Here is a 56238-nt window from a genome sequence, read left to right as displayed (position 1 = left end):
TTTGCTAATAGTCTGGTTACCAATATCTTTTATACCAAAAGTTCATTTAAAGGCGAACCCCTGAGGGTAGGTCTGCATGGACATATTGGCGCGATCCGACACACTGCGATGAATCGCATGCGACAGAAATAAGGTAAGAGATAGAAATGTCTGAAGTTGCATCGTTGACACGACTGTCGGATGCAGATGCTGCGTCAGACAGTCTTGTCACGTCGGATCAACGCTGCGACTTCATACGACATTTCTATCTCTTAGCTTATTTTTGTCGTAGTGCGTCGGATCACGCCGAAAACGTCCGTGTAGTCCCACCCTTAAAGTAAACGCATAAACTTCTCTGTACAGATCATGTTGTACTATGTACAAACAACCAACACGCTGCATCACTGGAATAAGTTCTTCATAGAGCCTTATGTTTGGGGTTTTTTTAAACTTTTACGGGCAGATTTACCAAAATGTGAGTTAAGAGCTTAATGAATAACAATTCGCCCACATTCTATTCATTCCCATGGGATTTAGAATTAGAATTGTATTTATCAATGGGTAAAGGGCAGGGATGCACCGAATCCAGGATTCAGTTCGGAATTCGGACAGGATTCGGCCTTTTTCAGCTGGATTCGGCCGAACCGAATCTGAATCCTAATTTGCATATGCAAATTAGGGGCGGAGGGATATTGCGTGACTTTTTGTCAGAAAACAAGGTAAAAAATGTTTTCCCCCTTCCCACCCGTAATTTGCATATGCAAGTTAGGGTTCGGGTTCGGTTCTGTATTCGGCCAAATCTTTTACACAGGATTCGGGGGTTCGGCCGAATCCAAAAAAGTGGATTCGTTGCATCCCTAGTAAAGGGTAGAACTCCCCATTTGATAAATACTTTTCTAAAAAATCCATGAATAGAATGTGGGTTGAGTTTTTATTAATTGGGCTCTACACTCACAATTTGATAAATCTGCCCCTTAATGTACTTTATGCCAATTTAATTCTCTACCCTATCTGCAGAGTGAGACTTAACTAATCCATATTTAATTTTAGTGAAACTGTTCTTTTTTCCAGTACAAGAAAATAGCTATAGCAACCAATCAGTGATTAGCTTTTTAAAGCCAGATGCAAGTAGAACAATTAATGCAGCAATTTGATTGGTTGCCATGGGGTGCCCATGGGCAAATTTGCCCATTGTTTATAAATGACCCCCAATGTGCCTACATATCAGAAATTACTTAACATGCGTTAAGTACCATTTTGGTACCAGCCATGAGTCAATTTGCATTAAAGTATGTACACAACAAATGTTGTAATGGTGCCACCTGCTGGTCAGTTACTCTAATTGTACAGTCAGACTGTACCTTCCAAAGGAAAACAGATGTGAATATGTTGCTCTGCTCAGGAAAGCAATCAAAATTCTTAGATGCCCTTTCCCATCTCAGTCGTAAGCAGAGCAACATTAGAACACTTCTATTTTCTATCTCTAATTATCAGATTATAAAACTTGTATATTGGCAGTTTATAAAAACTAAAATGGCTATTGTATAGTTAAATGAAAATGTGACAATGCAACTTTATACAGTATATTTACATACAGTGTAAGAATTCTCCTCTGCATAGGAGAGCAATTGAATGTTGTAAGGAATAATTTTAAAAACATGTCAATACTGTATGCATAAGGAAAATGGCTTCAATTCAATTTCTCCAGAAATCTGCATACTTTAAGTTACAAAGGAAGAATTGCCATGAAAAGTTTACTGCAATAAACTGTTTGTAATAAAATATTCCAAAACTGACTTAACGCTAGCCATTTTTATTTTTAAAATTGCCGCAAAGTTTACTATAGAGCATTTTTCACGTGACCTGAGATCTACAAAAAATCTTTGTGAATATGAATGCAGGAGTTTGGTAATCCAATGAATATTTGGCAGCAAAGTATGTGCCATGTAGAGACCCAAAATAAAAATGGTGCATTTGAATTTTCATGGCTGTCACTGCAGCTGCTGCAAGATTCTGACAATATAAAGAATAGACTCTGGAGAACCAATTGCTTCACAATATAAAGAATAGACTCTGGAGAACCAATTGCTATTGGTTCTCCAGAGTCTATTCTTTATATTGTGAAAGTCACTAGGTCTGGCGGCGCCTAACTCTGAAGTTGAACCAAACTAAACAACGAAAGGACTACATCATCCAATAATTCATATCTTTGCTGCAAGATTCTGACTGCATTTACAGTATGTGTGATAAAAAGCACAAAAAGTAAATTGACCCCAGAGTACCACATGCTTTCAAAAAGTAGTTCATCCAAACTGCTAAAAACTGAAACCCCGTATTGTGCAAAAAAAAACAAACAAACAAAATGGATAAATGTTGTTTTATTTCCAACTGCAAAAACCTTGTTTTGGTTAGTGGTTTTCGTACATTTTTTAAAAATCTCAAATTATATTACAGGAGAACCCTGGTTTTACTTTTCCCTGGGGACAGTTTTTCAGTGTCTGCAGCTTAAATATGTTTCTATTCCTTCAGGCAGCTTTGGGGGTAACTATGTGAGCATATATTTAAGCTGCACACACTGAAGATTTAAAAAAAAAAAATCCAAGGGGAAGTAAACCTTTTATAGCTGTTTTGGGGGAAGTAAGCATTAAAAAAACGTTGGTGCTGCTATTCCTATAACAAGTCGGAGCCTACTCTATAAATCTCCCTGCCACTTTCCTCCTTACGTTGTCCAGTAACTAGCACAGATACCAAATCAATGCCATAACTTTAGGAGGATAACCTGTGCTTCCTTCAGACTAAATGAAAAGAAAATTACTGCAGGTAAGTAATTAAATGTTCTCTTTACCTTCTCAGGCAGCACAAGTGAGACTTATTTAGCTAGACAGCATATCAAGGATGGGAGAGAGTAATCTGCTGGAAGACTGCTTCAAGGAGTTTAGTGCCACATGTTGATTGAGGCTGGCACATCCAAGCTATGATGCTTTGTAAAAGTTTGAAGGTTACTCCATGTGGCTGCTCTGAATATTTCATCTGGTTGTATTGCTGCTTTTTCAGCCCAGGAAGTAGAAACTGCTCTCGTGGAGTGAGATATAACACCCAATTCTTGTAGCATTCAAATATGGTTTCTCTGGTCTACCTGTACATGAAAGACTTTGAAGCTTTTTCTCCTTTCTTCTTACCCCAAAAGAGTATAAAGAGATGTTACGATTTTATGAAATCTTTGGTGTGATCAATATATGCATGAATGCATCTGCAGACATCTAAAGTATGAAGCCTTTCTTCTTCCTCACTCCTGGGACCAGGAAAGAAAGACTGTAGAATAACCTCTGAATTACGGTTAGAGTAGGTGTTAACCCTTGGTCTGAAAAAGGTGACCTCAGAAACACAAAAAAAGTAGTGTATGGAGTATCTACTCCTAGACTTTGCAGTTCTCCAACTCGACAAGCTGAGGTGATAGCTGTGAGCAAAATTGTCTTCCATGTCAGGAACTTAACTGGAACCACAACTAAAGGTTTGAAAGGATGACTTGTAAGTCTGTTAAGAACCAAATGAAGGTCCCAGGTAGGAGCAAAGGACCTTATTGTAGGTTTCAGGTTTGAAATGCCCTTAACAAATCTCACTATAAGAATTGAATAGAGTCTTTTTCCAGAAAAAGATGATAATGCTGAAATCTGTACTTTCACTGTATTAGCGACCAAGCCCTTGTCAAATCCCTGTTGGAGGAACTGAAGAATAACTGGCATACTAAACCCCATTGGAGTGAGTGATACACCACTTTGGAAAAGCATTCCAATGCTTGGAATAAGCATGTGATGTGGAACTTTTCCTGGAGTACTGTAAGGTCTTTATAACTTCTGGTAAACCCCTGGTTCTCCAATATCATGCTATCAATCTCCAAGATATTAATTTCAATTTGGCCAATTCCTGACAAAGGAGGTGATCTTGTGTGAGGAGATCCTCGCTCTGTGGAAGAATCCAAAGTCCCCCCTGAGACAACCTGAGTAGATATAAAAACCAGACTCTCTTGGCCAGAAGGGCAGTATGGCTTGAGTGAAGCATGGTCCTGTTTTATCTTCTGAATGATTCTTGTAATCATAGGGGTTGGCAGATAAATTTAAGCTAGATTGAATTGAAGATTGAAGTATCAGGTCTATCTAAACAAGGCCCCAGAGATTCACTGAAGGAAGGAACACTTTCTTGTTCAGAGACCACTCCTACTGACTGATCGATCTGTATTTGCAGGTGTTGTCTTTGTTCCTGATGTGTATTGCTGTGTAATCTGCCTAAGCAAGAATCTTGGAACAAAGAAGCATCAGGTGAGGAGATATGGTTCCCCCTTGATGATTCAGATAAGATACCATAGTCTTATTTTCTGATTGAACATAGACTGCTTTGTCCTGAATCTGGTGATGAAAGTCCAGGAGGGCTTTTCAAACTGCCTTGATCTCTCTGAAGTTTCGATGAACATCTCTTGTCCTTCACTGGCCAAAGACCTTGTACTCTGTAGTTCTGCATGTGGGCACCCCAGCCTCTTAGAGATGCATCTGTGGAAATTCGGAGGATATAATTACCAACGGAGGGATGATCTGGTTTCTTTGGACATACAGAGAATCTGATTTGGAGAATTGATCTCCTTGTTCCACTTGATCAATATCTCTGAAGACTCCTGATATGAGCTCTTGCCAATAAAACTGCTTCTATAGTAGATGTTATTAATCCCAGAAGCTTCATTGCTTGCTGAACAGAAACCAATATATAATGCAGAACATGTCTGTTTCTTTTATTAACTTGAACATTTTCACCTGAGGAAGAAATATTTTCATCTGTGATATGGCCAAGAAACTTTACCCTGGTAGATGGTACAAGGTTTGACTTTTCCAGATTTCATAGCAATCCTAGAGATGTAAGAGTCTGGATAACTAGGTCTTTGTGTTCCAACATCTGCTGTGTGGAGCAACCAATCACCAAGATAAGGCACTTCAAGACCTGGCTTTGTCTTAATGCAGCTACTTCAGTAACAATGACTTTTGTGAGTACCCTTGGAGTGGTAGACATTCCAAAGGGTAACGCCCTGGACTGAAGATAAACCACTGAGTCTTCCATAGCCACTGCAACTCTTAAAAACAACAGGAAGGATAGGGAATATGAAAATAAGCGTTTTACAGATCCAGAGTAACCATCAGATTGTCTTGGCCGATAATACTTGTTGCAGACCTTATTGTCTCCATATGAAAATAAGTTTTGCGGATTAACTGGTTTAGGTATCTGAGATCTATGATTATCCTGAACTTCACTCCAACTTTGGGAACAAGAAAAATTCTGAAATAAACACCTTCCATAGGAACCTTCTCCAGTGCTTCCAAATCTAGATACTTTATTTCAGACCAAAGTGCTGACTGCTACAAGTGACTGTGGCCACAATTCTCCATGTAGAAAAGAATGGTGTCTTTGAATAGCTGACGGTGTGCACGTTTTGGAAATATATGGTTTGTGGGGGTTATTTCACAGGTAGGGGGTGTTAGACTGGAAAACAGCAAGTAGTACACATTGGGGTATATTTATCAAAGAGTGAAGTTAGAGATCACAGTCCGAGTGAAATTCTGCCAATCTCCATTCATTTCTATAGGATTTTTATTTCATTATCAATGGGTGAAAGTGAAAGTTCATCCTTTGATGAATAAGCCTTTCAAAATCCCATAGAATTGAGTGGAGTGTGGCAGAATTTCATTCTAGTGGACCGTGGCAATCTCTTACTTCCTTTTTTGATAAATATACCCCATAGAGTGCAGCCCCCAGGTTTTCAACTGAAATTGCCCTTATGCATTTGGGGGTGATTAGTGGCTGCGTTTCTATGTGTACCCATACACATAGAGGGGTATCGTTTTATTCAGAAGAAATTTGTTTTTTAAATTTGCTGTGGTTTGAACATTTTTATGAGAGTTTCTGTTAAATTTACATTTGATCCTGCGTCTAGGTTTATTTTAGAAAAAAATAAAAATACAATAAAAAAAAGCTCAGAGTTTCATGATGCACTAAAGAAATGTATTTGACTTTTGAGCACCCCTATAAACCTGAAGGTCTTTAGTTTCTAAAAATTCCAAATTCGAGGGGATTTTAGATTTACATATAAGTTATGCTGCATCAACTGTTACATGTGCTTATCCTCTTTGTTCTGGTGTAAAATTCTACAAAATGCTGCTTTAGTTTGGGGGTTACTCTTGGACAAGAAAAGTGGGTTACTGATACATATTTGGTATCGTTGGACTTGGCAGAATTAGGGCTTTTGCAAACAACAACAGAAATGTGTGTAAAATGTAATTTTCTAAGGAAAAAAAGCTCAAAATATACATACAATTGAAGTTTTTTTTTCCACATATTTCACCGTAAATGCGCTTTACAGCTCCAGAAAAATTGCAAGATTCCACTTGTATGTCAAAGCCAAATTTGTAACAAAAAAAGCAATATATATATATATATATATATATATATATATATATATATATAGTGCAGTGAGAAGAACCTGCACTCACGATAATGTAGTCAGATATGCCTGGGTGCAGTCTCCAGTAAAGTAGAATCCAAGGGAATGTAAGAGATCGCACTCGCAGGTCTTAGAAGAAATATATGTTTTTTTATTTGTGGACAATCGCTGATGTTTTGGCTGATACAACAGCCTTTATATATATATATATATACATATATATATATATATATATATATATATATATATAATTTCCCTGGTTTCATGGAGGTTTTCCTACAAAAAACCTTGTTAAACTGAATGAGTACAAAATGCTTAAAAAAATCTATCACTAGGTGCAAATCAAATGCAAAAATCGTCTGGCACTTAAAGAGTTAAACCTCCAGGACATGGGCTTGAGCATGCTCAGTTTACTCCTCTCTACCTTTCCCTCTCCCTTCTCCCTCCTCCCTGTGAAAGCTCCATTTAATTTATTGGTCGAGGACAGCACTGGTTCTTCTGCCTCAGGTGGCAAAATAGCCCAAAACACCCCTGTGTGTAGCTACGTAATATTTCTCATTACATTCACTCTGTTCTAATAAAGGGAAGGTAATCTAAAGGTTTAAGGCTTGGCAACACTATATAAATATGTACTGTAACGTACTAGAAAAAGCAAACATATACTGATGCAGAACATATATGTGCAATTGTTTGAATTTTAGTATAAGAAGTTTAGATTGTAGGTAGGTGTGTGACTATCTTGACAACTGTACTGCAAAGAGTAGGCTTTTTAACCCTCCTATTTATATAAGGAACATGTTCTCCAGCTTAAGGATTTGTGAATACATTTGATTTAACTAGCATTTACAATTATTATAGATTTACAGAGGGTGCTAATAATTTTCAACAATCCCAATTCAGCAACCCCAAGTTTCATGCCTCTGTATACTTTCTTCAGATAATAATGGTTGAGGGTCCCAACTGATCATGAGCTCCATAAGTTGTGTTTTAGGTTTGTAAAAATAACGCATTACACTCCATATCCCTTGGTATCACCTGCCCCCACAGGTTTCATATATTTGTGTCCCAAACTGGTGTATTTTCAGGCCAAGAATCCAGCTGTCACAGGAGTTTTACCACTCTGGGAAGTAGGGATGCAATGAATCCAGAATTCGGTTCGGTATTCGGCCAAGATGTGGACGTCTAAGTGCCTGCAGAACTAAATCTGAATCAAAAAAAAAAATCACATGACTTTTCGTCACACATCAAGGAAGTCAAACATTTTTTAGTTGATGCACGGTTCTTTTTCCCCCTTTTTTCTCAAATTTGTATATGCAAGTTAGTGTTCTGGGATTCAGACAAATCTTTCACAGAGGATTCGGGATTCATACGAATCTTAAAATAGTGGATTTGGTACATCCCTAATGGGAAGTAAGGTCAGTGGTGATTATATGAAGGATATGTTTTGTCAAGATAGAAGACAAAAATTTTTTTTTCCCCATGACAGTATCCCTTTAACAAAGCACAATCACCCAAATTAATTGACTTTTCTTGCTCAACCTGGTTAATCATCTGCAATAGCTTTGGTTACATAATATAAAGCTTAAAATGTTAATACAGGGAACATCTCTAACAGAAATAAAAACACAAATACTTGAAAATGAATGCGTTGGTGAGACTGTGTCCTTTGTGACCTTCTTTATTTTATAGGAAACAAGTCAATACTTTCTGCTGGGGACTCCCAGGAAGAAACAAGAGTTTGAAAAGCTCCAGTGCAATACTATGAATGGGGAACCATCCTGTGTCCAAGTAGGACCCAGAAAACTTTTAGGCCCCAGTGAGCCTCCATTTAAAAAAAAACTGAAAAGACAAAGTCACTGGGGCTTATTTATCCAAGAGCTGATGTGTAGACATTTGTGTAACTGTTGTGACATGACACATTGCACTATACCTTTAGCTATATATGTATTTTATATCAGGCCAAGCTTAGGCAACCTGGCTGGTGAGGGTTATTGAAAGCCTTAACTAGGGGTAGGCATACAGCACAAGTATGTGGCTAGTGTTCCACCACCCACACTGCACCCTAGGAATGTGCATCTTCTGCCTACTACTAGTTCCAGCCTTGTCCACACCCTTGTACTTTACACTTTACATCACAACCCCATATATGCAGAATGATGTCACAAAATATACATATTACCATTTTTTGGAGCAATTGGAAACAGTATCAGCTGTTTTTTGTTTTTTTTTAAATCCCTTTCACATTTCCATAACCCTTGAACACTTTTATTATGGCAACAAATATAAATACTCACTTCCCTAAACTGTTTATTTGTACTTTTCAAAGTTGTATGTATTTAATGTTTGGTTACAGGACATTTTATATGTACTGAAAGTTCTGTTTCCTTATATTTATCTTCCAATGCAATAGTCTCCTGGATCATCTGGTCTAGCAAGACTGTAAAAGCACAGAAGTGCCTGATGGTGAATAATCTGTGTGTAGTAATGAAACAGAGATATATGGCCATACATATGAAAAGAATTTCGAATGAAACAATAATATGATTGTCTAGATAGGGATAAATAAATAAAGTCAATCACATGTTACTTCTACCTGACTAATAGAATAGAGGACATTTTTAGCCCAAATGCCCAATACATTCCCAGGGGAAAGCTGTTCATTCATTGCCTCACAGGCAGCACATATATGATGAAATGCTGACAGTGTCGGCTGGGCTGGACTGTTGAGAAGATAATAATTAATTGTACCAGGATGTACATCCTTTCCCCATAATCCATATATTTGTTTTGTTTCAGCACAATATTTCCCAAATGTGAAAAGTGAGGTCTGTACAGAATTGGTTCGCTGCCATGGAAGCAGAAGAACTTAATTATCGTACACAGACCCCTGACCTTAACCCAACTGAACATCTGTCTGTGGGAGGAACTGGAATAGAGACTTTGAGCCAGGTCTGGTCTCCTAACATGAGTCCCCAGAACCCCACTATTGCATTTGAGGCAGAATGGAAGTAAATCCTACCAGCAATGTTCTACCAGAAGAGTTTATAATAAGATTTTTTTTGTGGAATATTATGAGAAAGGCAGGTGTTTTGACATATTTTATATAAAACAATCCAGTCGCTTACTTTGTCCCTGGATCTGAATATAACAGATGCAATTCCTTATTGCACCATTCAGCAAGCATACTGAAATCCAGCTGAATGGTTAGTTTGTTTAAAGCCTAGGTTGGCATGGATGGGAAGAGTTCTGATATCATTGTGCTGTGCATTTACAAACCAAATTTGACAAGGAAATAACAACCAACTTCGTAGAAATGCATTTTGTTATGAACCACTGCCGCACAAATCAGCCCCAAGACATAATTTGGTGAGTGACTGTAGTACTGGAGAGAAGAGAGAAGTAGCAAGTCATGTAAAAGTGTATCAAACCTATTAGCGCACTTAGGGGCTTATTTATTAAGCTCCGAATACCCGAAATCTGAAAAATTTGGATTTGGAAATTTGGATTTTTCAGACGTTAAAAAAAAGAATGCAAATTTTTAAAGTCCAATGGTATGAAAACTCCGAATCCGAAAACCCGGCATCTCAAAGCTCTCGGGGTCCTGTATTAGTCAATGGGGAAGGTCCCAGTGTCTGCGCTGCTGTCAGTACTGATATCCGATGATTTCGGGGATTTTAGCCCAAAAAATCCCAAAACCCTGGAAAATTAGTGGAACCTATTTTTTGGAATGATAAATAAGGTCCATTCGGGAATTCAGAGTTGCTTGGATTTTTATCGGAGATAAATTCGGAGCTTGATAAATAACCCCCTTACTGTATATAGAGCCTGCTACCTCTTTCCCTCCCACAATCAAACTACACCAGTCTTACAGGCCTTTGTTTAAATCATATATACAGCCTTATAGTCATTCTGTCTATCTGGTTGCTGAGGTCACTTACAGAGGTGATCCTAGAGGGGGGCGGGCCCTGGTGCGTGACGCACAGCCGGGCCCCGCCCCCTCCGTACGGCCGCATTTGCCGGTCTTTTACAGAGGTGAACGGACTGCCGGGGGGCCCTGAGGGGGTGCGGGCCCTGGCCCGCTCGCACCCCCTGCTCCCCCGGTAGTTCCGCCACTGGTCACTAACCCTAGAAACCAGTTAGCATGTCAGGTTTCACCTAAAAGGAGCAAAACAAATATTGATCATTATTTAAAAACAGCAAACCAAAGACTGATTGTAAGCCCTGTGTTAATTACAGTTTTCAGATGCCTGAAGTCTCTCTTGCACCTGTGTATAACCACCTCAATATATTACAGCATTCCTTGGGTTAAAAAGGATATGCAGGTCGCAGTCAGCTCGTTTACACATTTCCCAGTTATGATTAGGTAAAAAGCCTAATGCACTTAACCTTCTGTTTTTTCATACCACTTTTATCTTCTTTAAACAATTTTAAAAATGGGAGTGTCAAAGCCCATATTTCTGTCCTTGCTATGGTTATCTTTCATGTATTAAACTTAGCTAGGAAAACTATTTAAAGGGGTGGTTCACCTTTAAGTCAACTTTTTGTATGTTATAGAATGGCCATTCTAGGCAACTTTACAATTGGTCTTCATTATTTATTTTTTATAGTTTCTTAATTATTTGCCTCCTTCTTCTGACTATTTCCAGTTGTCAAATGGGGGTCACTGACTCCATCTAAAACAAATGCTCTGTAAAGTTAAACATTTATTGTTACTGCTACTTTTTATTACTCATGTTTCTATTCAGGCCCTCTCCTACTCATATTCCAGTCTCTCATTCAAATCAATGCATGGTTGCTAGGGTAATTTGGACCCTAGCAACCAGATTGCTGAAATTGCAACCTGGAGAACTGCAAAATAAAAAACGAAATACCTACCACAAACAGTGTCAGACTGGGACCCCAGAGGCCCACCACAAACAATTAGACCATGGGCCCAACCAAAAACTTTTAGACCAGAGACCCAATAAGTATTATTTTCTTCCTCACTCAACCTCTTTTCTTTACATACTATAACATATTATTCCATCTATTTAGCCTCTTTATTCTCATAGAAATAAGGAATGGCCATGAACTAAGCCAAATGTTTAGAAGTAGGAGGGCCCACTAACACCTGGGCCCACTGGGAGTTTTCCTGGTATCCCAGTGGGCCAGTGCGACAAATAATAAATAATGAAAACCAATTGCAAATGATCTCTACATCAATCAGTCTCTACATCAAACTAAAAGTTAACTCAAAGATGAACAACCCCATAAATATGGCATACGTATCCAACATAAATAATTGCAATTTATTAAAAGAGTTGCGAAAGAGTTTTAAATATGCAGCACCATGATGTTACCTATATTTCCCAGAGATCCCTTGTGGCCCTTTTAGATTTATTCAATTTGCTTTAGTATGCAAGCTTAGATAATGCCATAAGAGCATTTGGGAATACTAAAAAATGGTGGTACAGTGTTTAGTTACCTGGTCGCTAACATATTGGGGGGGGGAGGGGTCCTAACTTATTGACACTCCCAGCCAATGTTTCCTTTAATTCCTTCTAGGCGATGTGTGCAAAAAAAAAAGTAAACTTTTGTGTTCAGTTTTTAAAAACTGTGTGCTCAGGTCAGAATTCATACAAATATTTGTTTTTTCACAAATTGTTGTGTTTGCTGGCCTCAAAATTTGTGTGCACACGCAAGAGCACACACCTTAGAGGGAACATTGCTTCCAGTGTATAAACCTTTCATTGCAGTTTATGGATCAGACTACAGTCTGCGCCCCTATTGCCCCCCCTCCTATATTTTCTGGTAATTGCAATATTTTATATATAATGTTGTTGTTTGGAGGTTGTTTTCTTTTGTCCATTCTCACTTGGTCCTACAATAAAGCTGAATCATAATGTTATTGTGACAGTATATTTACTGTTTATACATTCAACACAATAAAGTACTGAATACAAGTAACACCACTAACGTCATGCTGAGGGAGGGATATAAGTGGATGTGCTGGTAGTTGGATGTATCCTATATACAAAAAACTGCTTAGTAGATAAGTTGCAAGAAAAAGGAGCAAAAGGTGAGTTGTAGAAGTGGCTGTAATATTGGGCTCTGGCTACAGGTATACAACCAGGTTGTTACTAAACAATCTAGAGGTGAGTACCCCATGCTGTGCTTACACACTACAACACTCAGTGAGAGACTGCTGCTATTGCCATAATAATGATGCTTCAGAATTGTAGAAAGTAGGGAAAGCATGGGGCAACAAGCAATGGGAATCTTAAAGGAAACAAATCTAAGTAAGTGCTAGTCAGAGGGATATTTACATTGAGGGCAAAAGTCCTGGACTCTACCAGTTTTTTGCAACTTTAGTCGTGTGGACCAAGAATTGGCAACCTTGGTTTTGAACCTTCTGCTGGTTGTACAGTCAGATCATTGTGACTTTTGAAGCACAAGTATCCATTTTTGCCTCCTGTTTGCTTTTAATTTTCTGATACATGAACGTGTTCCAAATTGTGTTCTCCCAGATAAAATTGACCCAGACATAGTGTGGCTGGTTTGACCATACTATCAAGACCACCTGGGCCAAGACCAGCTCTGTGCTACAGTAGCATCTCCGTGTTGTTTCTACAGACCTTCCTATGATCTTGCTAGATGTCAGATGATCTGTTTGAAAATTTTATTGGTTAATGCAGGAAGGTGGCAAGCCAAAATCCCTCTTTTCCTACAGTTCAAACCAAATATAAACCAGTTTATAAAACAAGATAGTTCCCCATAATACCTGGATTTTCTTCTATAAACTAGGGGAAATAAAGAAAAATGAAGTAAATTTTATTTTATAATTGTTACCCATAGCAACTAATCGGATAATTAGTATCATTCTTTTTATTGTTGTTACCATGCACAGCTAAATGCTGATTGGCTTCTATGAGTTACAGCTCCTCACATTTTTTTCTAGTTTACTGAATTCCTACAGGATTGTGAAATTTCCCTTCGTCCTTAACTCCTTCAAAGCCCAACCCCTCCTGCTACACTTGGGATGAACTTACAGTCTTGGCTTCTGTGCTGCCTCGCCTCCCTGCACTTCTGCCCTGCTCCAGTTATTCTCTGTCCCACCCCCTGTGGTGACTCTGCTCAAGTCTGCGCTACAGATATTCAGCTGTAGAACAACTGGAAATGTTCAGCAGGAAGGGAAGCCTCTAACAGTCATTGGAAAGGAGCAGCGGTGCAGCAGGAAGGAAGTGGGACTGTGCAGGCAGAATGTATAGGAGAGGAGCTGAGGTGGCGGCACAAAGGTTAGAAATGAATCCATTACTGAACATCCCAGTCACATGCCTGTAACAGCCAGTCCAGCTGCCAGCCCTCCTTATTCTCTCTCTGGACCTCATGTCCCAACTCCCAGCCAGGCAGCCCTCCTTATTCTCTCTCTCTCTCTGTATACCTCATGCACCAACTCCCAAACAGCTCTCTAACTCTCTCTAAACCTCATGCACCAAATGCCAGAATGCTTCCTAACTCTCTCTCTCTCTGCACCTCATGCACTTACTCCCAGGACCCAGACAGCTCTCTAACGCTCTCTGTACCTCATGTACCAAATCCCAGAATTCTTTCTCTTTCTCTCTGCACCTTATGCACTAACTCCCAAACAGCTCTCTAATTCTCTCTCTACCTGCACCTCATGCACTAAATCCCAGTCAGCTCTCTAACTCTCTCTTAACTCTCTCTCAGCACATCATGCACCAACTCCCAAGCAGCGATCTCTTATTATCTCTCTTTCTCTTTGCACCTCATGCCATGCACCAACTTCCTGTCAGCCTTCTCTAATCAGCTTTCTCTGCACCTCATGCACCAACTCCCAGGCAGCCTCTCTAATTGTCTCCTTCTCTGTGCCTCATGCACCAACTCCCAGGCAGCTCTCTAATTCTCTCTCTCTGCACCTCATGCACCAACTCTCAGAAGCTGTTTCTCTCTCTACCGGTACCTCAAGTAACAAACTCCCTAGCAGCTCTCTAACTTTCTCTCTTTTTCTCTGTACCTCATGCACCAAATCCCAGACATCGCTCTCTAAATATTTATATTTTCTCTGTAACTCATGTCCTAACTCCCTGCAGCCCTCTAATACACACTCTCCCTCTTCCTGTCTGCTCATCATGCACTAAATCCCAGGCAGGTCTCTGTTTTCCTAATGGTTTGCCAGTGGTTATGGGCTAACAGATGTAGGGCAATACTGTGCCTGTTGAGGGGATTTATTGCATCTGGGAATGGAGTGTTGGATAGAAGATGCAGTAGTGAGATGGTGCGTGTAGTAGCAGTGAGGGATACATAGGGAGAACTATTTTGCCACACAGTACAGTTGGCTGCCAGTTGTAGAAATGGTAACGGGGGAGGGAGCTGAGAGGAAGTGCTCTTAGTGGGATTCATCCGCCGAACACAAAACTGCTTACTACTTAATTTGCAAGTACAGAGGAGCGCCGAGAGAAGTGTTTGTAGAAGTAGCTGAGGTATTGCGCCATAGTTACAAACGTTTTTGCTGCTGAACAGTCACGGGGTGAGTACACTATGCCGGGACCTATATGGTACTAGGCTGCTACAGATGTTGCAACAAGTTTAAGGGGAGCTGTTCTGTCGCTGTAGACATCGCCAGCGATGCAATCACCATAGCAACGAATGTTTAGGGCTTAGAGCTTGTATAGGACCATCCATAGGGCAACACATGATGGGAAGCAGCGAGTAGACAAATACAAATAAGTGCAGGGGAATCAGAGACAAAGTCACACAGACTATAATACTGGTTTGTCATAACTTTTATTTGGAACAGCATCTATACCCATATGATCTGAATTTCACAAGGAAAGCAGTATTTATATGATTTATTCTATCAGGAATTTGTAGCAATGTTGTTTTGTACTGTGTGATTCCTGTTTGTGGCGCTTGTGCATCTGGGTCGCTCCTGCAAATCTACAAATCTCAGCTTTTGCCCCGGGTTTCCCTTCGATTTTCTGTTCCATTAACTTTCTGTTCTACCTCAGCTGGATGATAAACGTGCCCAGTTAACTATTACATTAGAACTGAGCTGGTTAGTGTTTCTTTCATTTATTTCTGTAGAACAGATGTCAGGTATGTAGTCTGAAATGATTGTATCAGTGGGATCACTAGTTATTGCTGTAAATAGGCTTCATACACACAGTAAATCATGACATCATTAAAGCCTCAAAATGGGAAGCTTTCTTATGTCTTTAGGTTTTTCATATACAACTATTAGACCCCTTATCCAGAATATTTGGGACCTGGGTTTTTCCAGATTAGGGATCTTTCCTTAATTTAAACCTTAAGCCTGCTAAAAAAATAATTCAAACAACAATTTAAACATTAAATAAACGTAATAGGATTGTTTTGGCTCGAATAAGAATTTATTACATCAAGTACATTTATAATGTTGTGCCTCAATGAAAAAATACTTGACTCTTGCCCAGCTCTTTGGGGGAACCACTTCTAGTTGTTTTACAGATCTCACCTGAACCGCAATGTTTTTGCTGTCCTATTGAAAGTGATGGTTTATGGATGTTAGGTTGAAACCTGGGTATTATTTGAATTTTATGTTTAGGGCTTTCTCGTATTGTGATTTATAGTGCAAGGAATTGATTTTACAAAATGATAGCAGTGGCTAAATATTGCAGCTCAGTGTAAATGTTGCAATCACTGTGAACAAGCACTTCTACTTTCTTTAATAAAATAATAAACTTATACTGTTATTCCTTGAAAACGAAGAAAATGTACAGCCTGGTTTTGAGATTTGGCCGTGAATTGACACTATTATCAGCAATATATTTCTTCTCCATGACCCCTTTAATAATGTAAATTAAACTGAGACATACATGTTGATTCCATACCTTAATTGGTGTATGCCTAGACAAAGGTTATGAAACACAATACAATGTTGGAGTGACATGTTAGTTTTGCTGAAGGGAGACACTCTACAATCATATTGTAGCATATTGCGTTGTATGACCATATTTCTATAACACACTTCAATATGATCCATAGGTAAAACTCAGCTGTCAACTCAAGCTGACCATACAGGAGTTGTTTCCTGACCCACAAGAAACATTTTTTGCATGATCTGGTAACCTTACTATATTATTATGAATACACAAATTCACAAACTTATATAGAGAGGGAGAGAGAGAGAATGAAAGTACAACACACGCTGGGTCTTGCATTGTTAAATATATAATATAAAAACTTTTTACTCGACCATATTTCAACCACTCAATCATGACTGTGTGTAAAAATTTGTTCATTTGTCCTTTGTTCATTTAGGTAAGAAAACAGGCCTCCCAAATAAAGTAGAACAAGGCGCCATCTAGCTATTTAAACAGGAATCCTCTTTGCCTTATTTATATTACATTTAGGATCAAGGATTTCTAATCAAGGTATAATTAATAATAAAATGAAATTTTGCAGTGATATGCCTGTGTATGATTTTCTAATGTGTTTGTTGTCTCTGTTCTTACACAGATAGGTGTGTCCATCATCCACTTAGTTTACAGTGTGATGCGCATTTAATAGACTTGTAAAATGGCTGGGTGCCTGCGCCATTTTACTTCTGTGGGAGATGACACAAAAAAAAGGGAGTGGAAGCAAGAAGATGTAGAAGTGGCATATGAAGAACCACTGAAGAATACTCCCCATCCATTCATAGCCTCGTACAGTTTTAGGGGAGCCCTTAAATGGCTATTAAGCTCCCACAAATTTCAGGTACAGTAAGATTTTCTAGTTTAAAACCAACTTATAACCACAATTCAGTAATGTTCTTCATGTCTTAGTTCAATTTTAGGCTCAGTTAAAACCACCTTTTGAACCAGCTTTAGCATCTTAGATTGTAGCCCCTGCAACCAGATATTCACACATCATATAATAAACACAATTTGATAGTTCTCAGGTCTCAAAATTTAAAAACTCGCCAATTGCAAGAAGAGGTCCAGGTGCACCGCCCTGAACCTTCAGCTGAGGGAGCTGAACCTATGATTAAGTGTCCTAACGATACAAAACGCGTATGGCTGTATCCTTGTGTACCGAAATAAACGACAAATTATCTTACAAGTCTGTCTGGAAGATTGGTCTTTGCAAGTGCCTGCTCTTTTTTCAATACAGATATTCACACAGTCCTTTAGGCTAAACAAACAAAATAGATGTTATGCTCCCCATACCCGTGAACTCCTTCTCATCCAACTTGCATTGCATGGCACATTCCTAAAACATACAGGCAATTTCCGCCACTCTCCATTCATTTCTATGGGATTTTGAAAGGCGCATTTATCAAAGGATGAACTTTCACCCACTGATAAATATTCTTTTAAAAATCCCATAGAAATGAATGGACAGTGGCGGAATTTCACTCTAGAGGACTGTGGCGATCTCTAAATTCACTTTTTGATAAATATACCCCATTGCGTTCACAGTAAATATCATTCTTATTCTTAGCCTGGGTTTCAAAGAATTAAAGCTCACCCTTTCTGGCCTTTGTGCAGGGCACCCCCTCCAACCACATATTTGGGACCTGCTATTTAGTGTGTATTATGGGAATATAATAGGGAATTGGAAACTGAGGCAGTGACTGATGTGATCAGACTCTGTAATATGCTGTATACATTTATCAATGCTTTATGAATAACAGCTAATCATATGAATTAATATGACATGCTTTATTGACCACACTGAACCCAATTTGTAGCTATTGGATGTAAAAGCATAACCAGTTATACCGCTCTTTTTTTTATAACTGACTGTTCGCTCCCAATAAAGTTTTTCCATCGTGGGTCACCCACATTTGGGGCTTTTCCACAAATCAATTTGCTTTTTTAAATATTCTTGTTTTTATATGCTGATATAGCTGACCTGTGCTGAGACTTGCATGAAGGATTGGAACACAAAGTAAATGAGCAGGATTGCTTAATTTTTTTTTTCCTGTGCAAAGTTTGTTGCAATACAGCTTTGGCTGGTGTTATGCAAATATATCCAAGATAATGAGACATTCTTCCGCTAGTTTCTCACAATGCCAGGATTAACATAAACCTCGCCCCAATATTTGTTCCCTGTACCTGTGCCCATACAGTGACTCAGTATCGCATATCTCACAGTCCACAGTGTAGCTTATAGAGAGGTTTGAAGTGATACATACAGGATTGTAATATTGTACAGTGTCACAATAGGATCTAATATCCTGGGCATGATATTTTCTTTTTAAAATTGTTATATTTTCATGGTTAAACAGGATAAATTGTAACTTTCTAGATCAAAAATTATCTAGTTGAATTGAAGCAAATTCTTGTGGGTTCCCACTGCTTTTTATAGCGACAGTCTGCATTCTTTCATACACTTAGGGTTAATTAACCCTCGATATTCGACTGGGAATTGAAATCCTTCGACTTCGAATATCGAAGTCGAAGGATTTAGCGCAAATAGTGCGATCGTACGATCGAAGGATTATTATTATTAACTAGGGGGTCGAAGTTTTTTTTAAAGAGACAGTACTTCGACTATCGAATGGTCGAATAGTCGAACGATTTTTAGTTTGAATCCTTTGATTCGAAGTCGTAGTCGAAGGTCGAAGTAGCCCATTCGATGGTCGAAGTAGCCCAAAAAAACCTTCGAAATTCGAAGTTTTTTACCTTCGAATCCTTCACTCGAAGTTTGTGAATCGGCCCCTTACTGTGTAGAAGTACAAAATCCTTAAGCAAAATCTAAATGAAATACACCCCGGCCTGTCTTTGTAGAGCTAGTTGAGCTAGTTAGCACCAGCCCTAATAACAAGAGATAGGAATAGGATTTTTAAAATTCTGTTTTTTTACCTCTTACTATTTTAGGGCAGTGGTTTTTAAAGACTAGAGGGGGCAGGACCGGGCAAAGGGGAGGCCCTAAAAAAAGGTTAGAACTTCAGGGATGGCTTGAACTGAAAAGGTGGGATAAAATTGGCTTAGAGCATAACAAAGCTTAATACAGAAAACCAAGTGTTTGCTTTATTATATATAGGAACCCTTGTTTTTATGCCTCTAGCGATAATTTTGAGCCATTTACTATGAAACAAAAGAATTACCATTCTGACTTTCTTTCTTACAGATTGTGATTATTTGCCTTGTAATCCTTGACGCATTATTTGTACTTGTCGAGGTTCTTCTGGATCTGGAGCTGTTAGCTGAAAAAGTTGACCACATTATACCCGAGGTAAAATGTCAGCTGTGTGTCCATCTGTGGTGTATTTGTCAACAAAATAAATATATTTCATGTATCAGTATCAAACAATTTTGTTTTTGGGTGAGAATATCTCGAGTCTCAAGTATGAATAAATTGTCCCTATAGTCTGTTATCCCAGAACCATTCTGCCAAATAATGTTGTAACTATGTTGTTGTTGTTACTTCCAGTGTTGTGTGTGACCATGCTTTTATATCACCTGCATATGGAGAGCCACAGACAGGGTCAAGGAGAATTTGTAAAATTACTATATGTTTGAACTCTTCTTTAAAGGGTGATTCACCAATGACCAATTCTAAGAAACTTTTCAATTGGCCTTCATTATTTATTTTTTAGAATTTTTTTTATTTGCCCTGACCCCATCTATAAACAAATGCTCTGTAAAGCTACAAATGTATTGTTATTGCTACTTTTTATTACTCTTCTTTTTATTCAGGCCCTCTCCTGTTCATATTCCAGTCTTTGATACAAATCAATGCATGGCTGCTAGGGTAATTTGGACCCTGGCAACCAGATTGCTGAAATAGCAACCTGGAGAGCTGTTGGAAAAAAAAACTAAATAATCTAAAAACCACAAATAATAAAAAATGAAATCCAATTGCAAATTGTCTCAGAATATCATTTTCTAAATCATATTGAAAGTTAATTTAAAGGTTAACAACCCCTTTAAAGAATGTTATAGATTATGGGAAAGGACAAAAACTGGTGCAAATAACCACAATTACCCAGAATTCTAATGCAATAGTGACCACAAAATAGTGCAGCCCACAGCTTGCATGCAGTTTAGCAAGCAGACACATATTTTTGGTATATTACATAACTTGTAATATCAGTGCAATGACAGACTGGTCCACAGGGATACCAGGAAAACTCCCAGTGTGCTCAGGAATCAGTGGGCCCTCATGCTGCTAAACATTTGGCCTATTTCATAGTCATTCCCTATTTCTATGAAAACAAAGAGGCTAAATAGGTGGAATGATAGAGTACAGTATGTAAAGAAAAGAGAATAGGAGAATAGAGGTTGAGTGAGGAGAGGAAGTATAATAGTACTGAGATTGGGCCTCTGATCTAAGGTTTTTGGGTGGGTCCTTGGTGCCCCAGTCGGACACTGTAACTGTGTGTGAAATAATGTTACTGATGATATATCAATGCTTGCAGTGCCAGCACTACAGTATCATTAGGTTGTGTTGTCTGCTGTGTGAATAGTTGCAACATGTAAAGGGAATGTTGGAAACTTTACCTCCTCAAGGTAGATGTTAATTCCAGGGCCCCTTTGTGTTTGTGGGCCCCGTACTTTGCCTCTTACCTTCAAATTCATCACATCAGGATGACTTGTGGATTGTTGATAGGTGCAAGTTGCAAGGGATTTGTGTAGATGAGAGTACTATTGTGAATTGTGCTTTCATATACACAGTTACCCTGCAATGTTGCATTTGCATTGATAAATGAGCCCTGATGTCCGGTAATGATGTTGGAGTCCTGGAGACAGGGGTGATCCTGGCCCCTCCGCCGCCTGAGGCAGCAGCAGTTGCTGCTGCCTCCCCTCCGCCGGAAATTTGCTCTTAAAGTACCAGGAGCAGCATTTTTGCTGCCCCTGGTACCTAGTGGGGCGCTGCCGCCTGAGGCGACAGCCTCAACTTGCCTCATTGGCGAAGCACCCCTGCCTGGAGACAACGGTACAGCTTTCTATTCTAAACTTCTTTAATTTTTTTCCAGATATTTCACTATTTGAGCATTTCTGTCTTGACCTTTTTCATTTTGGAAATTGCTGGTAAATTGTACGCTTTTCGCCTTGAGTTCTTTCATCACAAGTTTGAAGTATTCGACGCAGCTATTGTTGTGATCTCCTTCATCATTGACATTGTCTATATCTCTCGGGAAGATATTTTCAATGCGGTCGGACTACTGATACTGCTTCGGCTTTGGAGAGTTGCACGAATTGTGAATGGTAAATAAGATTTTATTATTATACTGTCTGAGACACAACCAACAATATACCTCAAAGCTGGTTTAACTGAAATGTATGTATTTCACTGACTGCTCTGGGCATTGAGACCTTGTACTACATTATGTAATATAAGCAGCTCTTGCTGTTGCTGATTTAAAAAGATATAAACGGCATCAATCACATTAAAGGGATGCTGATCTTGCATTTACTTTAATTTGTGTATTAACCTGGCAGCATGTGAATTTTGTATGAATCTGAATAACGTAACCAGGACTTGATATACTATTCAGGAACCTCTAGACACAACCCCTTTTGATGCACTACTTTTTGGATTCCAAATTTTGCCTATGAGGTTGAAGTCTAAAGGTGGGACACGGGGAGCTTTAGTCACCTGTGATTAATCTTTGCTACTGCGGACGACTAATCTCCCCAATAAGCCTTCCAATTAGCAAGAATGTTAATCGCCGGCAGGATGGCATAAGTGTCACTTCAGTTTTCCGAAAGTCGCCTGAAGTTTACTTGGGAGGAAACTCTCAGCAATCTACAACTGAGAAATGGCAAAATAAAAAGCAGGATTTTCTTCCAGAAGCTAAACAGAGGAGGATGGGCCGTCAACCAGTAAATCACAGATCAGAATGAGGCTTGGGGGAATGCCAGAGACTTGCACCCCAGTTTGATAACGCTTTTACAGTGTTTCCTAAGGCTCTTGCTATTCTGTATCATTTCTAGGTCAGGAGTCCGTATGACTGTTTCCGTGGTTGACGGTTGTGTACTTTGGGGAAATGTATAACAATCCCTGTAGCATTTCTAGCAAATAATTATCAATGTCTGATGCTTCTCAAAACTCCCAATAGGTGTAATTGTGTCTGTGAAGACCCGAGCAGAGGAGAAGATGCATAAGCTGAAAGAACAGAAAGGGTCACTGCTTGAGAAAGTTGCACAACTGGAGCAGCAATGTGCCCAACAGGTAATACAGAAAAAGGACAAACACAACTAACTCTTCTGTGAAAACAGGAAAATCTGTCTCTGTCCATGCTCAACACCTTCATCTACAATACAGAATAAGCAAAGAAAGGGAATGACTTACTCGTATAAAAGGAAATCACAAGCATTAAAACAGTGTTCTTCTTTTCTGTCTCTTCAACATATATTAGAGAAAGTTACTATTGCAATGTTTATCATTAGAAGAAAAAAGGAATGCTTGTGTATATACAGTACGTATATTATTTTTAAGGGTTAGCTTTAGGGACTATATATCCTATGCACGCTCAAAAGTATTTTATTCAATCAAGTTAGCTAATCTTGAATGTCACTAAAGGAGAAATATTTGTGTTTTGCTGAATAGAAAATTAGTACATATAAAAGATGAAAATAGATTATGGGGCAGATTTACTAAGGGTCGAATTTCGAAGTTAAAAAAACTTCGAAATTCGACCCTCGAATTAAAATCCTTCGACTTGGAATATTGAAGACAAAGGATTTTTAGCGTATTAGATCGATCGAACAGAAATTGGTTTGATCGAACGATTAAATAGTTATAATCGAACGATTCGGAATATTTTTAGCGATCGATCGAAGGATTTCTATTAGATGTGCAAAGACCTAGAAAAGTGCTGTGGAAGGTCCCCATAGGCTAACATTGCACTTCGGTAGCTTTAACTTGGCAAAGTATTTTTTTAAAGTTGAAGTTTTTTTTAAAGAGACAGTACTTCGATTATCGAATGGTCGAATATTGGAACGATTTGTACTTCGAATCGAAGCCGAAGTAAATTCAAAGTCGTAGTATCCTATTCGATGGTTGAAGTATCCAAAAAATTACTTAGATCCAAACTTTTTTAAACTTCGAAAATTCACTCGAGCTTAGTAAATCTGCCCCTAAGTGAACAAAACAACACATTTTAGTTTTCCTAGGAAGGATAGTATCTTTGCTATTGTTACATTCTTCCTCTCAGTGTTATCTTTTACTCTAATTTCAGGAACAAGAGATTGGCAGACTTCACAAGTTACTGCAGGAGCACAACGTATTTCCTGCTTCCTAAGATACGACTGTTTCCTCGGCTCTAGATGCAGCAATAGCATTTGCTTTTGGGACCTTACAGTTTGTTTTATGAATACAATGTGTTAAGTGTTAAACCATAGATATCAATAATCATCTTTATTACAAAAGTAGATAAATACAATTGATTTTTACACATTTACAGAAGTTTAAAAAAAACAAACAAACTTTACCCACGTCCAACCAAAAATGTGAATCGTATAAATATCAGTCCAGTGTTTCGGGTTTTGGTAGACGCTTCAGATACCGTGAGCCAAATGTACTCTGAAGTCAACTGTGGGGGTTAAAAAAAAGAAAAAGTATTCAAACCTGCATTTACATTTAATAAGCTTGTTGCAATGGCATTATATATGTATGAGGTTAGTGGCTCATAGGGCTGTTTCAGTTGTTCAGGGTCTCAAACACATAATGAAAACATCCCTCCATGGATTTACATTACAAACTTATGTCACATACGTAGAAGTGCTTGTAGGGTCATTGCAACGTAAGTCTATGAAGACTGTTTCAAGTGCTTCAATTAATCAGTTTGGGCTGCTTAAAATGCAACTACCGATAACAGTCTCATGTGCCATTGCCCTAAAGCAGTGATCCCCAACCAGTAGCTCGTAAGCAACATGTTGATCTCCAACCCCTTGGATGTTGCTCCCAGTGGCCTCAAAGCAGGTGCTTATTTTTTGAATTCGAGGATTGGAGGCAAGTTTTGGTTGTTTAAAAACCAGGTTTCCTGCCAAACAGAGCCTCAATGTAGGTTGACATTCCACATAGGGACTAAATGGCCAATCACAGCACTTATATGGCACCCCAAGAACATTTTTCATTCTATCATTGCTCCCCAACTCCTTTTACTTCTGAATGTTGCTCACGGATTCAAAAGGTTGGGGATCCTGCCCTAATAGTAAGGAGGGTCATATAGGCATATAGGGTCACTCCTTAAATAACACCAACAAATGAAAGTGTTTTAAAGTAATGAAAATATCATGTAGTGTTGCCCTGTACTGGTAAAACTTATCTGTTTGCTTCAGAAACACTACTATAGTTCATATAAACAATCTGCTGAGTAGCAATGGTGGAAATTGAAAAAAGTCTATATGGCATAGGTTAAATAGTGGATAACAGATATTACCATTAAGTTCTACAGAGCTTATCTGCTGTGTAACCTGAGCCTTTTCTCCCTTGAATAGCTGCCCCCATTGCTACACAGCAGCTTATTTATATAATCAATAGTAGTGTTTCTGAGGCAAACACAGCAGATTTATCAGTGCAGGGCAACACAGCATTATATTTTTATTACTTTAAAACACATAATTTTTTGATGTTACAGTTCCTTTAAACCAGATTCTTATAGAGGGACAGCTTCCATAACAAAATGACAACAAAATGGCATAAGACTAGTGCCCCATGGGGTTGGTACTCGTCCTGTGAGAGCTGTTTTGCTGGCAACCGCTTGTTAGAATAGGCATTTTTGCACTGAACATCCACTCAATGTGTGTGCACCTAGGCCAATGTAGTGCCTTTCTGTGCAGTCACAGGAGCAACTGAAGCCAGTGAATTGTCTCATTAAATATAAGCTGAGAATCAGCCCTGTGTGGCATTAGCTTTAGGCTTTTCCTAAATTACTTCTAGAGGCCAGATTTCCCAGTACATTCACTTTCCCTCCACAGAATCTACAAAGGGTCATTCTATATTAGATTGTTCTGTTTACTTTGTTTCCTGCATATACCTGTTAGCACATCAATGCATGATTTTAAATGTTTGCAATTTCCAAATTGTATTGTGTTCTTAACCATTTTGTTTGCCTTGTTTGTTATTTAGTTCTATGAAAAAGTTGAAACTTTATTAAATAATACATTTTAAAAATTTACAGTAGAAGGGGGATACTTTCTGAAACATTAAAATACACTAGGCATGTAAATAATTCTTCCCCCTGCTTAATATTGCTGACAGGCATTAGAGAGTCTTTCCCTCTTTCCCCACAGACAATTATTCCTACAATTATTCCTCAATATATTTATACATCCCTTTGTAATATATCCCTCTTGTTGTTTTAAATAAGAAGCAGACCAAGCAGTTTGCATTGGTCTGCAGCATACATTTTAGGACATCTGCACCCTATAAACGTGTCCTCCAAGTTTTCCATGCCTATTCTCTCCCCTGCTCATTCTTTATCAGTTCCCAGCACTATGATCTCCTCTGTAAGTGCACCGGCCTCCTCTATCCTCCCACTCCCTTGGGTTCTCATATTATATCTATAGCTCCCGGCCCATTTCACACTACAAGGACTGCTGATTATGTACAGACAGGGGCGTTTCTGCCATGGGGCAAGGTGAGTCGCTCCAGGTAACTTAAAGAGACGATTTTCCGGTTATTAAACTGGGAATTCGGTAGTGCAGAGAGCTCCTGGTAACTTAAAGAGCCGATTTTCCAGTTATTAAACCGAGAATTCAGTAGCGTAGAGAGCACAGTGTAGCTCTCTGTGCTAGCGATGCAGCCTCCATCAGACCCCCGTCAGCGATTTGAAGGTAAGCAGGAGGGGGGCGGCATTCCGAACGCCAACGGCATAAATATCTGAAGCGCGCCTGGGTACAGAAGAGACTTAAGCACTAAGGGTGCATGGCAGGAAGTGTTCTGAGAATTGATGGAGAAGGGTTGTGCATGGAGAGAAGAGAGCAGAGTGCTGAAAAATTATGAAGAATGCGAGGACAGGAAAAAACAAACAGAGTTTTGTAGATGTGCATGGAAAACCTGCATGCCTGAGCTCCAATAGTTTGATTTGCCTATGGAGGACAATTATTAGGTTAGAGGAAGTCCTAAAATTAACACCACATGGGTCAACACAATTATGTTTTCCCCCACTGACACATATAAGATTACAATAAGGCGGGTATGTGGGCTTGTTGTCACTCTATGGTGATACAACATGATGGTGAAATGGGTCATTAATTGGACTGGTGGTCACTGTAACTTGATTTTAATACTGTGGCTTCTCATATAAAAGCAACGGTATAACAGGTTAAGCAGGGGGTATATTCCTGCACAGTCATGTAATACTAATGTAGTCCCAGAAGTAGAGTTACAGGAGGAAAACTGTGTGCCAGTTGAAACTTACAAGGAGGCAAAAAGCTTATCTGGAAACCTGGGATAGAATATATTAAAAGCTTTTGGAATTGTTTCTGTCGGAATAGACATTTGATCTTAATGTATAATTATTTATAGAACAGAAAAATATCAGAAGTGAAACTAACTCCCAACTAATACGTTACCTGACTAATTTTATACAAAAGGCCGGAAGAAATCAAAGGGCAGCGTAGCATCAATGGTTGGTGGAGCTCTGTAACCAGGTTGTGCAGACGCAGACACGTCGAGGAAGGTGACGGAGGTAGAGATCTGCACATTTCCACTTCCTGAATTAGTGTTCTGTGAAGAAAAGACAAGCTTATGTGATATGGTAATTAATAGTGTTATGTTGTTAGCATGTTATTAGACGGGCCATGCACAAAATGCTACTGAGGCAAGATGCAAATATAACCTCCTCACACGTTGCAATTGTGAGCACTAGAGCAAAAGAGTTACAAATGGGAAGAAGGCGAGAGCAATGTTGGTGATTGGTGATCTTCCAGGATCCTGAACTAGGGCTAAGCAAGAAGCACGTGTCTCTTTTGCCTACTCCTAGTTCTGGCCCTGTTAATAATCACACTACACTATAGTAAAATAAATTCAAAAGACATAACTGTTTCACATATTCGGGACTCTCATCCAGTTTCAATAAAAATGTAATGTTTGTGATTTCCGTTGCACAGTTTTAAATAGCAATTGATCCAAAGTTGGTATTGTGAACACTAACATTAACAAAGTTATCCAAATGATCTAAAGCGGCTTTATAGTTTCATATGAAAAACATTCAATCGTTTGCATCCTGAGCAGAGAAAGAAACAGCAATGTGAGGATAGGTCTTCATACATGACTGCAATTTCCAGACTTCCCAACCTGTGCATGTATGACTGCTGTAGCGTTTCTTAAATTCTGGGGCTGGCCTCTGCAGAGGGACCAAAGAAGGGACTGAGGGGCCAGACATGAAACAAGCTGGTCATACTAAGGTAGTTTGGCTACTTTCAGTCATACTGCCCGACTGTCTGTGAATTGATGCCAGGTCATACTGTGGCTGGTTAAGCTTTGAATGGCAACCTTTAGGGTGGAGACGGATCAGTTGCTGTTGTAGATGTTTCCAGAACTACGCCAGGGCATGGCCACCAATGAGGGTACATGGTCACAGACAGAAAATCACAATATACGGGTCTCTGAAGGGGCTTGTGGGGGAGTGGGAGAGTTTAAAGTATAAGTCAACCCCAAAAATATTTTTTTGACTAATAAAAGAAAACCTAATTCTAAGCAACTTTCCTCTATACATTCATTACAAGTTTTGTATGATTTTTAAGTTATTTGTATATGCATTGCTTTTGAAAGCAGTGTGTGTCTACCCCTGCCTATTCTCTGCCCTGGTGGCTCAGACTGTTGATACAATGTTGCAAAAGTCTTAGTCCCCTAGCAAAGAAAGGTCTGGTAATCAACTTCCTTGTCTTACATTGTATCAATAGTCTGAGCCACCAGGGCAGAGAATAGAAAGGGACAAACACTGCTTTCAATAGCAATACATATACTAATAACGTAAAAACCATAGAAAATGTGTAATGGATGTATAATGGAAAGTTGCTTAGAATTGTGTTTTCTTTTATTAGGCAAAAAATATTTTTGGGGTTAACTTATCCTTTTAGCATAACTGGGTAGTGGCCGGGAAAATGTGCTTGGGACATTTTTTTGATTCAAGCCCCATATTACTAGCTGGCAGGGCTCACTACCAAGGGTACCTAGATGACTAAAAGGCAATTAATTGCCCTCCCCCCAGGGAATGGGGAATGGCAGCCCCTGCTGCAAGATGACTGTTTATCTGTACAACCAAAAGGTAGTGATTAAAACCAGAAACTCAAAAGGCAACATTTTTATATTTTTATGACTAGCCATTCTTCAATGTCCGACAAGGCATTAGGGGTCATTTACTAAGTGCCGTGTAGGGTTCAAAGTGCAAAAAACTGTGCAATCTGGTATGTTTTACCCATTTTACTTTGTGCACCAAGTATGGAGTGATGAACCAGCGTCAGCCAGACCCCAAACACAAGTGCTTTCAGAATGAGTGTGCTTTTGTGCCCCTTAGTGCTACCATTTTAGGATAACATTAACTTCATAGGTACTGAATTAAAGTGCAGAATATTAGTCCTTTATTTATGTTTAGAAATTAATAATGGTTTTGTGCAAAGCAGTGGCAAATAGTACATACCTGGACAAAAGCATACGTTATCTTTTCCATAACATTAACAATCTGAGCCTGAGGATTTACCAGGGATCCATATTTAGTCCATCTCACTTCTAGGTCTAATGAAACTGGGATTTTGCAATCAGCCTAAGGAAATAAAAAATATTATGCCGCAGTTTTAAAGCATTTAAATTATATTTATTTATTAGACATCCTGATTTGACATCTCAGCTCCTCAGCTACAAGGTTATAAATCATTAAATTGACTCTGAGTGCAAACAACATGTTTGGTGCATTAACAGGGAGTAAGGAAAGTTACCGTTGCGCTTTGTGGTAATGTAGAAGTGACAACAGTAATTGGTACCCAGTCCAACACATTCTGTGGCTGAGAATTCCCAAAGGAAGCCACATACTCTGGAAACTGTTGCCCTCTCAGTACATTCAGGATAGCAGCTGCTGCAACTTGACATGGTACAGGATATCTGAGAAAATAATCATATAAGTACAATTATTCAGTAGTCTGTACTGTAAAGCAGTATATCTATGAATCTATGCATCTATTGTCACATATAACTTGCAGTACAGTGTGGGACCGGTTATCTAGAATGCTTGGACCTGAGGTTTTCCAGATAAGGGGTCTTTCCATAATTTGGACCTCCATACATCAAGGGGCCGATTCACTAACTTCGAGTGAAGGATTCGAAGGTAAAAAACTTCGAATTTCGACCATCGAATGGGCTACTTCGACCTTCGACTATGACTTCGAATCGAAGGATTCGTAGTAAAAATCGTTCGACTATTCGACCATTCGATAGTCGAAGTACTGTCTCTTTAAAAAAAACTTCGACCCCCTAGTTCGCCATCTAAAAGCTACCGAAGTCAATGTTAGCCTATGGGGAACGTCCCCATAGGCTTGGCTAACTTTTTTTGATCGAAGGATATTCCTTCGATCGTTGGATTAAAATCCTTCGAATTGTTCGATTCAAAGGATTTTATCGTTCGTTCGAAGGAATTATCCTTCGATCGTTCGATCGAACTATCTGCGCTAAATCCTTCGACTTCGATATTCTAAATCGAAGGATTTTAATTCCTAGTTGAATATCGAGGGTTAATTAACCCTCGATATTCGACCCTTAGTGAATCGGCCCCTAAGGGTCGAATTGAAAATTCGAATTTTTGTTATGGTCAAAACTGTCAAATTCGACTAGGAAATTATTCAAACTCGATTTTTAAGTTTTTTTTAAAAAATGTAATTGGATTTTTGAGATTTATCATACTCTGGCCCTTTAAGAATTCCAATTTGACTATTCACCACCTAAAACCTGCCGAATTACTGTATAAGTCAATAGGAGAGGTCCAGCGACCAATTTGGTGATGTTTGTAGCCTTTCTGACATTCGAGATTTTTTACCGGAGAAATTCGATTGAAGTTTTTGGATCGGTAAAACTCGTTTTAACAATCTGATTTTTTTTTTTTTTTAATAAGTTTGCCCCAATTGAATTTTGAATTCAATTGAATTTAAAGGAGTTTAAAAAAAATCTCACATGAATTTGAAATTAGACCCTTGATAAATGTGCCTCTAAGTCTACTAAAAAATCATGTAAACATTAAATAAACCCAACAGGCTGGTTTTGCCTCCAATAAGGATTAATTGTATCTTAGTTTGAATCAAGTACAAGCTACTGTTTTATTATTACACAGAAATCATTTTTAAAACATGAATTATTTCATTGTAATGGAGTCTAAGGGAGATGGACTTTCCAGAATTCTGAGCTTTCCGTATAACGTATGCTAGACCTGTATAGGAAGGTACTGTACCATTCCCACATGCTCTGTATATTAAAAATAAATCTAAACCAAACCTGCAAAAATACAATTTTATTATAACACAGAGTATAACCACAGATCAGTAACCACACAGATAGCGGTGACATGAAACAACCTGCTGATAACTCATGTGCAAATCCTTCATCGTTCACTTGCTTTACTGTTGCATATGAATTTGCTACATTTTCAGTGACTTTTATTGAGGCTTACCTGATGTATCCGAAAGTGGGTGTTTTAAATAAAAGAGAGTGTCACGGTGTTTTGTGCAAAGACCTCTTGCACCTGTGTTATTGCAAGCCCAGTTTGCATGCGTTGTATATACACAGCTTTATTTGTATCAATCATATTCTTTCCCCAGGTCTTTGTGTGTATTACAGGTAAAAGATTGTGAGCTGATAGCAAACTTGGCATAATCAAAACTGAACAGTTTTTTTTTGTTCTGCTCTTAAACATATACTTAGAGATGTTTGCACAATATGTCCACTAATTTGCTTGGGTAACTCAGGCTGATCTTGTTGTTGACTCAAGCAACAATAGCTTCTGACTCAGGCTGAAGGAGCTCAGTTAGCAGCTTACTCATTCATCCAAACTGCAGCACATTTATTCCTTTAATCATATCAAAATCATATCATGTTTATTGCACTTCTGTTATTATACCGCCATACTTACTGCAGCTTACAGCCTGACACCATGTTGTACCCAAATAGCACTGTTGCCCTGTTGCCTTCCTCTGTCAGACAATTTTGGGCAGCGGAGCTCCTTAGAATAGTTAGCTGGGCAAACCTGTTTGTGCTCTGAATAATGCCTGATTTATAAAACTGTTAAGAAAAAGATAAATTATGTAATATAAAGAGGACTACCTGCATTCAGATAACCCTATGTATTTTAACAACAGACAAAGCTCTGCTCTATGACTTGTGATTAGTGCCTAATGGAAATTAATAAATGATTGGAGACAACTACATCTATGGATGGATTTCTAATTGGGTTGAGTAAGTATGATGCAGAGAGTGACATTCTGGGACAATTTGCAATTGGTTTTCATTAGGGATGCACCGAATCCAGGATTCGGTCTCTTTCAGCAGGATTCAGATTTGATCCTTGTGCCTGGCCGAACCAAATTTGCATATGTAAATTAGGGGCTGGCAGGGAAATCACATGACTTTTCGTCACAAAAGAAGATTTTTTTCCACTTTTTCCTTTCCTGCCCCTAATTTGCATATGAAATTCGGCTTCAGTTCGGTATTCGCCCGAATCTTTCACCAAGGATTCGGCCAAATAGTGGATTCGGTGCATCCCTAGTTTTCATTTATTATTATTTGTGGTTTTTGAGTTGTTTAGCTTTTTATTCAGCAGTTCTCCAGTTTGCTATTTCAGCAATCTGATTGCTAGGGTCCAAATTACCCTAGCAACCATGCACTGATGTGAATTAGAGACTGACTAGAAAGAGGAGTAATAAAAAGTAACAATAACAATACATTTGTAGCCTTACAGAGCTTTTGTTTTTAGATGGGGTCATTGACCCCCATTTGAAAGCTGGAAAGAGTCAGAAGAAGACAAATAATTCAAAAGTTAATTCAAAAGTTGCTTTGAAATAGGCATTCTATTTCATACTTTAAAGGGGTGGTTCACCTTTGAACTAACCTTTAGTATGATGCAGAGAATGGTATTGTGAGACAAACTTGCAATTTGTTGTTATTTTTTATTATTGCAGTTTCAGCAATATGGTTGCTAGGGTCCACATTACCATAGCAACCATGCATTGATTGGATTACGAGACTGGAATATAAATAGGAGAAGGGTAAAACCAAAAGAGAAGTAATTAAAAGTAGCAATAACAATACATTTGTAGCCTTACAAAACTTGTTTTTTAGATGGGGTCAGCGACCCCTAACTAAAAGCTTGAAAGACTCAGAAGTCATACACTGATATAGTCCTATACAGCCTGTTATGTGATGTGCATGCATGTTCAGAAAAGTAGTTGTGCAACAAGAAAAGGATATTGTGGCTCCTTAAAGCCAGCAACGACTGGTAATCCAACAACATAGCCAGGGTTCCCACTGAGAGGAGATGGGAACGTTCCGTCCTGTAATCAATAAAACTATTTCAAAACCAGGTTTGGATGGATTCAGAGAGAACCTTTTATTACTAGAACACTGCCTTGCCTCATAAATGACTCTCCTTAATTTCTCCACTAATGAGTGTATTCGTCACTAATGAGTGTGTTCGTCACTAATGAGTGTGTTCGTCACTAATGAGTGTGTTCGTCACTAATGAGTGTGTTCGTCACTAATGAGTGTGTTCGTCACTAATGAGTGTATTCGTCACTAATGAGTGTATTCGTCACTAATGAGTGTGTTCGCATCGTGTGTGTGACCAGTGAAAATGGCCTTGTGCAAGCAGCAGCAGTTACTATGTTAGGTTAATGATTTCTGAGGGATGGGGAAAAAAACAAGTACTGAATTCCAATTAATCAACAATTATCTTGTATGTAAAGACAAGTATGGTTGCAGCACAGTTTCCATTTGGTCCAAGTAAGATATAGTCCAAGGTTCAGTTGTATGATGTCCAAATACACGGCTATAAAACAGATTAAACTGGTAGTAATTAATTAATCTATACAGCCCTACTATCAGTAACTATTTCCTCTACTATCCTCCGGAATGTTTTAATTCAGTTTTTGGCAAATTTTGATATGGGATAAGTGTACTTTACTTGGACACAGAATTCAGGCATTAGCCAAGTACAGTTATGGGACTTATTATCCAGAATTTGTGAGAACCGGGGCTTTCCCAGATAACGGATCTTTCTGTAATTTGGATCTTCATGCTTAAGGGTTCAAAAGCACATGGGAAGATTCCCGAACTGCCTTTCCCCTGCCTGCACTATAATAAGAAAATGCCAGCGCCAATGCACTTGCGACACATCGATTTTTGAATACGCCCAAAGTTTCCTTAAGAGGCAACTTCGGGCGACTTTGGAAATCGAAGCGCCGCGGGTCGCCAGGCGACTAAATCTCCCCGAATCTGCCCCTGTGCTTAAGCCCTTAAGTCTACTAGAAAATCATGTAAACATTAAATAAACCCAATAGGCTGGTTTTGCTTCCAATAAGTATTCATTATATCTTAGTTTGGATCATGTAGATGTATGGGACCCGTTATCCAGAATGCTCAGGACCTGGGGTTTTCCAGATAATGGATGGTTCCACAATTTGGATCTTCATACTTTAAATCTGTTTAAAAAAACATTTAAACATTAAATAAAACCAAATAGGCTGGTTTTGCTTCCAACAAGGATTAATTATATCTTAGTTTGGATCAAGTACAAGCTACTGTTTTATTATTACAGAGAAAAGGGAAATCTTTTTTTTTTAAAATTGAGATTGTTTAGATATAATGGAGTCTATGGGTGACGGCCTTTTCGTAATTCGGAGCTTCCTGAATAACTGGTTTCAGGATAACGGATCCCATACCTGTACAAGATACTGTTTTATTATTACAGAGAAAAAGGAAATCATTTGTAATAATTCGGATTATTTGGATAAAATGATGTCTGTGGTAGATGACCTTTCAGTAATTTAGAGCTTTCTGGATAACGGGTATCTGGATAACAGATCCCATACCTGTACTGTTAAACAGGGGGCAGGCACCTCTTGTAAGAAGCAACTGCTTAACGTGGCCAATAGAAATTTCTCCAGAAAGAGGTTCCACAAAATGCCGTTACTCAGGTGCAAATAAAATCCAAAAATATAAAGAGAAAAAAGAAGTTAAAATTGTAGTTTCATCTCAAGGAAATAAGAAACTTTCTATAAATTCTATACAGATACTGTAGAAAGCAAGGGAGCAAAACAAACCTGAACAAAAGAAACTTTAAAATTCTGCTGAACTGGTCCCAGAGTGGAGTCAATTACTCCCAATGTAAGAAAAGCATTTACAGCTGTTATTTCTCCTAGTTCTGTGTATAGGATCTGGTAACTCCCCTGAAAGGCAAACATTAGAATTTCATTTTATTTGTCCTACAAGTAACCATTTCACAGCTATGGCAATCTTCTTGGTGCATAGTAAAACTGTAGCCTACTGATACTCCGGTCATGTTTTATATAGGGAGAAAACACTGAAGTAAACAGGGTCCTCTTACACCTCTTGTATTGGTTATAAATTGTATTTTTGTATGTAATCTGTATGTTCAGCCATTTATTTTACAGTGATGTAGAATATGTTGGCACTTAATAAAGAAGTGTTAATGGTAATAATTGAGTCTTGTGTATTAGAAGTGCTATTATGAAAAATACTACAACTTTTACGGACACCATTACCAACCAGTTATAGACTGTACAATAAAATGATTTAAGAATATCCTTGTGGTGTAACGCAATGATACTTTCACGTCTCTCTTAAGTTAAAATGTTAGTCTAACAGTTTTTCATGATAATTTTGCCCCTCGGGACCATGTAAATGTATGGCTTGGGAGAAGAAGCAATATATAAGTCTGCCATTTCCAACCTAATGCATATTCAGATATATTGATTTCAGCAGAATGTTCTATGTCATATTGAACTTTTTTTTGTCAAAATTCACATTTTTGGGTTAAATAAAACCTCAAATTTTTCAATGCTATTTTTTGAAATTTATTATACCCTGACCCAGGAAATAGCTCAAATCTGAAAATCCACCATGTAAAACCTGTCGAGGTTGTGTAGAAGTCAATGGCAGAGGTCCCTTGAACCATTTGAAGATGTTATTAGCCTTCATGATGTTAGGTTTTTTTTCAGAGGCTTTGCCTGAAAACTCGATCAATTCGAGGTTTCGGATTGTTAATTCCGATCTCGCTGATTCAAGTTTTTCCCATTCGAGTTTTTACTTAAATTATAAACCATGGTGGTGAGTTCATTCAAGGTAATATAAAACTCTAAAATTCTACCTTTGATAAATAACCCTCTAAATGTAGATACACCTTTCATAATTTCTAATGATTGGGCTTGGGGGCCTGTGTGTGTGAGATCTGATAGAAAACATGTATTTGCTGCCCTAAATATTCTTGGACTTCAGCTGAAAAGCTGATAAAGCAACAGTTTCATATATATATGTTGCTATGAGCTAAGGGCGCTCTTGGCGGTATGTTGGTGCTGGAACAAGAACCGTCCTTGACTTAAAAAAAGTAAAAGAAAATAAATAGAGTTAATGGATACAAGTACACACTATTTGTTGTTGTATCCAAAACATCTCATACAATTAAACAAAAAAATCAATAAGGGAAGCAACTACTGCCATGGAATTTGGCACCAGGGTGACTTTTAAAGCCCGCCAATGGAAACATCTCTCTACACCCCAGCTTCACAGGGTCCCCATGGCATCACAATTTCTTGGAAGTACAAATTTCATGTCATTAATTTGTGTAATATATGCTATATTTTTTACTGCTTTCATGGAAATGGCCAGTTTAGGTTGATGGCTCATTACTATTGTATAACAGAATAAGGGTGCAATTCGCTTTTTTCCCCAATGAATTGCCGTTGGTCTCTGATCTCCTTTTTGGAGCACTGTTACCTGGAGCCTCCCCCATGAATACAGTGCTGCCTGCATTAAGATGGCCATAGATGCAAAGATCCGATAGTACAAATCATCGTACGATCGGACTTTCCCATCTTCCAACCCGCAACTAACCATTCAGATCAAAGTCTTACCAGTCAGATTAGTTAAAGAACAGATCAGCAATGTTCTGCCCCTGACAGCAATCATACAATAGTTATGTCCAACCAAAGCTAGTGACAGTCTCCCACTGAAAATCGTATGATCGGCAATACACGCAGAGATATTATCGACAGCCGACAGAAATTTTCTAACCTGCCCGATCGACCAAACGACCGATCTCCGCCGGACGAAAAATGTCGGGACTCTCCACACACGGTTCTAAAATCGTACGAATCCTCGATTCGTATGATCAGATCTTTGCGTCTATGGCCAGCTTTAGGCTTCAATATATTCATGAGGAAAAGGCTAAGGAAGGCACATAGACAAAATCCCTCCCAACTTGTGTGTCATTCAGATGCTGAACTCTGCCCCTTGCAGTAGATTTTTTATCCAGCACAAAGTGCAGAGTGCACCTGAATGAACACTTAGCAATGTGCATTTAGTGCTCTTGAACTTCTGCTCAGGGTCTTAATAAATGTCCCTTTCTTTCACTGAGTGATCCTGTGGTATATGCTAAACATATTCAACAAGTCAGTAAGTGCTATTCTGAAGAATTAATTTTGGAATAAAAATATCAACTTACCCCCAAAACGACATCTTTACAAAGCCCTGTTGTATTGTCCAAAACGGGCACATAATTATCTATAACACTCGGGATAAAGATCCCATTGATAGACTTCTTTGTTAAGGACTGTACTGTGATATTAATCTGCAAAAAGATAATTATGCGAGTGTTATATTCTCAAGGTTGAGTAACAAGCATCATTACAGTAGGGCAATGTTTAGCAATTCTGCTTTGAAGCATTGGGTCCTAGGATCAATTCTTGCCAGAGCACTAAATGCATGGATTTGTATATTCTCCCCATATCTGGGTAGGTATCCTTTAGGCACAATTTTCTGGTTTCCTCCCACACTCAAAAATACACTTTGGTTTTTTTTATCAGTATAAATGTCTGTTATAGGGACCGTAGCTTGTAAGCTCCGCTTGGGCAAGGACTGTTGTGATTGATGTACAGTGCTATGGAATATGTTAGTGCTTCATAAATAATATGTTTATGCTTCATAAATAAAGCATACAATTGCAACTTCTTCTGAACCTGAGATAATCCATTAAAGGATAAGTAAGCCTTAAAGAAAAAAAAAACGTAACGACTCTAAAGAGCCCCCAGAATAACATACCCATCTCCCAACAGTCAATTGCATATCCATTCTAATTCACAAACAGCTCAACTGCAGCTCTTTCAGCGATTACCTAGTACAGTGTGAAATTCCACTGGCTTCACTTTTCTGAGCCTCTGCTTTAATGGAAATCAGGCTTGTGCAGCAGGCACCAAGAGAGAAGGAGAGCACATAACATAAAAGCATGGATCTTTACACTACACTAGCTGAAAGAGCTGCTTAGAAACAACATGAGAAAGAATTCTAGAAGATAGATATGTTATTCTAAGCACTATTTAGAGTTAAGAAAAAGGCTCTGACTTTAAAGCGTAATGTTCCCCTCTGTACGGTGACACAACACTCCTGGAGTCCTCCTTTATTACCAACTAATGTGTTTTTTAAAAAGCTATACATTTGCTTTCAATAGAATAATTTGAATCCATAAATGCCTTACCTCGTTTCCAGAATTTGGTGTCTGCAAAGGAAAAAAAAAAAAGAAGCATTTAAATGCAATATTAGGGTACTTGCATCCAAATACACTCCTGCACTTCCACTGGGCTGCCAATGTATCCATCATGCCACTTTTAGGGAACCCTGGAGACCCCGGGACTTGGCAGTAGCTCCAGAGTTTCCATACCATGTTGCATCAATAGGCCCACTACAGTTGTGACTGTAAATCAGATGCAATTGCCTTTTTAATAGCCCCGCTGGAATTGATGCAACTCTACTCTGAAAATGCTTTACGCAGCTTGCACCCAATTTTCATCCATTTTGCTGCATTGGGCAAATGCAACTCAGAGCTTGGCTGCAATTGCACTGTTATGGGACAGAACACTGCATTATGGGTAGAAAAATGGTGAATTGCATCCAAAATTATAATTTGCACACTGTACTTGCTAGAATCCCTGCATCCAGTACTTACAGCCAAAATCCTCACATTCGTGTAAGTGGCAAGAGTCAATGCAGGGACTGAACAATTGTTTTGTGGCACATTCCAACTACATGTGGAATCCTGGCTCACAAGGAAACCTACAAAGAAACAGAAAAAGATCATGTGAAAATAAGCCTGGAAAGTTTGTAGTCCAACAACTGCAATTTGAAGGCCTATGTTAATGGAATTTGTTCATTCAAGAACAGGCCTTGGCGAAATGTAAAACATAGGAAGGTGTTGGCATTTGTGTCTGGTAAAATCAAGCAGTGTTCTAAAGTATAAATGTACATGAAACAACAGGTTCAGGCCAGGACCAGAATAACCTTGGCCCACGGAGAAAACGCCAAGAATCTGCTCCTCTGCTGCTGCTATCCATATCGATGTGCCTGCACCTGGAAACATTGCCTCCACTCGAATGCAGGCACACGCAGCAGATTTCTGTGCAAAATGCAGTTTTTGGCAGATAGATAGCCAAAGGTGCAGCCACATTGATCAGGCAGAGGAGAGGATTCTTGGACTGCATTACTGTATTACTCCTCAGGCCGAGGTCCACTTGGGATGGAGACTAACCAATATGATCTCCACAGATATTAAGGATTCTTACCCACAGGGTTGCGATCTGTACATTCTTTAGTTCCAAGCGGAGCAGGAAGGGTTAGATATGCACCGGCAGTTAATATAGGAGATCCATACTGTTAAAAAAAGACAAATCTCTAAATAAACAGTTAGAATAAAAGTATTTAAGGTATACAGAATATAAATTCAGAGTGGGGTGATCCATCCTATAATATAGGGACTAATTCATCATCATGGACAAGCCCTGCTGGAAATGGTCTAAACACCTTGGTGTGGACAATAATACAAGCCTAAAGACACAGACCCATGTATACAAGTACACAAGCGTGCCATTTAGTAACATTATAAATCCTTTTTTCAGACACAATGTCCAAACATTCTATTCACTGCAGCAGAAATAGCCGATATAAGAATCTCAAGGGTCCACCTTAAACAAAACACAGGGTTTGTGTGGAACAAAAAGTCCCAGAGCATTTATACAAAAAAGCACATGCCTCACATCATCCAGTAGCAAATGCCACTTTGTGGACGTAGCCAAAGTTTCAGATGCAGAGTTATAATAAGAAATAGAAATATTCTGTTCTCCAAACTGGCAATTGCTTTATGCTTCTCATTCAACCTTGTTGGTATGAAAATTAGATCCCTACAACATGCAATCAGTCAGTGCTCGACAGACCAAAGTTTTGATTGGATAGTAAGTCTTAGTAAGTTTTACTGAACATGTCAATGATTATTTAATATTTGTGCTTTTGACAATAGCCCCAAGCATGATCTGTAACATTTTGGAAACATAAACAACACTATAAACTATGGGATTTTTTAAGTCAGATTTAACAGTGGGTGAAAGTTAGATTCCCCCAATTGTAAAAATCTCATAGGATTGAATAGAAAGTGGGTGTGTTTTTCTGCAGTGAGCTCTAATCTCACATTTTTATAAATCTGCCCCTAAATGCCAGTTCTCATACTGACCAACATAAAACAGTATTGTAAACAACTGACAATAATCCACTGCTCTATCCAGACATAAACATTTTATTTTCCGGTTACTTCATTTCTAAATTCTAAATTCAGACACCAATATCTGAAATTAAATGTAACACTGAACAGAATTCAGTGTGTTATATAGTACTTACACATAATCATAGATCCAGCAAAAATATCCTAACTATATAGGTGACTTGTAGTATAGGTATGGGAGCCATTATCCAGAAACCCAATATTCAGAAATCTCTGAATTACAGGAAGGCTATCTCCCAAAGAGTCAATTTTAATAAAATAATTCAAATATTAAAAAACTATTTTAAAAACAGAATCTTGTATTTGATCCCAAATAAGATGTAAATAATCATTTATGGAGGCAAAAGAATCCTATTGGGTTTAATTAATGTTTAAATGATTTTGAAAGACTCCTCATCTGGAAAACACCAGGTCCCGAGCATTTTGAAAAACAGGTCCCATACCTGTATGTGACACAGTCTGGAATGGATCATGTATTTCAATTCAAAATCGGGAGTCCATATAGTTATTCAGCCAGGCCCAAGGGACTCGCCCCAGTTCCAAAAGGCAATCAACTGCAGAAAAGTTTATATCAAAAACGATATAAGTCCCAAGGCCTCTTCAAGTAAAAAAATATTAATTTATTGTTATTCACATTAAAACAGTATCTAGTACATACTACCCCACATATCCCACCTTACGCGTTTCGCGCCCTCCGGCGCTTAGTCATAGGTGTATCGTTTTTGATATAAACTTTTCTGCAGTGGAATGGATCATGGTTGCATTAAGCAACAATTTTTCAGTTTTGGGGACATAGATATTCACTCAAGGGCAAAACATTACATGAAGAATCAATCTGGGCAGCAACTTAACATCATCATCAAGCATTTAGAACGTGCAAAATCTAAATGGGGAGCGTTATCCGACTGTATCTAATTATTTAAATTAAAAAAAAAAAACATAACTAAACCCGATTTTACCTTATTTATTAAAAAATGCAGGATTTATTCGGTTTGGGTAAAAACTCAAAATTAAGAGAAAACCTGAATTGGATGGTTTTTTTTTTTAGTTTTTGTCACAGAATCAGTTGATTTTTCCGCCCCCCCCCTAAAAGCCGGTATTTCTTCGATATTTGCACGAAAAGCCCAAAAGTTAGATTTTCTGGTTAATTCCAGCACAGAAGCTTCCAAATAGGATAGGGACCTCTCCTATTGGCTTATACATAAACTTAGCAGGTCGGATTTTCAGATTCTGACTTTTTGCAGCACAAGGCTTTAATAAATCTCGAAATATTTGAGTTTTTTTTTTTTAAAGTTTTAGCCCAACCAGATAAATTTGGAGTTTAGTAAATAACCCCCTAAATGTTTCTTTTCAATCATATTTACCTCATATCTTGTGGCAGAGGGAACAAACAAATTCTGTACGCCATTGGTTGTGCCAAATGATATTCTGCCATATTGTGCAAGCAAACTATCAAAGTTACTCACTGTTGGAACATCAGGAGTAATATAGGATAAGGCTGGTGGATCTGAAGAGGAATAAAAGCAAGCTGAAATAAATTAGGATTGCCTCTTGATGGGGTGCAAAGTATTATTGTTTGGTATCAAAGATTGAAATATTGAGCAGAAACCAGACAATTTGCTCTAACACAACACACTTACCGTATATACTCGCGTATAAGCCGAGTTTTTCAGCACCCAAAATGTGCTGAAAAACTCAACCTCGGCTTATACACGGGTCATACCGTAGATATGCCCAGCAGTGCGACCCCCTGTGACCCGGCCCCAGCAGGACTGTCTGTGACGCCGCCCGCCCATGGCCGCCACGTGGGTAGCGGCCGGCGCCGCCACGTGGCGGCCATGGGCGCCGCCATTTTGGGAGCGAACGCCGGCAGGGAAGGACGCGCCGCCCGGAGCTCCTGGACCTGCTCCGGGCGGGGTCACAGACAGTCCTGCTGGGGCCGGGTCACAGGGGGTCGCACTGCTGGGCATATCTACGGTATCTACGCCGGCAGGGAAGGACGCGCCGCCCGGAGAGTGGACACAGTGAACCGTCCTGCAGCTCTTTCACAGGGCCCCTGGCGGCCATTGTTAAAAGGTCCTAAAGCTTGATTCCAAGTTTGCCAGCAGCAGAGTGCTATCTGTGGAGCTGTACATGTACATATAAATTGCCTTGTCACTCCCCTTTCATTCTGTCATCATTACGCCAGGTACATAGGGCGGAGAACAATGCTGCCTGGCAAGTTCTTGCTGTTGTCAGATAGAAACATGCCAAGCTTGTGACTTATGGTGGGAGTCACAGGGAACTCCAACATTCAAATGTACTGGGTGCCAGTATGTGAGGTTCAATGGCTATTTATAACCTGGCCCACACTGATCCTTCTCAGGGTAAGCATATTTTTGCAGTGTCATGTTCCTGCTGATGGAATTATGGGGAGGCTCTTTTAAATAGTTTTAGATAGATTTCTATGCCATAAAACATGATTACACATTTACACATTCACATTTTGAAATCTGACATGGGGCCCCTAGGCTTATACACGAGTCAATACATTTTTCCAGTTTTCTTAGGTAAATTAGGTACCTCGGCTTATACACGGGTCGGCTTATACACGAGTATATACGGTACATGTTCCACCACATGTAACAGGAGTGAAAGATACACGGAAATGCATTTAGACCATGACAAATGAAAAGACCAACTGTTTCCTAAAACCTAATATTTGCTTGGCACGCTCAATGCTAGGTTTCCTGGGGACCCTGCTATGAAGGTCAGGGGTGTGCAGATTCAGGTTCATGGATTCCTCCAGCTCTGTAAAAATAAAAACATTTGGGGACCCAACAGGGTAAAACCTAATGGTTTTAAAAGAGTTTTTGACATTACAGGCATGGGATCCATTATCCAAAAAGCTCCCATAGACTCGATTTTTAATCAAGTAATTATTTTAAAAAATTATTTATTTTTCCTCTGTTGTAACAAAGCAGAATCTTGTACTTGATGGTAACTAAGCTGCAAGGCAAAGCAATCATATTGGGGTTATTTAATGTTTAAATGATTTTCAGCAGACTTAAGGTATGGTTTCCAAATAAAGGAAAGATTCCTTATCCGGAAAACCCCAGGTCCCAGAAGTTCTGGATGCCTGTATTAAAGGGGTTGTTCACAATTAAATTCATTAAATTAATTTCTAGTGTGATGCTTCTTGTGCAAACGCTTATCTGAAACAAAAATCGCAATAAGGAATAAACGCTTGAAATGGGAAATACAAGAGGCATCTACTAGAAATAGAAGCCCTCTAGTTGAAATCTGTTAGAAGAGCAGTGCAGAATTATATTTTTTCATAATAAATGTGACATATTCCTTTTAAAGGATTGTTTGTTCATACTTGCTTTCATTGGATAAATAAATAAAACAGGAACATACAGTTGGTTGCTTGGATGCAGAAAATACTTGGATTGATTCGCTCAACTGTGCTGACGACTCTTTTCGAGGCATTGATGGAGTACAGTACAGTTTCTTGTGTACATAACTGACTGTCTACTCTGGAGGGGAAAAAATGAAAAGACAGATAAAAACCAACTCGTTTATTTGGTCTGCCATATTCTAATCTTTTTGAGTTACAAAAAAGCAAACATGCTGCCTAGGACAACCACTAGTGTTGTTAAATGTCACCATTGCTTGGAAACACAGCAGTCAGTTTTTCAGAGCTGCCCATGTGACAAGTGTGCAAATGTTTCTCATAAGCAGCAGGTTTCCCAATGAAATTAAAATTGGTGGCTGCCAGCAGGTATTTCTCCATTTATAGACTGTGGCAATCAAAAACCCTATTTTCCATCAACTCTGATGCTGAAGCACGGGTGTATAGAAACTGAGCATACTAACTATATTCAGTAGTACAATAATAAAATTATTAGCTAGCATATGGCAATATCACTTTAATCAAGACTTGCTGGCAGAGATGGAGATATTCAAGTTGTTTCTGATTAGCTGACTTTTATCTGAGCTTGAGGCCTGCTATTAGCATTCTAAAAATGCAAAATATGTATTTTAGAAACCACTAAAAACAGAAAATTTATGTAAATTACAAAAGTACTCAGATAAGCACCCTGGGTAGGTTTACATAGATTTATTTTTTGGGATTAGATTGCCTTTAAAAAGGCTGTTCACATTTGCGTTAAATTTTAGTATGATGTGGAGAGTGATATTTTGAGACAATTTGCAATAGGTTTTCATTTTTTATTATTTGTGTTTTTATTCAGCAGCTCTTTAGTTTGCATTTTCAAAAATCTGGTTGCTAGTGTCCAAAATACCCTAGCAACCATGCACTTTTTAAAGGAGAAGGAAAGTAATTTTAAACTTGGAGGTGCCAAAAGTTAGGCACCCCCAAGTGATCGTATTTACTTACCTGACACTCTGAGCCGGTGCTCCTATCAGCAGAAAATTGCACCTGGGGTTATTCCAGCAAACACTACGGATCAATCCTCTTCCTGCCGATAGGAGCACTGGTCCGGGGTGTCAGGTAAGTAAATACATTCACTTGGGCGTGCCTAACATTTGGCACCCCCAAGTGTAAATGGCTTTCCTTCTCCTTTAAATAAGAGAATGGAATATGAACAGGATAGGGCTTGAATAGATTGATGAGTAATAAAAAGTAGCAATAACAATAAATTTGTTGTGTTACAGAGCATTTGTTTTTTAGATGGGGTCAGTGACCCCCATTTGAAAGCTGGAAAGAGTCAGAAGAACAAGGCAAGCAATTCAAATACTATGTAAAGAAATAATAAAGACCAATTTAAAAACTGTTTCTGTGGCATTCTATGAAATACTAAAAGTTAGCTTATAGGTGAACTGCCCTTTAAGTCTGCCTGGGTCCACAATGGTCTTGCTTCAGCTAACTAGTGAATCTGTACAACACCATTTGGAGGTCAACTAAGTGCTGAGTGAATACAATACTGCCATCTTGAGGTAAAAATGGAAAAAAAACTATGTGGTGGTGCACTTGGTGAATCGTGCTAAAAAGAATGCCTGTACTGTATCATGGTGCATCATGCAGTTACGTAGGGATATGATACAACTATGCAGGCAAGCCGTTTTTTGTTATTCAGTGGTAAATTTGGGCAGTGAGTTGGTAATTCACTACTCACTACTGCACAGATTTCCTCACATCACTCAAAGCCAGTAGGATTAATTTATCATAACTCAGTCTGCAAATATTGAGGCAAGGAAATGGGATTTATGCTGTATTAACAGGACATGATATATGGGTCACTTTAATGCACAGAGACAGTTCAGAAAACAGGAACTTGGTAGGCCCGGTGATGCATTACTATATCCATAGCTGTCCAACTAAAGACCATAACTAATGTGGACATTCAAGTTATATTTATAGCCCAGGCATGCCCAAAATCTCCACAAATAGCTATTTGTATGACATCAATATTTTATAACTGCAATTTAAGCTGAAAATGTCAAATAATTTGCTGGTGGCATTGAAAATCATGCTATATTAGATGATGACAACAAAAATTAATTAGTGAACACTAATTAACCTAAATGCCTGCATTAATTATCCCTTTCTATGGCACAGAGAATCCTATAGCCAGGAAATGTACAGTATCGGCATGTATAAATGGAAACAAAAGAACAATATCAGATACTTACGTGACAACAGGAATCGAACATCCAGAAAATAAACTGAAGTCAGAGGTAGTGCAGTCAGGGTCACAGCAACAGTTGACATCACACTGGCCCACAAGCAGGTCACAAACACAGAGACTAGCAACTTGATAAGAAAAAAAAAATCTGTTAAGATTATGGAAAAAACGGATATTTAATGTAACAAACATATCTTAAAGCAAATAATTGCTACTGCCTCTGCAGTAGACTCATATTTACTAGAAAGAAAACTAGTACAGTATCCGTTATCTGGAAACCAGTTATCCAGAAATTAGGGAAAGGCCATCTCCCATAGTCTCCATTTTATCCGTTTATCCTTTTTCTCTATAATAATAAAACAATACCTTGTACTTGATCCAAACTAAAGTATACTGTAATTAATCCTTATTGGAAGCAAAACCAGCCATTTGGGTTTATTTAATGTTTACATGATTTTATAGTAGACTTAAGGTATGAAGATCCAAATTACAGAAAGATCTGTTATCCGGAAAACCCCAGGTCCCAAGAATTCTGGATAACAGGTCCCATACCTGTACTGTACACAAAACCCTGATAGAGGAAACTATGTAAACATAAAATGCACCATTACAATGGCCCTTTCAACAAATCTGAAAGGACATTTCAGTTTTTAGCTTTTTATTAAGCAGCTCTCTAGTTTGCAGTTTCAGCAATCTGGTTGCTAGGATCCAAATTACCCTAGCAACCATGCTAGAAGAAAAAGGACAATAATTCAAAAACTATATATAAAAAAAAAAGTTGCTTAGAATTCAGCAAAAAAAATTTCAACCTAAATTTTTAATGTAAAAACAATACTTGGTTGGGATTTGGTTAGTGCCCCTTTATGACCACTGCCTCTGCTGGATTAGTTGTTACTCTACAGGCTCAGAAAATGCAGACCTTTATTATTTTTCTTTTTTAAAGCAATATACCATGATTAGAGTTTAACACATCTGAGGATGAATCTTACCTATAGAGTAATTTTATTATCTCGTACAAAAAGCTCTAAGCAGCTGCACAGCAGGCCTTATTTTTGTTTTCCATTAACTGAGATTAGATTGTATAATCTGCACCTCTCCAGTCTGGAAATGAAAAGGATTTATATGTGGTAAGTTGTATTAATATTAAGTATGATTTAGATCAGGTCCGAAACGGGATTCAAAATAAGCCAAAACAGCCCGCCACAAACACAATAGTCACTGTCTATTGCATCTTGTAGCAGGTCCTCTGTCAACTGCCAAGAGTCCACAGATTGCCAGTCTAGGCCTGATGGCCCTCTAAATAATTCTTTCTGTAAAGGACCATTGGCTTTTACAAAATATTAATGTTTTTCTTTTCTGCCCTCCTTGACATTCAAGTCTGACATGCCTGGTCTACATTGGTACATTTAATTTTAAGGTTGTTTTGCCACACATGGGGTTTTTAAACAGATAACTGACATGTTATCCAGAATGCTCTGGACCTGGGGTTTTCCACATAAGGGATCTTTGCGTAATTTGGTTCTCTATACCGTAGGTCTACTAAAAATAATTTAAACATTTATTAAACCAATAGAACTGTTTTACCTCCATTAAGTATTATTTTTTATCTTAACTGGGATGCAGTACAAGGTATTGTTTTCTCATTACAGAGAAAAAGGGAATCATTTTTGAAAAGGTAAATTACTTGATTAAAAATGAGACTTGGGACTCCTGTAATTTGGAGCTTTCTGGATAATGGGGTTCAAGATAACAGATCCCTGTATAAATATCTTAAATTACATAAGGCTGACAAAATATTCAGTATATATCTTGTTTTATTTATTCCACCAAACATTGCAAAGTATTAGTACGGTAAGTTTAAAATTTGGGGAGAGAGGGGGGATTTGCAGCTGCACCAACTTAACAGCTAATTGGATGTCAGTGCTAGGAACAATACAGTGGTAATATCAGCTGACATCTGGAAAATGTCATGGGAGCCCCAAGTTTTTAATCTGGCACAATGCAATATGTCAGCCTAACTGAATGTGTCAGCTCTCACATCATTTCCAGCAGAAAATCATTCAATGTAACTGCCACTGTAATGCTCCTAGAATTTGGATAACACTCTGGAATCTTCTGCCACTGGGAAAAGAGGCTGATAATTAATAGTAAATTGTTTATTCATATACATGATCTTGTTTGTGTAGCATTGTATATGATTAATATTGTTACATAAAAACAAGCTGTCGTGTGTAGCAACCTTTATGACAGGTTTCCACTAGAAAAATGACTGAAGGAAGTGATCATATCCAGGACAAAGTTGATGTCAGTGCTTTCTGTTACTTACCATTAGTGACTGGAGAGGGAAGAGCTCGAGCTCCTGGTTGGTCTGTGGAGCCAAAGCTTCTTGTTAACTCATTATCAACTGGAGAAGATTTAACGTCAATATCTATGACTTCGGAATCCTCAACTCCGCTAGGGTCCGTGCTGTTTTCAGTTGGTACAAGTCCCTCCAAGACTGGGATCTCAGGTGCTTCTGTATAGGCTGTCTCTGCAGGCATTTTGCTGGACAGGCATCCACTGATATCTGAAGCATTGCAGTCAGGGTCACAGCAGCAGTTGACATCACAGTGGGCAACCAGTAGGTCACAAACACAAAGCCTGTCAACTTAATAAAGCAAAACAAAAAATAGAGGTTACACTGGATTCTATGACTGAGAGCCCTACTCACACAAACAAAAATATTAGCCTTAGCCTTCCATATATAGAATTGGTCACTGAACACACAGTACCAGCCAAAAGAATATTATGAGGTAACTTTGAAAAAGATAACTGGGGGAATATTTCAAGCACTGTTGATTTAAGTTGGCCATAGACGCAAAGATAACCTCATATGTATCATTTTTGGACCGTGTGTGAAGTGTCCCGACATTTTTAATGCCATGGTGATCAGTCGTTCAGTCGACTGGACAGGTTAAAAGATTTATATTGGCTAACAATAATGTCTCTGCATGTATTGCTTATCTGACCATATTAGTGGGAGACAGTCACTATTATTTGTAACTTTCATACTTTTTATATCATAACTTTCATATGATTGCTGCCTGCAGTGCCTGTCAATTAATGACCCAAGCATCATTTGATTTGTTCTCTTTACTACTTTATATTAATTAATGAATGGTTAGTTGCCGGTTAAAAGATCCGTTCGTCCAACATCGGCTATAATCTGTACATCTATATCCAGCCATTATATACATACAGCTATTTCAATATGCAAATAAGAGTTCAGATTCCTCTCAGTTTTGGGTCAAATCATTTGAGATAGATTTGATGCATCCCTGCTAGATTATTACCCTTTTCATTAACAAAAAATGCATTAAAACAATCACCTAAAAGGTGATATTGTCTTGCAAGAAATGTCCAGAAATCTTCATTTATTCAAAAGTAAGGCAGGTCACCCCTAAGCTACTTACTATTGGTTGGGTCCAGAACCTCGGGTGTGTTTGTAGCCATAGGTAAACTCTCGCTGTCATTGGTCAGATTGTCTGTCACATGGTCAGGCAGCAGAGGACCCGCTGTAGTCTCCAAGGCCTCGGTCTTAGTCGGTTCGGTGTGCGCATTCTCTCTGGGGCTGTCGGTGACGAGGCTGTACGTTCCCAAAAGCAGGCAACTATAAAGCAGCGCAAGGCTGCAGCTCCCTAGGCAATTCATGGCGGGCACGCACGCCAACAGTTGCTGTAAACAACGCTAGCGCCTTGCGGGATCCAGGAAGTGACGTAGTGTGTATTCGTCACATAGCCTAGTTCCAGGCATCGAAAAGATTTGCAACCTTGATCCTTTAGCATGGTGTAATGATTTGTGTTGGCTGGTTTCACATGGTTTTACACTTTGCACCCTGCTCCCAACTGTCCCGTTTTTAGAGGGACAGTCCCTCTTTTGACAGCTCAACCTGCAGTCCTTCATTTGTACTCGAAAGTCACGTTTTTCGCTGCACTGAACAGCCAGAAAATAGAACAGAGTTTCTAACTTAATTGGGTTTTGGCAGAGAGCCCAGAACAGCCACAACAGAAGATAAGATACATTTGTATCTACATTTGTATTCAAATTTATCTAGATAAGCAAATAAGTAATTGTAACAATATAACATAACAGGTCCCTTGGGAAATGTTAGACTCACATCTTAAAGGAATTGTTAAGTGTAAAAATAAAAACTGGGTAAATAGATAGGCTGTGCAAAATAAAAAAAAGTTTAGAAAGTATATTATCCAAAAACGCTCTGCCCGCTTGGTTCAGGAAAAGGGTGCAACTTTCCTCAATCAGGTCACCAATATCCTGATATCTATAACTCAATTTATAAGGAAATGAGGAGAGCACTCTGCAAGCAATTAATATTTCGGTCCTTAGTAGGCACAGAGATGTGCAGTACTGGTTCTACCTTATATCAGGTGGTAACTTTTGTAAATAATTTTCTTTTTTTAACAGTGTGAATATAACAATGTATCAAAATGATTTTGAACACTGAATGTTGCTACTATGTTACAATTGTGTGGAAAGATTGAAGAATGCACACAAACAAAGCGACTTTAAACCTGTATTCTAAGAGATCCACACACCTGTTGATTAACTAATTGCATATGGACTGAAAATATGGACTTTTACACACACCTCCTTGGGTTTCCTGAGTCCAATCACTGACTGGTGGGGGATGGTTGGGGTGTTTTAAGAAGCCTGCAGGTTCTGTTTGTTTGTTACACTTGATAAAGGCCCGAAACATGTCGTGTACAAGTAGTCGAATAATAAAAGGATAACCACCGCATTAATTGCTTGCAGAGTGCTCTCCTCATTTCCTTATAAATTGAGTTAAAAAAAAGTTTCTAATACAGTTAGTTAACCAAAAATGTAATGTATAAAGACTGGAGTGACTGGATGTCTAACATAATAGCCAGAACACTACTTCCTGCTTTTCAGCTCTCTTGGTTTACACTCACTGGTTACCCTGGCTACCAGGCAGTAACCAATCAGAGACTTGGGGGGGGGCACATGGGTCATATCTGTTGCTTTTGAATCTGAGCTGAATGCTGAGGATCATTTGCAAACTCACTGCCCTGAAATGTACCATGTGGCTTCTGTCACTGACTAATTCAGAGTTAGAGAGCTGAAAAGCAGGAAGTAGTGTCTATTATGTTACACATCCAGACACTCCAGCCTTTATACATTACATTTTTGGCTAACTAACTATATTAGAAAACATTTTTTATTTTGCACAGCCTATCTATTTACACAATATTTATTTTCACTCTGAACTTTTCCTTTAAAGGGCAATTCACCTTCATTGGCAAAACTGTAATAACTGAAAACAAAACACAGAAATATGTTCAAACTTTTATAACCTGTAAAATTTTGTAAAATGAACATGGTAATTAGGAGGTGTAGTCACAAAATGGGCATGGTCAAACAAATTCACCATGCTATGCACGGCAACTTTTTTGTCCCTCTTTTTATTTCCAAAATTTTGGGAGGTATGCACAGTACTGTAAATTATTATTTTTGGTACTGTTGAGAACTACCATATAGCAGACCCCTTAACCAGGTCTCCTTGGTGCTCCCCCCCCCCGCAGTCATTGGGTCTTTGTATGCAGTTTTGCCACTGACCTATTACTATATTATAAAGAAATGACATTTACAAGTGAATTTAAGTGAGTTTTACTTTTAGTATGATATAGAGAGTGATATTCTGAGGCAATTTGCAATTGGTTTTGATTTTTTATCATTTTAGCTTTTTATTCAACAGATCTCCAGTTTGCAATTTCAGCAATCTGGTTGCTAGGGTTCAAATTCCCCTAGCAACCATGCACTGGAACATGAATAGGAGAGGCCTGAAGAGAACAATGAGTAATAAAAAGTAGCAATAACAATACATTTGTAGCTTTACATAGCATTTGTTTTTTAGATGGGGTCAGCGACCCCCATTTGAAAGCTGGAAAGAGTCAGAAAAAGGTCTGTGGACAGCACCAGCTTTCCCAATTAGCTACCTTGTAGCTGCCCCTGTTCACGGTGGTATATTATATGTAGATAAATGAACAAAAACCAGTACCAAGGGTCTTCCAGTGATGAAAATATTGTATTGTTACATAGTATGCAAAACCGACGTTTCGGTCCCCATCGGGACCTTTATATATATATCAAAAAAAAAAAAAAAAAATATATATATATATATATACTTCAAGAAAGACCAGCAACACCAGGATTTCCGTGTATCAAAGCAATGTGTATTCAATTATTGCATGAATAGCCGACGTGACGTTTCGGTCCACGCAGGGAACTTCCTCATGGCAACCATGCTCATATTCCCAATCACCATAAATACCCAACAGAAGGAAGTGACATCATTATATATATATATATATATATATATATATATATATATATATATATATATATCCAACCAACTTAGTGCACTCTCAACCCTCACATTTCAAATGCCCGGGTGCAGGTCAACGATATACATACATACAGTCAAAAAAGACCACACACCAAGGACTTTCTGAGTGAAACAAAAAGATGGTTTATTTCAACATTTCAGCGCTACTACTTAAGCCGTCATCAGGAAGTGAGTAACATCACACAAAACGACTACTTTTAAACAAGAAATTGGCGCCAAGCACCAAGATGTTGGTCAATTACTGATGATGTCATACAAGTTTGCTTGGCGCCATTTTCTTGTTTAAAAGTAGTAGTTTTGTGTGATGTTACCTGATGACGGCCTAAGTAGTAGCGCCGAAAAGTTGAAATAAACCATTTTTTTGTTTCACTTAGAAAGTCCTTGGTGTGCGGTCTTTTTTAACTTTGTATATATATATATATATATATATATATATATATATAATATATATATATATATAGTTTATGATGCAAGGCTGATTAGTGATTAAAGATGAAAAGGGGAATCTTTTTTATGATTGTTGATCCGTCTTAAGTTGTGATATCATGTCTTTCACACAATATATTGTTTTACCTACACATTTTGCAAGGACACCAAAATATACACTACATATTGTCTCAGATGTGTCATTCCCATAGAGCTACTAGTAGCAGCTACTTCTCACAGCTACAAAATAGACAATAGAGATTAATGGCTTTGCTAAGACATTACATGTGTTTTAGTAAAGGAAATTCTTAGTTTTGTCTATAGCAGGGCATTTTGTAGCCACAGACAAGTACGTGCTTCTAGTAGCAGGCTACAAAATGCAAAAAATACCCTGCCACAGACAATACTAAGAATTGGGAAAACTTCAAAAGAGGCTGGCAAATCCTAGACCCACAAAGTAGTAAAGCCAGTCAGGTTGTTAAAAAGTTAAAAAAAAGCTTACATTTTATTATCATAGAATTAAGAAAACAGGCCTGACACGTTTCGTGTCTACCAGGGATACTTACTCATAGGCTGGACATTAAACAATACATACACAGTATTTAAAAGAGAAATGGCCAATAGGAGATGAATAGGTGGAGCCAACCGATGTGTCACTCGAAGAAAAGACAACAAATCCCAGAATCCAATGAGATGGACACACCTCCCAGGCCAGAATACTACATGGGTTATCTTAATTATCGAATACGAAGTATTAAATTATAATATGTAAAGTACAAAGTAAATTAACAAAAGGGAAAAAGAGAAAAGGGAAAAAGGATGACTATTTGACATAGCAGGAAACGTCAATAATCAAAGTTTAGAGCTAGGGGCTGCCTTGTCCCTAAAATCCATTTGGTCTCCTTTCTTAATAACTCTGAATAGATGTTCCCACCCCTTATACTTGGAACTGCTCTGTCAGTAACTCTTAAAAAAAGAGGATGTCCTATTATTACATTCATTAAAGTGTCTAGCCACTGATGTTCGTGATTTATTATTTTGATATTAAGAATGTGTTTAATTTATTTAATGTGTCTATTCTATCTTTTAAATGTTGACTTGTTTGGCCCACATATTGTTTTTTGCACTTTTTAGATCACATTTTTCGGATTGCAATTAATATACCCCACCTATTCATCTCCCATTGATCATTTCTCTTTTAAATACTGGGTATGTATTGTTTAATGTCCAGCCTATGAGTAAGTGTCCATGGTAGAAACAAAACATGTCAGGCCTGTTTTGTTAATTATGGATAATAAAATGTAAGCTTTTTTAACTCTTTCACAACGTGACTCCGGCTTTACTACTTCGTGGGTCTAGGCTTGTGCCAGCCTCTTTTGAAGTTTTCCTGGCATTTGACTCCCCTTGCTGAAGGTCTGGGGCGTGTGCAACCGGGCCCAACGGTGACAGCGGTAAGCTCATATAGGACGTTTTTAAATGTAGTAGATACTGGTTAAACAATTTGTTCATTGAGTACTGAGAATTGCCTCTGCTAAAACACATGTATCCTAACAAAGCCATTTATCACTATTATCTATTTTGTAGCAGTGACAAGTAGCTGCTACTAGTAGCTCTGTGTGTCTTCACCCTTATTGGTATCTGCTTATCAGATTTCAGGTGATTACGCATATCTCCTTCAATTACACTAAATGCAACTTCTACAGGAGTAGCTGCCAAATGTGGCTCTGCAAAGAAATGTCTACAGAAACTTCTTTAACAACAGGTGGTGCTATAACACCATGGTCATATCTTCCTCATGATTCTTCATATCTAGCAGCTTTTGCATAATGTGCCAATTTACAGTCCTCCTAGCAGTATCGCTGCACAAGGTGAATAATCCACTAGTTAATATTGTCACACCATGCTCAAAGTTCATAGAAGTTAATGTGCCATCATAGGAGTGAAGGATTGGGTCAGGCGAATGGCTCTGCAACCCCACTCCCAGTGAAGTTCCAAAGTGTGTTCCAAACCCAGTAAAAATAGATACAAAGAATTGAAATGTTAACATCGTCATTTGAGTAATGAGTGTTCTAGCAGCTTTCTGACTTGTTATGCAAATAAGCATCCACATCTTAGGATAATGACTGCAGAATGAGTACAGTGAGCCCCCAGACACTGCTTTGTTTTTCTGCCAGGAACTGGTAAATTCAAGTACATTCCTCTTCTGCCTGGCAAAGAACAAACGCCTTTTCTTCTCTCCTGTTGCCCTTCTGAAGTTTATTTACACTTTAGTCTGCCTATTTCTAGATAAATCCTCATTGTGTTCACACTAATGAAAGATAATTTAAAACGGTCGATTAGATCTTTTTCTTACACTTTATGCAGTCATTCACAAGGCAGGTTTTATGACTGTGTATGGTTAAGTTACTTAAGCAGGTTATACATACACACACTGTATCACTTCTTAAAATAATTGGTATGTGTCTCGTGCTCTGTCTAGTCCAACAGATATCCATGTACAATGGCTATCCGTCATTTCCATAATTGGCCAGGACCACAGCCTTGCTCTACTGTTGTTGAGGACATAAATGCAGTTAATTACAAAAAAATCCAGATGACAATTGGCCAATGTATGACATCATCATCAAAATGCCCTACCAGCACCCTTGCTATGGTTGTGAATGGGCATATGATCACCAGGCAAAAGACTGTCTTTGGATAGTTTAGCCAACACTATATGTGGCTAATCCAGCCATGCCTCCAGTTTCTAGGATAATTACATTTTAAGAGCCAGATCTGACTATGTAAATGTGTCCAGCATTAACCAGAGAGTTTTTAAAATATGGGGCTGGAAATACGCCAGATATTATTTGTTAGTAAATGGAAAAAGGTATCCACAATGTTTTTTTCTGCATACCTGTATTTAGATTAAGGTGGTTATTTATTAAAGGTTGAGTTGTGTTTTCTCGGACAAATTGAGTTTTTCGAGGGTAGTTTCACTAAGGAACTGAAATGTTTCGGGATTTATTATGCTCCAAAGCTGCCAAAATGACTGAATCTGAAAATACTACAACTAAAACCTGTCAAGGTCATGTAGGAGTCAGTGGCAGAGGTCCCTTTAACCACTTGAAAATGCTTTTTGCTTTCATGATTTTCGAGTTTTGTACACTGGCTGTATTTAGATTAATGTGGTTATTTATTAAAGGTTGAGTTGTGTTTCCTCGAACAAATGGAGTTTTTCAAGGGTAGTTTCACTAAAAAACTAAAATGTTTAGAGATTTATTATGCTCCAAAGCTGCTAAAAGCCTGAATCCGAAAATACTCCAACTAATACCTGTCAAGGTCACGTAGGAGTCAGTGGCAGAAAACCACTTGAAAATGTTTTTTGCCTTCATGATTTTTGAGTTTTTTACACTGCGCTTGAAAACTTTATCAATTTCATGTATTCTAGCCTATAAATTCTAAGTTTTTGAGTTTTTTCCCCGATTGTATCCAATTAAGTTTTTTACATTTAGATTTTTTCGTAAATAAGAAAACATTTGAGTTGTTAGTTTGTTCGAGGTAGAAAAATACTCACAAACTC

The 56238-nt window shown here is 38.4% G+C and overlaps 2 protein-coding genes across 7 annotated transcripts; one reads left to right on the top strand and one right to left on the bottom strand.

Moving 5' to 3' along the window:
* Nucleotides 1-13529: 13529 nt before the first annotated feature.
* hvcn1.L (hydrogen voltage gated channel 1 L homeolog) lies at nt 13530-25554 on the top strand. 6 transcript variants are annotated; one of them, NM_001095406.1, is given in 8 exon segments: nt 15115-15232; nt 16487-16562; nt 16760-16872; nt 16958-17197; nt 19559-19663; nt 21408-21639; nt 22494-22606; nt 23616-25552. In NM_001095406.1, coding segments are annotated over 5 exon segments (693 nt in total). In that variant the 5' UTR covers nt 15115-15232; nt 16487-16562; nt 16760-16872; nt 16958-17017; the 3' UTR covers nt 23679-25552.
* tctn1.L (tectonic family member 1 L homeolog) lies at nt 23780-49613 on the bottom strand. The gene is made up of 16 exons (XM_018263419.2): nt 49282-49613; nt 48156-48476; nt 45837-45957; nt 43599-43717; nt 41564-41706; nt 39211-39298; nt 38598-38704; nt 38130-38150; nt 37101-37226; nt 34681-34806; nt 32831-32913; nt 31497-31637; nt 29320-29482; nt 29025-29147; nt 26956-27109; nt 23780-23969 (listed from the first exon to the last, which is right to left on the bottom strand). The coding sequence occupies exons 1-15, from the start codon at nt 49517-49519 to the stop codon at nt 26966-26968; spliced, it is 2064 nt and encodes a 687-aa protein (XP_018118908.1). The 5' UTR covers nt 49520-49613; the 3' UTR covers nt 23780-23969; nt 26956-26965.
* Nucleotides 49614-56238: the final 6625 nt, after the last annotated feature.

The sequence above is a fragment of the Xenopus laevis genome, chromosome 1L (assembly GCF_017654675.1).
Source record: "Xenopus laevis strain J_2021 chromosome 1L, Xenopus_laevis_v10.1, whole genome shotgun sequence".
Taxonomy (NCBI): Eukaryota; Metazoa; Chordata; class Amphibia; order Anura; family Pipidae; genus Xenopus; species Xenopus laevis.
Note: the sequence above shows the minus strand (reverse complement) of the source record. Positions and strands in the feature narration are given on the sequence as shown.

What these genes read in the sequence shown, in the direction of transcription:
- hvcn1.L (XM_018249100.2), top strand. Translation starts at nt 17,018, where the DNA reads ATGGCTGGGTGCCTGCGCCATTTTACTTCTGTGGGAGATGACACAAAA. An exon ending in TAAGCTCCCACAAATTTCAG is followed by an intron (nt 17,198 to 19,558) that starts GTACAGTAAGAT and finishes TCTTTCTTACAG; the next exon opens with ATTGTGATTATTTGCCTTGT. An exon ending in TTGACCACATTATACCCGAG is followed by an intron (nt 19,664 to 21,407) that starts GTAAAATGTCAG and finishes ATTTTTTTCCAG; the next exon opens with ATATTTCACTATTTGAGCAT.
- tctn1.L (XM_018263419.2), bottom strand. Translation starts at nt 49,519, where the DNA reads ATGAATTGCCTAGGGAGCTGCAGCCTTGCGCTGCTTTATAGTTGCCTG. An exon ending in GCTGGCTTTAAGGAGCCACA is followed by an intron (nt 31,638 to 32,830) that starts ATATCCTTTTCT and finishes ACAGTTTTATAA; the next exon opens with ATCAGGCATTATTCAGAGCA. An exon ending in TAACGTATGCTTTTGTCCAG is followed by an intron (nt 27,110 to 29,024) that starts GTATGTACTATT and finishes TTTTCTTCACAG; the next exon opens with AACACTAATTCAGGAAGTGG.